Source organism: Tiliqua scincoides, chromosome 2, assembly GCF_035046505.1.
Source record: "Tiliqua scincoides isolate rTilSci1 chromosome 2, rTilSci1.hap2, whole genome shotgun sequence".
Lineage (NCBI taxonomy): Eukaryota > Metazoa > Chordata > Lepidosauria > Squamata > Scincidae > Tiliqua > Tiliqua scincoides.
The window spans coordinates 177,151,057-177,223,145 of NC_089822.1; the positions used below are offsets into that span (position 1 = coordinate 177,151,057).

The window sequence follows — 72,089 nt, forward strand, 5'->3', positions numbered from 1 at the left end:
AAGAAGGTACTATATTCAATGGCTTCCCACAAGTGGAGTCCCTGACGCACATGCTCACCTGAAATGATTCAGTATAACATTACTCATACCTACATTTCCACAGCAAGTTAGGATCACTTCAGAATAAGCACATCAGAATAATCTCTACAGTATTTCAAATGTTTGCACATGTATGCAAGGGTGTATGAAGCCTGAATGAGGGGGGAAATGTTTGACAGGAAGTTGGTTAGGTTTCCATGGAACGTTTAAGTTCATAATCAAGGGTTATGTATGAAACAACTACTTGGATGCTGAACCAGGTGACTATGATATCTGTGTGAACAAGGAGGTGGCTGGGAAGAAGAAGAAATTTTCCACATTGGCAAATCTGTAGACTCAAGACTTTTACCGTGTCCGTTTATTATTGCTTCAATTTCCTTCTACTTTTGTTTCTTCCAAGTTCAAGTTAATTCCCACAAAGTGAAAATACTTCACTAAAATATATACTTAAAAAAATAAAATAAAACTTTGGTTCCAAAAGTATTCAAGTGAGTTCTTTCCAGGCCTGGTGACACTTTTTCAGTGTGGTTGAGTTTGGTCCTACTGACCACAGTAATTGTGTCATTCTTAGCTGTGAATCCACAGAAATCAATGAATGAACAATACACAAATCCACGAGGTGGCAGCATTATACAACATTGTAAATCTAGACTGCCAGGAACACAACCAGCATGCCCATACATGTCCTTATATGGTCTACTGATGGGCCAAAAGGTGGAGAAACCTGTTTTTCCAGCTCCTTCAAGCAATCATGAGTCAAGTCCAAATCTCATAAAGATTACCTATAAATGAAAGATAGAAGTGTTTTATGTGTTAGTCATGAGCTGTTTGCACATCATGATCTGTTGAAGAACAAGAGCTAATGAGGCCAGGGGAAAAAAAATCTCCTTCTTTAGTAAAAAATGGTGGGAGATAGTCTGAAACATCATAAGCATTTCTGAAAAACCATTTGCTGGTAGTTTTGGGACAGTAGTATTTATTTAGCTGGATTGTTTTGCCAGCACTGTGTTGAGAGTTCAGGGAAGATTGTACTGTATATACAAAGCAGAAGAAATAAAAAATAAAAGTCAGTTCTGAAATGCCGGCAACATGGTCTTACAAAAGGGCAAAGCTGGGCTGGGAGCGGTGGAGGATGAGAAACAAAAGGTGAGACACCTTTTTAAAAAGGAAAGTAGAATACGGTGGGCTGGGGAGGGAATCATGATCAGCCTCACAGTGTGCTGCTAAATTAGAGCAGCTGCTCAGAGAACTGCCAACAGGAAAGCACCAAAAGCATATCCAGAAGTTAATGCTGCATTCATATTGCAAAGGGAATCCAGAGTGGTCTGTAGAAGATCAAGGACAAGCAAGGGAGAGAGAAAGAAATCCAATCTTACTGAACCTGTCCAAGAAGCACAGTGCTGTTGCAGTGCGCTAACACAACAAAGACTCCATGACTGCACCCTTACTTCACCCCATTATGTCTCTAAGGAAGGAAGAACTTCAGAGGCCTCAAAATAGCAAGCAATCGAAGGTGTCAGATATAACTCAGAAGACTGTATTTTTAAAGCTAAAGTTAGGCATTTAACATCCATTTATCTCCTTAGATTACCTGGAGACCTGACAAGGCACCAAGAGTAAAAAATGAAGAAAGCAAGGAAGGGCATAAAATATACAAATGCACACATGGATATTCTGCTTATGTAAGATATATTGCTTAGCTATTTGGAAATGTGAAGGATTCTTTGTTTTCACATAGACATGAAATTGAGTTAAAATATATAACCATCACATATCAGCTTTAGAAACAGTGGTAAGGGAAAGGGCAGGAACAAGCACATATGAAGTACTGGTAAAACACTGAATTTGAAAGGAGAAAATTCATTGAAAATGAATGAACTCACGTTACAGTACTGGCAAAACATTACAGCAGGTTGAAACACCGAAACCATTTTCAATGCTGGTTGCATTCCAAAGAAGATAACTTACACTTGGATGGGGTGGGTGGGTGGGGAGTGCATGTGCATTATTTTTCTATTATGATTTCCATGCATGATTGAAATAATTCCAGCTAAACTGGCTTCTGAGTTAGTGGTAGACTTAAAAATATTTCCATAAGCCAGCAGTTACTGCCTTACATAGAAGGAAAGAACTGTAGTCAGATATTTAAGAACAGCCACTGCCTTCAACTGCCCAGGTCTTCCAGGCACAATATGGTTATCAGCATGAAAGATTTTAGTGAGAGCACCTCACTGATCTTGCACGTCAGACAGAGTCAGTCCAAGGGCAGTGGTCCTAATCTAAACAACCGGAAAGCTTCTCCTCTGCAACATGCTCTTGCTTCTTCTGAGACACTTCCCTCACATACCTATTTTAGTGCGAAAGTCCTAAAAAAAAGAAAGTTAAGAGCATGGCAGCTACGTGTTCCAGTACTCTTGGATGTGCTGCCACTTCTATGTCCTGGAAGCATTTGATATTGGAAAATGTTTGAAGGAAAACTGAGGTGGGCCAGATTGACACCTAGATTAGAGACCCCCTGGGAGCTCCATGGCAACAGCTCTGCATTTTCCATGAACGGCATCTACTGTGTGCACATGCGAGCTTTTTAGCCACAGCTTTCTCCTGAAGCACTTGTACCCCAACCACCCCAAGCTACCCCCAATGTCAAGGAGTCCTCTGAAGGGGCATTCAGTTAGTTGGGGGGGGGGCTGCCACTAGAAAGGAAAACTGCCAACCCCCTTCTTGAGCATATGGCAGAATTCTGTCCATGTACACAGCTCCATGGCTGATGGCGGAAGCCCCCTACTGTAATACAGAGCATTAGAGAGGCCAAAGCTGAATTATGCTGTATGGATCAGAGAATAAAACCAGAACCAGAAATACTTGTAATACAAAATGTTGACAGTGGGTGCAATCCTAACCTTGGGTAAATCCCAACCTGCTATAAAGCATGTTTGTGCCTCTTTGGGAGTTGGCTGGGTCTATGCGTGCTAGCCTATGAAGGCTGTATCCAGCCTCCTCCCCGACTTGGGGAGGTAGGGTTGTGTCGGCTGACCTCGGCCAACGCAGGGGTCTGGGGAGGGCGAGGAGGAGGCAGGGAGGAGGCAGGAGAGAGGCGTTCTGGGATGGGGGGAGGGCGGTCCCTGGGCGGGCAGGGAACGGGAGGTGGGGTTGGGACCCAGCAGTTATGCCGTATCTCAACCCCATTCCAGCGCGCAGAGCGGCTTCAAGCCACTCTGTTCTCCTCTGACTTGTGCCATCTCCTGTGGTGGCGCAAGTTCAAGGAGACCCATTGGGGCTGTGGTGGTTTACCTGTGGGTAAGGGGAAGAGTTTCCCCTTGCCCCCAGTCGAGCCACTTCTGGCCCCAATCTTGCACTGGATACAGTGCAGGCCTCCTGGCCTGCCTGTTCCAGTGCAAAATAGGGTTGTGCTCAGCCCCCCCCCCCCCAAAAAAAAAAATAAGTAAAGCTCTGCTGGATCAGACCAAAGGCTTACCTAGTCCAGCATTCACAAGCAGAAGAGAAAAGCGTATCTTTCTCCTGCCATTGCTCTCCTGCAACTGGTATTCAGGGGGCATATTGGTAGCAAAGGGCTAGATGCTGCAGATTGCTAAGAAGACTTTCAAATACAAAATTATGCATAATATAAATAGCAGCATTAAAATATCTTTTGGATGGTAATAATTTTGTTCTGCATCAATTTATACAGGACTGGACCCCACTTATTGCTACAGAAATAGGGTAATTCCAAATGAAGATGTCCAGGCATTATTAGTAAGTTAAATTAGGCCTTTCCTTTGTTGTGTTATGTTTTATATGTTCCTTCTCTCTGGATATCTTTTTTTCTTAAGGTTGTTTTATCACTTTGGATGTATGTGTGATTGGCCCTGTAATCCTATGCATGCTTACTCAGAAATAAACCCCATTGAGTTTAAGTGAATTTACCACTAAATAAGCATGTGTATCGAATTGCAGACTTAGATTTAATTATTGGGATTCTTATAGATTACAAAATTTGTAATTTTTTTTCCTTATTGTATGTTTGGTTGTTCTTTTTTCTTTATATACTTAAATTATTTTTTTTAAAGAAACAGTATCCCACTTCTAATATTACTTCCAACATGTATCTATTATTAAAGAAATGAAGCACTATAAAGATGAACATACAGCTAAATTCCAGAAGCAGGTAGTTTTGCACTGAAGCAGAGATCAGTGAACATGTTAAGATTATGTACACACATATGAGAGCACTCACATGTCCTCTGTACCTATGCATCAAGGTACATTTGCTATATAGTATCAACAGCATTCCTCAGAGGAACTCATTACTGGTGGATTCCTCAGGGTTCAGGTTATTCCAAGACAACCCCTCACTCCCACCACATTCCATATACCTTCTGAGAACACCAAGGCTATCATTTAACAATAGTTTTAATCTTAGGAAATTGCCACTTTTTCAGAAAACCCCATGGACCACTTTCATACTCATCTTGCTCAAAAGCGTTACTGCTCTCTATATTGTATCTCCTCTTTCCAACATTTATTGGACATTTGATTTAAAATGTGATCCTAACCATGTTGACTCAGCATGAACTGCAATTTAGGATTTCCATTCAGCTGGTCTGGAAAGAAGGACACATATGATACAACTTTGAAAGCAATGGAATTAGCTAGACAAGACTGTACTGTTATGTGCACAATTTTATCCATTTGTTTGGCAGAAAGTACTAGCAGAATGTATTTCCAAGTCCTGAACACCCATAGGATTGAATTGTACGTTTACTTGGGAGTAAGCCCCACTCAGATCAGTGGGACTTGTAGTAAATATTCCTAAGAATTTTCCAGAAAATTCAGAATGGCTAAAAATAACATACCATGTTTAATGAAAACTGTACACGTAGTTACATTTTAGAGGTATAATGTGTAGACAAGAGGTATAATCTTCCGTTACATGTCCAATCCTGTAGTTCTATCCCTATGGTTTCATGATGCTCCTGTTAAAGCTCAAAGATTACTTAAATGATCAGCACTGTATACTGCGTGTTTAAAGGGACTTAAAGGCATTTTTTTTCCACATAGATCTTGCCTGGACTGGTTGTATAAATTGTTTGTGGTTAGAAGTTTTATAATGGGACTAAGAGCATTGTTTGCCGAAATCAACACTGCACAGTTCTTTTTATAAGAATTTTCAGAATACTGAGATACTGTTTTTCAACAAAAAATTATTCACAAAGCAGCTTAAAGGAATTCCTGGCTTTTTAGGTAACAAAGGATTTAATCTCTGTTTAATAAAATAACATCAGTTGTTTCTTTATCTCTGCCTGTGTGTGACAATGGCTAGGGCACTGGGTTTGGATGTGGAAGTCTCATATTTCAATACCCAATGATAGACTGCTGGCTGTCCTTGGGCAAATCAATATGTCTCAGCCTAGCTTACCTCACTGCTTTATTGTGAGGCTAAAAAGTCAGCCTGAGCTACTTAGAAATGATAAAACTTAAAAGAAAAAATACTGAATCTTTGAAGAGGTGATCACTTCATCCAGTGCTAAAGTTCGATTTCTTAATTGGCTAACATGACCAAACCCCAACATGTGATAAAGAATATGTGCTTAAATAAAATTATTGGTTCCAAACTAGGGGAAGCTAGATATGCTCTAGTTTTGTTAAAATCAATTGGACACATTAATCATGAATACAGTACTTATATTTTATTCAGCTCTTTTGTATCTTTCATCCACAGGTGGAGAAGCATCAGGAGTTATTTCAAGCAAAACATGACAAAACATGAGCAAGTAAAGCAGAGTCTTTCTCCTGCTGATCCTCTGATCAAATTCACAGCCTCCTATACCCAATTTTCATTTTATAAAGGGTCAGAAACTATTACATACAGTTTCCAAATACCTAGTTGTTAGGGCCAAACTGAATGTCTCATTTGGTTCTAAATTCCTGGCCTGGGGGCCCAATCCTATCCAACTTTCCAGCACTGGTGCAGCTTAGAGGTAAGGGAACATATGTTCCCATACCTTGACAAAGCCTCTGTGACTAGCCCCACACCACAGGATGCAGTGCATGCCCCATTGGCATGGCTGCACCGGAATTGGAAAATTGTATAGGATTGGGCCTATAAGTTTCTGGATTTGGGGCCACTACCTTTAAGATTTTGTTTCTTGCTTATTCAGTCAAAGTATTGTTTACACTTGTAATTTACTGTGTATTGTTCCAATCATGTATTGCTTCATTTGGCAGATGCTTCCTGTGTTCGTATGCTTATGTTATGAAAAAGGAAAAAGCGGAACTACAAGCAGACAGTATCTTGAAGGCCAGGTGCTTTGTGTATTTGACAACCACATTAGAATCTGAGAAAAACGGAAGTTACAATGAACTATACATAATGCAAATATTGTAATAGTTTAGGAAAGGAGGAAGCTATGCGACTGTGTGTAGATAATTAATAAGCTGATCAAGTGCGTACATATTTTCTGTCTTGATATTCACACTAAATGACAGATGTCTAACTGTAAAATATGTGAGATGAGAGAACATTGCTATCAGCTCAGTCCACAAACTCGAGTTTTTTTCCATTGATTTCAGTGTAATTTACAAGTAACTTTGGATAAGATTGCAGCTCAAATCAGTTTAGATTCAGACAGTTAAATGGAACTGGGTTGAGTGTTGGTACAAGTATCAGCACATAGATACAGCACATAGATACAGAGACAAACAAATCAATTTAAACAAGAATATATCAAAAAGTCTGAGATACCTTTTGTAGCTTGTACCAGAGAAGGAATACACATTACGCAGGATCTGAAACACATAGCACTTGCAAGCCCAGTCTTGTGCAAAGTTAGGTGTGTGCCAACAGCCATTCAAATCAATTGCAATAAGCATGCATGTCTTTATATAAAATAGAACTGTTCATTTATGATTTGTTCCTTTTCTATGGGGATGCCGTCCTTCCTCCATCTTTCCTATCTCCTTTCTCCCTAAAGACTGTGTGGAGTCTAGTCCTAAGAGTCAAACTTCAGTAATTCTAGACAGAAACTTTTAAACACAAGTAAGGGAATAAAATGCACCTAGGAGGAAGGATCTCCCTTCAGTGTTCCAGGTATCAATGACATATGTAATCTCTTCACTTCCACAGTCTAAATAATCTACAACAAAATATTTGGTTTAAATCAATTTACAGCCCAATCCCAATGCCAGGTATTGCTGGTGGCCTCAGCACTGCCCCAGTAATGCCTGTCACAAACATGTCATAAGGCATGTTGGGGCGGTCAGGAGGGGAATGGTGTCAGCCAGGAGGTCAGCACTAGTCAGAGGCCCATCAGTGGTATGTTCCCCCCAAGCAGCAGAGAGGCATTCCTGGGCAAGGTAAGGGTGGCAGGAAGGCAGTGGAACTGGGTGGGGGTAGGCAGGTCAGAGGGAGGTTTAGGCCTGGGAGGGGGACAGGGGCAGCAACCTTGGCTGCCGTCACATCCTATCCCCCCACTCCGAGCCATGGAGCCCAACATAGGTCTCCTTGGTTCTGTGCCAACTAAATAGATAGAGGCTACCATGACCAGGCACAGGGTAAGGGAACTGAAGTTCCCTTATCCCAAGAAGAACTCTGACTGCTTCCCTGGCCCTGCAGGATATAGCGGCAGCTAGCCGTTTCTGTGCTGCTGCACAGTGGGGCAGTGGCCCCAATAGGATTGGGCTGTCAGACTCACGTTCCTAAGAGACACTCCTCCCCCCCCCATTCTTTTTTTCAGGTTTTTCTTGTGCTATTTGGGCCATCTGTGAATGTTGTTAATATGGGATAATGTTGAAATGGGATACATTTCAAAAGAAAAATGAAGTTACATTATAGGATCATAGGGTTGGAAGACCAAGTAATACCGCCTTCCAATGTAGGCTGTCCACAACTATAGTATTCCTGGAGGCTATCCAGCCTCTGCTTAAAAACCTCCAAGGATGGGCAGTTTACCACTTTCCAAGCCAGACCTTTCCATTGCTGAACAGTTTTTTACCATCAGGAAAGTCTTCCTAATGTTTAATTGAGATTTCCCTTGCTATAATTTAAACCCAAGATCCAGGTCTACAGAGCATCCTGAGTACACTTCTGTACTGCAACAAGTCATGGACTCTTTGCTCACAACAGGAGAGGAAACTGAACGCATTCCACATGCACTGCCTCCGAGGCTCGGCATCACCTGGCAGGACAAAGATCCAAACAACACAGTCCTGGAACGAGCTGGAATCCCTAGCATATATGCACTGCTGAAACAGAGACGCCTGCGCTGGCTCGGTCATGTCCTGAGAATGGATGATGGCCGGATCCCAAAGGATCTCCTCTATGGAGAACTCGTGCAAGGAAAGCACCCTACAGGTAGACCACAGCTGCGATACAAGGACATCTGCAAGAGGGATCTGAAGGCCTTAGGAATGGACCTCAACAGGTGGGAAACCCTGGCCTCTGAGTGGCCCGCTTGGAGGCAGGCTGTGCAGCATGGCCTTTCCCAGTTTGAAGAGACACTTGGCCAACAGACTGAGGCAAAGAGGCAAAGGCAGGAGGGCAGGAGGTCTGGTCTAGAGGGTAGAGCCTCCATTTGCCTGAAGATAACATCCACAGGTCGCCAGTTCGAGGCCACCGGCACCATGCGACCTTGAAGCAGCTGACAAGCTGAGCCGAGTTATTCCATCTGCTCTGAATGTGGGAGGATGGAGGCCAGAATGTGAAACCAGATCAGAGTGAAACATCTGGACTGTTGTGGTTCTTGAAAGATAGAACCTTCTTTCAATTGTAAAAATCCCTACGGGGATTTAATCAGCCTGCCTATGTAAACCGCTTTGAATAAAGTCTGAGGAGAAATCTGACGACCGAGAAAGGCGGTATATAAATACCTGTATTATTATTATTAGTATTATTAAAGAAGGAAGGCCCATAGCCAGGGAGACAGACCAGGGACAGACTGCACTTGCTCCCAGTGTGGAAGGGATTGTCACTCCTGAATTGGCCTTTTCAGCCACACTAGATGCTGTTCCAGAACCACCATTCAGAGCGCAATACCATAGTCTTTCGAGACTGAAGGTTGCCAACTACTAATTTAAACCCATTTGTCCTGGTCCTGTCCTCTGTGCAGAAAACAAATTCATTCCACTTTCCACTAATCAGTCCTTCAGATATTTATAGATTAACATGTTCCTCTTAACCATCTCTTTTCTAAATAAAATTCTTTAGCCTTTCTGCACAAGACAAGGTCTCTAGCCACTGTGTCACACATACCCCCTTTTACCTCCTCTGTGCTTGCTCCAGTTTTCAATGCCTCTCTCAATCTGTGGTGCCCAAAAACAGACACAATATTCCAGGTGGGTCTGACTAAAGCCAAGACAGGTTTTACAGTCACGTTACAGCTCTATTTAAGAAAAATCAAATTAAAGCCATGTGTGAAAACCCTACTAAGTATTTAATCTTAGATGAACTGTAAATTGCATACTCAGCGATACCAACAATTAGGAGTAGGCATTATTCTGAATTAACTGCAAGTCAAATCCACTTCAGCCAAAAAGTATCCAAATTATTTAGGATGTTAACATGCTTTTATCTGTTTTTAAATTATGTTTTTAATCTGTTTTAACCTGTTGTAAACCTCCTTGAGTCCCTTTGGGGAGAAAGGCGGGGTAAAAATGATGATGATGATGATGATGATGATTAAGTAACACGTTACAGGTGCAATCCTATGAGATGTAGGAAGAAAATATTTGAAGGTGCCATGCAAATTGTGTTGTTTTGATACTGACCCAACACACTTTGAGCCACTGGTTCTTTATCAAAGACATATTTCCACTCCTTTTATAAGAGACAGGTTATGCTCTAAGTCTGTTTTCTGGTCAGATAAACCTGTCTCATGAAAGGACAAATCTTGGTCCCTGATTAAGAGCTGTGGCTTTAAACACATTGGATACATTCATTTTCAACAGCACCCAATGCTGTAGCTAGAGGGGTTGCAGTGGTAGCAATTACACCAGGCTGCCTGGGGGTAACAGCCTGGCCACCAACCTGCGCAACTGCCTCCCCCAATTGCTATTCCTGCCTCTTGCAAAAAGTGCCAGAAAAAAACAGCACTCTTTACAAGAGGGGCAGCAGGGATCTGAGGCTGCAATCCTATCCACACTTTCCTGGGAGTAAGCCCCATTGATTTTAATGAGATTAACTTCTGGGTAGACAATGTATAGGATTGGGTCAGTCTCTGGCTGCTTGCTCCCCTTGTTCCAGGGGCTATGGGGTCAAGCAGGAAGAGCCTGGGGGTGGAGGCAGTGGAGTAAGGGGAGCAAGCAGCCACAGACCCCAAACTCTGCTCACCCCCCTCTTGGGAGGTGAGCAGGAGGAATGCTGGGGGTGGGGAGGTGGCAATTTTTTTATTTTTCATTTTTTTAAAAAACAGAGGGTGTGACATCACAGCCAGAAGTTACTTCACTTCTGGGTATGACAAGGGGTGTATCATGTTTAACACAATTTGCCTGGGGCTCCAGGGTGACTAGTTATGCCACTGATAGCACCTTTGGACAGATTTTTTTTTCTGGACTGCAATCCTATATGCACACTTGCTTAGGAAGAAGTCCCACTGAAAACAGTAGGATTTGCTTCCAAAGAAAACACACACAAGCTTGGGCTGCATGGAGACGCCACACAGGGTCTTCTATCTCCCTGCCTGACTCTTGGAGCCCAAGCTTATGCGTGTCTACTCAGAAGTAAGTCCCATTAGAGTCAATGGCCCTTACTCCCAGGTAAGTGTGCGCAGGCTTGCGTGTCTACTCAGAAGTAAGTCCCACTAGAGTCAATGGCCCTTACTCCCAGGTAAGTGTGCGCAGGCTTGCATGTCTACTCAGAAGTAAGCCCCATTAGAGTCAATGACCCTTCCAGGCTTGCAGCCTTCAAGCGCCCTTCCCTTCCCTGCTGACGCCACGCGGGGCGCGTGCAGATGAAGAGGCACTGCGGAAACCCAGGAACTCTCCCCGGGAAGGGCGGAGCTTGCAGGAAGCACGAGCGCTGCCTCTCTCTGCGCACGCGCGGGCTTTGAAGCGGCCTCGCCCTGTCCAAGTCGCTGCGATCTCGCACACTTCCTGCTCGGCCCTTCTTCCTCCTCCCTGGGGGAAGCGCAGGCGCAGAAAGGCGCAGCCCTCCCCCTCCCCTCCCGTCTCCCATGGTGCCGCGCGCGGTGAAGAAGCGTCGGTCGCGGGCTGGAGGCATTTTGTGTCCTGGATATCGGCGGAGCGCGAGGGGAGCGAGCGAGGCAGAGGCAAACAAGATGGCGGCGGCCGAGTGAGGCGCCAGTTGGCGGCGGCTTCTCCGCCCCTCCGCGGCCCCCGGCAGGGCGCTGAGCGCGAGGGGAGCGCGTGCCTGTGGGGGACGCCGCCTTCCAGCCGGCGCGGCCTGGTGCGAGCGCGAGGAGCGAGCGGGGACCGGAGCCCTCCCCCTGCCCCTCGACGCGCGGGCGCAGCCCCCGCCCGCCAGCCATGGCGAGCAGCAGCGGCTCCAAGGCCGAGTTCATCGTCGGGGGCAAATACAAGCTGGTGCGCAAGATCGGCTCCGGCTCTTTCGGGGACATCTACCTGGCCATCAACATCACCAACGGGGAGGTAAGCGCCCCGGGCGCCCCTCCGCCCGCGCCGCAGCCTCCCTGCCGTCCGGCGCCTCCCGCACCAGGCTCCGACTGCCCTCCTGTCGCTGCTGCTGTCGGAGCGCTTCCCGTGTTCTGCCAACGCAGCGGGGATCCGGTGTGCACCTGCGGGCAGGGCAGCAGCGCTCAGCCTGCCTCCTCCTTGCACCAGGGAAAGAGCGCTCCCGTGGTCAACAGAGCACTGGCGTTTTAAGCGTGTGTGTAGCAGCAAAGGCAGTGCATTTCTTGTGGCTCTGCAGTGAGGAGACTGCAGTGGCTTCATAAATGCCCCCCCACCCCAGTATATTTGATACAGTTCTGCAGCTGTGGGAAAGCTGCGTGTGCGTATTTCTGTTTAATAAGACTTTTGCTTGTCTAGTCACTGGTGTGGACGGGGGGGATTCTTCTTTGCGGAGGGGGGTAGAGAACCCCCCCTTTCTACGTTCTTCTTCTTGCTTTACAGAGGGGGGAGTAGAGAATCCCAAAACTATGTTCAGTAGAAATATTTCACCCAAGCTCTTTCTGCACTCTGTGGCTCTTCGTTGAAGCATCCAAACATTCTTTGTGGGAATGGATGTTAGTAGCCTGATGGCTGCAAATAATCCACTCGCAAGTTGTCACTGTGTTTGCAGAGCCTGTCACTTTGTAGGGTGTTTTCTCTTGGAAGTGTTTCTCTTGTCCTCTGTGGCTGAATGAGGAGATCCTCTTGCTCAGTAGGATCTCTGACCCATGTCCCCTCTCCAATGCAGGAAGTGGCTGTGAAGTTGGAGTCACAGAAGGCCAGGCATCCCCAGCTGCTATATGAAAGTAAACTATACAAGATTCTGCAAGGGGGAGTTGGCATTCCTCACATACGGTAAGCATTATTCCTCATGGGAGACAGAATACTTAGCTGTTTTTCTCCCAAAGGATCCAGCCTATTTTGTTTTTTTTCTCTGTGATAGAGGAAGTATGTGCTATGTTACCAGAAATGAGTCTTGTGTGTCACAATAAACTGCATCCAGGAAAATACCTCGACGGATCCTTTTCTGCCTGCTCCTTGTTCCCTTTCCCGAGCTCCTAAACTCTCTAATTCTTGTTAAGGCAATTGTAGTTGTTGGTTGCTCAGGCTGAGAACTGGGATGTACCAGTGGAAATGGCTGCTCTCTTTTGTGTTTTTGTTCCAACATGTCTTCCTTCTCAGCTCAGAAAATGGCGGATGTCAGTACTTAAACCTTCCCCATCATCTACTGAGATGTGGGACATGTTTCTTTCACCTCTCTTTTCCTCTCCCATTTTGTTTAGCATCAGCATTGTACTAGGAACGATTGGGACTTCTGAGAACTGGAGAGAGGAGGGAAGATGGGTGTAAGCCCCTTTTTGCTGTTGACAACACATGTGTCACAGAGCTCTATAATTACACACTACTGTTTAAAGCAGTTTTTTTTACTTGTTAGAAAATAATAATTTTCTGGAACTTCACTGCGAGGCATAATTGAGAAGTGTCCGATCTGGTATTGGAGAAATTTGCTGCCTGGGCAGGAAAGTAAATAGAGGGTCAGTCTTTGTCTCTCTCATCATAGAAATAATAAATGCCATTTTTAAAAAAACTTTGTACAAAGACTTGATTTAGTACATTTGTTTCTATAAATGACTCTCTGCTAGTGCCTAAAAGTTTTTTTGTTATGAATAATGTTATCTTTACTGTACAGCTATTGTACAGCAATGATTTGGGTCTGAATTCCTCCATTTCTCTTGTACATGTGGGCCTATAAGGTGTATTTAGTACTTGTCAGATGTATTGTCTGAGTTTGAGTTTTCAAACAACTTTAAATGCAGTCCAAGTTCTAAGTTCCCCTTATGTGTAAGCAGAGAACAGACATTAGTGAAGTGCTTCTTTTGTATGTCCTGATTAAATTCTAAGTAAAAAACTTGACTGTCTTCTTCTAGTAGGCTAGTAAGAACCATGGATACCTTAGTCGTGAGAGATGTCAGCTGCTTAAAGGTTATAAATTACATAGACCATGTTGTTTCTGTAAACTACGTAGACAGTGTTCTGTTGTGACAAACTAAATCCCTTACAAAAGTGCTTAATGACACACTTGCATGAAGCAATTTCCACTGCAGTTCCCTTCCACTGCAGTTCAGTTACATTGCATAATTATGGGGATAAATTGCATCCATTAGACAAAACAGTTTTTATTTACTAATTTTGATAACAGAAATTCTGTTCAGGCCAGTGCTTAAAAAAGGAAATGTAATTGAAGTTTTAGAAATAAGTTTTATTCTTGTGCAGCTGTTGAAATATGCTGTTGGATTGTATGAAATTGCTTGTCTATCTTAGTTCAATTTTTTTTGAGCATAGACTTAAATGTTGCGTGCATTGTACTTTTCATTTTATGAAAATTGACAGAAATACACTTTTTAAAAAAAGAACAAAACTTTGATGGAATGAACTAAAAGAATGTTCTCAGAAAATGCTGAGTGAACATAAGCTACCCAATTACACCAACTTATGTAATGTAATCAGAACCAATCTTCATAAGTAAAGTAAATGAAATTGGTTTGATAGACTGTCAGAATATGTGATATGTTCTGCTTTAGAGAAACAAAAAACTTGAATGACATCTAAGCATAAAATAAGATGCTTGTGCTATGAATGAAAACTAATAAAAATTACTTGCGTGCCTATAAGGTATTCACTATTCTTGCTCTTATCGTATTGTCTAACTTTGATTTTTTAATCTAAATCTTAAATGCTCTTTGAATGGCTGTTGCTAATGGTGTTCTTTCAGAAGAACACCAGTGAACAGTTACTAAAAACAACATTGTGTTGGGGTGAAGAGGGATGGTTTCTCTTCCCCAGTTAAAGAGAAGCAGCACTTGAAAAAGTGCCTCATGTGCCACTTGAAAAAGTGAAATGCAAAAACATTGTTAAAGTTTATTGTATTGTGGCATGACCAATTGAAATGGGTTTTCATACTAATGGCTTGGTCTGTGATTTGATTAAATTATGGTTAGCATTAAGTCTGATCTGGCATGGTATTAGAACTAGAGTTTAGCTTGCATATTTTTCTTGCATGCCCAGTGCAGCATTGTCTTTAAACCAGTGGTTCCAAGACTTCTTAGCACCATTACATCTTAAAATGGCACTCTGTTTGGACCCACCTAACTTAAAAAAAGTTTCACCTTACCAGCTGCTGAAGCATCTGTTTTTATCCTTTTTGCTATGCTGGTGGTGGGGAAAACCTTTGGGAGTATTTGTTGACCTTCACATTCATTGGATCAGGACCATTCTGGTGGCCTTGGGTTCCCCTTTGCCTGGCCTTTGATAGGAGCTGAGGTATGTTTGCCCACTTGTGGGTAAACACACACGTGACTCAGTTTTGCTTTCCATAGTGCTTGATACGTTTTCCTTTTCAGCTTAGATGGGGGAATTCCTTGAGTGTGTTTTGGGGTATGCATTCATTGGAGTGGGACTGTTCTGGTGGTGTTGCATTTCTCTTGTCCTGCCCTTCAAAGTGGACTGAGGCATGTTTACATACTCATAAGTAAATGCGATGTACAGCTCAGTTTCCATAGGGCTCAATACATTTTTTGTCAGATTGTCAGTTTCATGACCCACCAACAATCAGGTTAGAACCCACAGTTTGGGAAACACAGCTTTACTATTTCTATAAAAACCTTATAAAGCCTCTACAATTCACCTTTAGAGTGCAAGTGATGACAGTACTGACGTAGTTCTCTGAGGTTAATGTTCGTAAATAAGTGATGCACTAAATTATGAAAATTAAATTCTTATCTTTGGCTGGATTGTGTTGAATTGTGGTGATGCAGTCTCCTGGAGAGGATATTTTTGAAGGTGGCAACAACAGGAACTTGCTGCTTTTTTATTTGTTGCTATTCTTCATTGTTCTTTCAGTCTTTAGTCACTGTTAGTCCAATGTGCCTGTGAATACTGTATTAGTTACAAGGGAGCAATGATGAGAAACAGATCACGTTTTCATCTCCTGTTTGTGGGCTTCCTGGAGGCAACTGGTGGGCCTTTGTAGGAAACAGTCTGCTAGTGTAGATGGGCCTTTGGCTCCTTTTTTGTAGTCTTGCATAGAGAAATATTCAAACTTGTTTTGTGCTACAGGATTGAATAACTCTGGGTGTCAAACTCATTTCATGTAGTGGGCTGAATAGCATTCATGGTGCCTACTGAGGACCAAGTGTGGCGTCATCAAGCAGGAAGTGAAGTCATTAAGCAGATGATGGCCAGATATAGGCACTTTGTTCTCACATAGAAACTCATGAGCTGCAAATGGCAAAAGAGAAAATATGCAAATCTTGTTCAAGATATCAAGATATGGGAGAGCCCAATTATCACACTGGGAGAGCCCAATTATAATGTGGGCCGGATAAATTGCTTCCGGGGGGCAACATCTGGTCTGTGGGCCTTATGCATGACACTCATGGGTTAGCTTTTCCAGAATCCTGTGTAAGTTACTGGGCAAATGAATTATTGATTTCTTGAACTGTGTAATCAAAGTATGAGGCCAGATCACTTCTGAAGAATTAATATTGTTAAACATCATTGATGGCTTTAAACAGTTTTTTGGCAGTAGACTTGTTAGAATGTTGTACTACAGTTTGATTCTGTATGGTTTTTATTGTAAAAAATAGCATGTTGGTTCATTGCAGTTAGTTTGAAAATTAGTAATCGAAGGCAGCATTAAAATTGTATTATATAGTAGTTGGGTTCTGGATACCAGTCTCTGTTAATTGTGGGTGGCTGTTTTGGTCTATTTAATTAGAAGAAAGAGACTAGAATTCACAATAGAATAATTCCTTTTTTAGGACCAACCAAAAAATAGCAAAACAGTAAGCCTTTGAGCCTCAAACATCTTTGGGCAGATGGCAAACAAAAGGAGGAGGACGTACTGTAGAAACTTCAACATTCTGCTGTTTCTAAAATCTAAAGAGGAAGTTTGGTAGTAGTTGTGCAGACTTGTGTCAATCTCTGAAAGGTATGAGACAATTTCAACACCCACCCAAGTTTAGACAAAGGAAGAACAACTTGTTGGGGACCTCCCCCTTTTTCTGATAATATGAAGACTGCAAGCTAGGACAGTCCAAACTTTAGTGCTTACTTGAAACTTGTTTTCCCTTTACAAGGCAGCTGAACATGCTGCTTCCAGTGTGTTCATTACAAGCCAGTATCCAAGGTGCTTCACAGTGATCTCTCTGCATGAAGTGTCCCTCTCTTTCTGAAAGCTTTCCTGTAAATTGCTTTTAATATTCAGAATAGTTCTGGGGACTCTCTCCAGCAGGGCATAAGGAGTTTTTTTTGGGGGGGGGGAGGTGGTTTTGTATGTGTGCTTAAGGGATTCTTTGTAGCTTAGTTTCTTTTTTAAGGTTATCATATGTATTAGTACTTGGATTCAATCATAAGAAATAGAACTACAGTTATTTACAACTGCTCAGAACAATCATTTTTCACTTGGAGCATATACTCGTTTAGTATACAGAACTACAAAGTTTAAAGAAACATCTGGTTTAGTAGCCTCATAGTTTTTGAACAATCACATACAAAGGTAATGTAGGAGGCATATTTCTTGATTGGAATGTAATAGTCTTAGTTAATAGAGCCTGAAATTCAACTGCCTCTGAAACGGATGCTTAAAAATAACTTGATTGACTATTTCAGAAATGGAATTCTCTGTCTGTGATTCATCCTCTTGCAACAAACCTTAGTTGTTAACATGTTGGGTAAGATACGAGATGGAACAATTATGCATGTAGGTGCCATAGGCTAATCTGATTGATATGGCATACTTTACACTGTCCTTTCCTAGCTCAGTTTAAGGTGGAGTTGAATTTTGTGTCTACATACAACCCCCCCCCCCCATCCCCTAGTTCCTCATTTAAGGTACTAAGATCTATGTGGTAGGTAGTATCTGCATCATTCATGTATGATTAGTAATTCTGGTGTTGATGAATTTAAGTGCCATCATTTATTGTCAGCATCTCAATGTGAAGGCAGTAAGAGTTGTTGAGAAGGGGTGGAGACTTGTCATTCAACTTTTTCTCTCTGTAGTTGGATAGAGCTTCATTCTCATCCTCAAAAAGCTCACTGTGTGTTCCTTTATTTACTGCCTGTGCTTCTGTTAATCTTTGGCAGATGAATGAAGGTTGTTCACGACTTGTCAATGTTGCTTTTTTAATGAAATATTAAAATTGTGAAGGAAAATATTAAAACTAGCTACACTAGAATGAAAAGAGTGCCTTGGAGTCCATTCTAGCAGCTGTTACTGGGTAGTATGGTTATGCAAGCAGTACATAAACAAATGATGCAACTTCATAATTTCCAATTAGATTTGTCAGATAGAATTCTGAACTTGGATTGTCATAAAGCAACTTAATTTGTAGCCATTGTCCCATGTAGCAAAGCATTTCACTGTAATTTAACACTGAATTGTGTTTAATACAGACGTTCCCCTACTTATGTACTGTCAACTTACAAATGTTCAAGGTATGAATGTAGCTGATTTTACCACAAGGAGCCCTAAAGGACTCTAATGCATTCACTACTGTCTGGGGAAATTATCTGGTGATTCCTTGATTAGCTCACCAACACAAAGCTTCCTGCCTTTAAGAGACCCCTTAAAAGGGCTGCTTGGAACTGTTTATTACTGAGAATTGTGATGGACTTAAGAACAATAAAAGCAGACAGGTGGAACCTAACCTGTTTGTAAGTATGGGAGCTTCTGTATCCAAGAAGGCCAGGAGATACTTAGAAGGTTGTTATAAGAACTTCTCAAGTTCTTAATTCAGTTATTGGGCATTGGTATCAAATGTTGATTTGATGACCAGGGTCTTTGATTATTTTTTTCCATTTCTGGTCATTACAGATGTGAAGTGTATAGAAATTCATGGTTTGGTAAAAAGTGCAACATGCTATTGCCACAGTCCAGGAGCTGCCTTCAGGAAGGGATGCATTATTCCTCTCTCCCCTTACCTGAGTGCTCAGGGCAATGCATTTCTAATGAGCTGTACACTTGATTTAATGGAAGTTATGTAGGCAATTTGACCTTAATTTTCACAGCTCCTGATGTGGTTTTTTTTTGGAGGGGGGAGTGAGGAGTAGTATTACATGTCTGCCTTACCTGTTTTCTGTGATGAAACTTGAGGCAATGTACACATGATCACAGGTAACTCCTCATTCACCTTAATTCATTTTAAATAAAAATGTAAACAGTCAAACTTGACATAAACAGCTCCTTGTTTATGAACCAGTTTCCTCCTTGTTATTGTGTGTTATGTTTAACTATGAAGATATTTAACTACGAGGAAAATCATTGTAAGCGAGCTGACAGGTACATCTGGGATTGTGGCTGCATATTTTATCAGCACACAGTGGTGCAGGGCATGCAGTGGCTGATGTGCAGCATGCGTCTAATCCAGTTTGCACTACCCCCCATGCCTGTATTGCAGTTACCAGGAAGCATTTGGCAATGTGAACCTAGGGCTATGCTAGTGAACATTACTGAAGCATAACAGTGGTTTAATTGTGCAACTACTTGTGTTAGAGAGCTCTTTTTCTTTGGAGGAAGGATTGTGTTTGAGCTTGTGGGAACATGATAAAACTGGAGTGGCATCTAAGCTTACCTGTTAAGACTTCAAGAATTACTTGAAACCTAAGTAAACTTATGCTATTTTAATTCAGCCTGTCTGGTTCATCACAGTGGTCTTTAAACATTCATTGGGGTCCCTTGAATACATTTTAGGGTGACTAGCCTTTTCAGTGCCCCATGTAGAATTGTGAACTATGTGTTGTTTATATTGGAATTTTTTTTAGTCAGCATTTGGACTTTTCTGCTTTATACTTGTTAGATATGTGCCGAAGATGTGAATGTTGTTTAGTTCACTTTCTCTATAAAATGCTTTTTTTTTTTGCTTTTTGTACTCTCAAATTGTGATGCATACAGTAGCAATATATCTACCTGACTTATACTTTACTGCATTTTATGTTTAAGGCATTATTTAACCATTGATAATGAATTAAATTAGGTAAAAAGCTGCTTGCATATCATTCCCCTCTTCAGATACACTAAGGCTTGTGTGAACATTTCCAGAACTTGAAAAGTATCATGGTCCCCTGGGTTACTGCTGTTTGTGAAGGCTGGCTTTAGAATATCAATTGACTCTGTCTTGTGGCTTTAATCTTTAGCACTAATTGTCTACTGTGACTTGTGCCTGTTTGTAAACGTCTGTGGAATTGCAGGAAATAATAACGGCATCTCATCAGCTTGTAAGAGTCAAGGTTACAAAATCAAAAAAGGTTATAATTTATCACTTTTTTTGTCATTGTATATATAACTTTTCCCCTGGGGGCTGGGGATAAGAATAGGCCCTCAGTTTGGCTGTACTTTTCATAAGAGGTGACTAAACAGCCACCGGGTAGATGGGACTCAGCCTGGGAAGGCAGCTCATCTGAGAGAAGGAAAACTCTGATCCCAAACCTCCACTGCCTATATATATGAATTTGCAAATGTAATTTTACTTTACCTTTCTGGGATTTAAAATTATTCACGTAGTTTAAGATTATTGATAACAGTTCAAAATGGGGTGTGTGGGTGCCAGGTTAACCACATGGACTTCAGAAACTTATTTTAGGACTGTGAATTGCATGGTGATTCTTCCAATTTAATGACAGACTAATGCTGAAAGCAGTACAATATATGTCTGTAGAATACATGTCATACAAATGGCACTGAACGGCATAGCAGTAGTGAAAATTCTCCAATTTTGAGTTTGTTTGCAGTAGGCATGTCACAAACTCAAAGATGAATGTCCCCAGTACTGCTATGCAGTCATAAACTTACCAGTTCTGTTTATGATTCACAGACTAAAGGTGTAGGGCATTCTTGATCCTTGTTTTATTTATCATGTTTGTCTAGTTCAGGGGTGTCCAAAGTTTTTGGCAGGAGGCCACATCATCTCTTTGACACTGTTTTGGGGGCCGGGGGAAAAAAAGTATTAAATTACATTTAAAATTTGAACACATTTACATAAGTATACATAAATGAATATATTAAAGATGAACTTATATGAATGAATGAAGGTCTTGCAATAGCTCAAGGCCTATAAAAGGCCTTGCACAAAACAAGACTGGCCTTTCCTTTGCTGCCGCTACTGCATCACAGACGTGAAACAGCAAACAGTGGAGGAAGTCCTCATCCCACAGCTCACACAAGAGGTCAAACAATCGCTGTCACGCTGAGAGCAGTTGTGTCGGACCAGTGCGGGCTGCAACAAATCTCTGGAGGGCCAGAGGCTCATTGGAGACTGGGGGCTTCCTGAGGGCCACATTGAGACGCCTCGAGGGCCGCATGTGGCCCCAGGGCCGGGGTGTGGACACTCCTGGTCTAGCTCATGAATATTCTCCTTAATTGGACATAATCAAACTACTTGGCATCCTCTGTCTAGAAATGTAACATTTTCTGTAAATTTGAAGCAATGGAAAAAGCATTTTCCCCCTGTTATTAGAGGGAACTTAGGAAAAAATGAAATAAGTGTAATACTTCCTTTCCTCTTGGGTACAAACTTGCTTTAAGAAGACAAAAAGTATTTTTATTAACACAACTGTACTATTAAATTTAAAAGTAAAACTACTTCAGTTTTATTCAGTTATTACTAATATACCCAGTATTAGTGATGGAGCAGCAAGCTCTTGCTTCCTGTTAACATTCATTTAGTCTTTTCTAGCATTCAGGCTACATGCCTGCTTGTCTCACTATAAGCTTGCTAGCTTATAGTGTTTGATAAAAGGAAGACACGTATAGTACTTTGTGTACTATCCATGGACAAAGTTGACTGTTGGGTTTAGATGCATGATTCTGAGCATAGATCTGTTTTTCATATGCTCTAAGAAGAGGAGGCCTTAAGGCAGGAGATTTGAGAACTGTGCCAGAATTGAAATTATGAAATACTTGTAGCCTGTCCTTGTAGCTATTGGAAAACATCTCGCGTTAAAGTGGTTTGTTCATTCAAAAAGTTTTTATTAATGTTTCCCAGTTCTTCTCTTGGAAAACTGGAATAAGGAATGGAGTGATGGGGGAGAGATTGGGCAACCTTAACATCTCAGCTTCCAACTAGGTGTAATCAGTGTGGTCTGCACTCTTTTGTCCTATGATTTTTGGTGGTAAAAGTGAGGGTACATCAGTCTTGCAAAACTGCCCTCTATACTCAAAGTCCTATTCATAATGGAAAATGCTACATAGGTGGAATTTGTTACTTGCAAGATAGTTATTTATCTGGAAGTACTTCATGTTTAATTCTAAGAACCGGGGCTAGAAAACTCCAGGTATCTGCTTGCCTAGACTTGCCAGAATTGTTGGCATTGGCTAGTTTGGAATGTATTTTCAGTGTCTTGAAATCTTCTACCTGTGGTACCAGCCTCCTGGTATATTTTGGACACCTCATTACTTCCTCAAGCCCATTTGCCAGGTTCAGATGTTGTCGTCCCCCCTCTCCTGACTATGCATGTTAGCTTGTTGAATCTTTTTCTCATGGTTATGTATATAATCCAGGTGTTGTACAGTACTAGGCTCCTAATTACACTGTTTGTTCCCTTTTTGATTGTGGTGTTATGGCATAAGTGTATAATGTTGCTTGATTTTGTAACCACTTTATTACCCCCCCATGGCTCGATGGTGTGTGTTTTTGTGCTTTGCTTTGTTTTTAATGTGTTGTAATACATTGTACTTTTTATTATAGAGCTTTGCGAGCTGCCTTGGGCATTTGCTTCAGCATGGGGAAGACGGGGTATAAATTTTTTCAAATAAAAACAAATTTTGTAGGTATTTTAGCCCCCTATACACTGAGACTGGTCCTTCGGCATCAAAAGAAGCTGTAAAATGGATGACAGTGCCATAATCTGACCTAAAGACCCAAAATTTGATCTTCCATAACTGTTTGACTTGATGTTTTTACTCATTTTAAATACTTTGTCAGTATTGCTTTTAGGTATAATGTACTGAGTGCATCTTATTAATCACTTAATGCAGTCTCATGTTGCAAATGGAAAGCATCTTGACTGTTAAAGTAGGAGAAAAAAACTAGTGTGTTTTTGACTTTCTGACATAGTCAGTGTGGGATGGTAGTGATAAGAATATATTTATAAGTATTACTATTCAAAGCGGTTTGCATTGCAAAAGAAATTTAGAAAAATGTTCCCCAGGCTTGAAGGGTCATGCAGTCTTGCCTTAAAAAAAAAAAGAAAAGGGGAGAACAATCACTAGCAGGACTGTAAACTCAGTCGTATACAGGGGTGTCTCCGTGTCCGCAGCTGGAAGTGACATTTCAAATGCCTTATAAGGCATGGGAAAGCGGTGGGAGGGCTTCCCTGGGCCTCCCCATGCCTTGGAAGACATTAAAAAGTCAGTTCCAGTTTCCATGGAGAAACAGGAAGTAGCATTTTTTTTGCTGTTTTAACTTGCTCTGAGCCTGGCAGAGGCCATGGGCGGACACATTCAACCTCTACTAAGCTTGTATGATTCTCTGAAGGTGAGGGAACATAGCTGCCCTTGCCTCTGGGTGGGGGCGTAATGAGCCCTCCCTCACCCATGGTTAAATGAATCCATGGATATGGTGGCCCCCTGTATATACAGTCGCGGTGCCTTCTGCTAAATGTAAAAGAACCACCTCTTAAAAGAGCCTCTTAAAAGTTGCTTCTTTGTCCAGTTAGCATGCATTAAGTGGATTAATTAGAGTGGTGGATTTAGGTTTAGGAAGAATTGGATTCCTTCTAATTTCTGCTTGGCTGCGTAGTTTCCCAGTTGTCCTTAGGCCGGTCTTACAGATTAGGCCAATCTGCCTAATCTACCTAGCAAAGTTTTTGTGAGGATAAAGCAGAATAATCCAACACTGCACTGAACACTGCACTGCATTTATCTCTTTGAAGGAGTGAGATAAATGCCATTGGTATGTCATCAGTAAAAACATAAATATTGGCTGATTCAATTAAGCTTTTTTGAGTTGTCTAGTTAGCATGACCTACACTTACATTTGCCCTAGATAACCTTATGTTCTCTTTCTAATGACCTTGATCATATTATAGTCCTTGAGTTCTTACACTGGCCATGTGTAGAGGGCAGATTAAGGTAGTGCTGTTGATTTGTTTCTGAGAAGTGTTTGGTCCTAATTGTACTTGAGACTAACCCCCAAAGAACCTAATCCTGTGCTCAGTGGCGCGGCATATTTGCAGACCTCTCCACTGGGCTCCTGCCCATGCTAGTCCAGCACCGGCCAGTCACGCAGCCTCTGTGGCTCGGTGGTCTCATGGACCGCTGAACTGTGGCGCGGGGCCGGGGAGGCTGGCGGGGGGGCGGAGTGAGGGTGGGGAGGAGGGAGAGCGGGAGGTGTGCCGGGGAAGGCGGGTCCACGGAGCTCTGCTCCGCAGGATCCAAGTCACTTGTGGAGGACTCCGCGCCCATTGTGGGGCTGCTTACCTTACCTAGGGAAGGGGATAAAAGTCCCCTTCTCCTGAAGTGCCTCCCATGGTAGCTCGAATAGGGCTGAAAATCTCATGTGGTACACAACTTGCTTTTTGCACATCTTGCCATTGCCTTTTAAATTAGTAGAGATGGTAAGATCTTTGCTATGGTGAGTCCTTTAGAGCTTAATTTATTCTTCCAGGAAGTTGCTTGCCTTTTCTATTAAAAAATGAAAATGCTCTGATGTTCTTGATCAGGGGTCTCCAAACTTTTTGACCAGAGGGCCGCATCAAATATCTGGCACGGTGTTGGGGGCTGGAAAAAAAATTTAAATATAAATTAAAAAAAATTAGAGATGGAACTTAAATGAGTGAATGAATGAATGGGCTCATTCAATTTCTCTGGCCCTTAGAACACTCTCCAGACTCAACCAGAGCATATGATTTTTGGAAAAAAGCACTTTTCCCCTTGGTTGAAAGCAGCCCTATAGTATGTCTTCCCTGATGTCATTACTGTGTTGCATAATACTGCCATCATAATAGTCACAATTTTTTTTAATTCTCAAACATGTTGGAAGGTGATAGAAATGTCTGAAAACTATTGCATACCCACCTAGGGCAATTCTAGGAAGAGGTTTAATTGTGCATATGTTGCTTTTCAGGACTGTCCTATATGGGCAATAAAAGAGTATAGGACAGTATTACTTAATCTTATTGTTTTCTTATTGTTAGAGCAGGATTTGTTGAGGCTGCTGGCCATCTATGTTATGTCACTGGATTGTTAAAATAGTTGCCAACTGTTAGCCTTTAGGACAGAGACTGGGTTCAGATGCCTTACTAAAGCATGGTTTAATAATAGTTGTTTTACTTTTGCGGATGTCAAGCTCACACACTTCTTTCTGTGCATGAGGGTAGAACGTTTGCAACCTAGACCTAATGTAAACCAAGCCAGAATATGCCACTATGTACAATCCCAGCAAATTTCTAGTTTATTCTAACTATGTTTTGTGAATGCCAGGATATCAATTAGTTTGATATCCTGGCTTGTTAACTGTGGTTAGAATAAGCTAGGATATACTGGGATCGTACATAGTGGCAAAATCTGGCTCATTTTAAATTGGTTGTGGGTTGCAAATGTGTTTTCCTAAAAGGAGAGTGAGTGAAGCTCCACATTCATAATAGTAATGCTAAACCATATAATTTTTGTTCCTTTATCTGAACCCAGCTATTGTATTGTAAAGCAAAACTCAAAAATTGGATTTAATCAATTTAGGACATGAATTTTCCATATTTATAAAAATACATCTGCTAGATATGTTACAAATGAACTGAATTAAGAAGTGGTGGAAATATATTTTAGTTAAGGGTGCTAACAGTTTCTGGTTCTTTACAGGTGGTATGGTCAAGAGAAAGATTATAATGTTCTAGTCATGGATCTTCTTGGACCCAGCCTTGAGGATCTCTTCAACTTCTGTTCTCGCAGATTCACAATGAAAACAGTACTTATGTTAGCAGACCAGGTATGTGAATTTGCAAATGTGACACTAGGGGAAATTACAGTTCCTTAAAGTGCTGTTTGCATCATTCTTTCAAGTAGGTCAGACTGTACGAGTTGATATTACATGTACTCTAGTGAATATTTGACCCAGATAGAAGCAAAAAAAAGAGCAGTGATAATGGCAGATTACTTGGTATACAGTGTAAGATTAGCATTCAAGAAAATGGATGGTGGGGTTGTGCAAGCAGGTCTATTAAGATGCTCACCTCATATTTAGTCTTATTTGTGGTCTTAGGTTAAATTTTACAATAACAAGGGGGACAATAACAATAACAAGAAGGAAGCTACATCTAAATCTTTGGACAGGAGGGCAATCACAATAGTGTGGTTGTGAACATAAGAAGAGCCCCACTGGATCAGGCCAGAGGTCCATCTAGTCCAGCTTCCTGTATCTCACAGTGGCCCACAAGATGCCTCAGGGAGCATGCAGGACAACAAGATACTTTCATCCTTGCATCTGGCATTCTGAAATAGCTTACTTCTCAAACCAGGAGGTTGCATGTACCCATCATGGCTTGTAACCTATGATGGACCACTCCTTAAATATGTCCAGTCCCCTTTTAAAGGCATCTAGGCCAGGTACCATGACTATATCTTGAGGCAAGGAAGTTCCTCAGGTCAATTACATGCTGGGTAAAGAAATATTTTCTTTTGTCTGTTCTAATTCTCCCGACACTCAATTTTAGTGCATGTACCTTCCTTCTGGTGCTGTGTGAGAGAGAAAAGAACATCACCTTTTGACTCTATCTATCCCCTGCATAATCTTGTACGTCTCAATCATATCCCCCCTCATGCACCTTTTTCTAGACTGAAGAGCCTCAAACACTGTAGCCTTTCCTCATAAGGGAGGTGCCCCAGCCTACTCATCATTTTGGTCAGTCTTCTGTACCTTTTCCAGTTCCACCGTAACCTTTTTGAGATGTGGTGACCAAAACTGTATGCAGTATTCCAGATATGGCCATGCCATTGATTTATACAGTGGCATTATTGGTCGTTTTATTTTCAGTCCCTTTTTAATGATTCCGAGCATGAAATTGGTCTTCTTCACTGTTGAAACTTTCATTGAGCTGACTATCAGCGTCCAGAAATCTGTCTCATCACCTGTCACAGACAACTTGGAACCTATTAGCCAATATGTGGTTTTGATTTTTTCTTTTTGCTCCACTATGCATTACTTTATACTTAAATTACATTGAAATGCATCTGCCATTTTGCTGCCCATCCTCCCAGTTTGGAGAGATCCTTCTGGAGTTCTTCACAATCCTTTCTGGTTTTCATCACCTGGAAAAATTTAGTGTCATCTGCAAACTTGGCCATCTCACTGCTTGTCCATGTCTCCAGGTCACTCCACCGGGAAGAGGTAGTACCAAGATACTATCATTGTATCTCATAACTGATGAGTGATAATCTGAAGTCAAGAGAATTTGGGAATAGTAAAGGCAACATTCACAAGGACTTGCTATAGGGTTACATTTGTATGAAGATTCAAATGTAGCATGGGTGCATAATCCAAAGGCTTGCAAATGGTTGGATTTTTGTCTTTGGGCTAGTTTTTGTTGGGTTGTGCTGGAAATAATTTGTGCTGGCAGCTTTGAAGTGTCAAATTTTAGTTCTCCAATTCATCTTTCTCCAAATTTGTACCAGAAGGTATGGCTTGAGTGAACCATCTAAACCAGTATCGCATACCAAGATAAATCCTGGTTTAGAGGACTCACTCAAATCATAACTTGACATTATGAAATGGCAAAGCTAAGAAGACATTAAGTTGCACTCAAGAAGGGATAAGGGAACGTTATGAGCCCATTACTGGTTCCTGATCCTCCAAACCATTAATTGGAAAATTAAAAATGTAACATCTGAATTTTGCCACTGTTGTCTGTTCCAGAAATAAATTGGCACGCAACATTCTATTCTATCCCAATGGAACAACCCATACACTTGCAAACTTCTGTATCACTTGTTTACTCAGTACTCTGTTGTAGAGTTTTAGCAAAGTCATTTGGTATCATGTAACTATTTCAATGAAGATCTATGGTTCCTGGCATCTTGTAGGGAAATGGTCTTCAAGGAGCAAAAAAGAAAGTCTTAAGAGTGTTTAATTCTAGACCAGGGTGGGCAAACTTTCAACTTTAGGGATCTTGGACCTTTAACAATTATGTAAGAGAATATTAGCAGGTGCAGCTTGTCATCTTTGAGATGACTGGCTGCACCTGCTGAAATTCCCTCTTCTGTACAATTATTAAAGGTCCAAGATTCCTAAAGTTGAAAGTTTACCTGCCCTGGTCTAGACAAACAGTCGAGTAAAATCCTTATCTCTGCCCTGACTGCACAATGAATTGAAACGATAGCTTATCCTTACTTGAAGTGGCAGTGTGAATAGATGAACTTTTATTGTTCTAGTCAATGTGGGTATCGATTATTGCTCTTCAGAAACATAGTTTTGAGTGTACAGGGTTTAGATTTAGCATGCAGATATTTAGCCTTGTGGAGACTTATAGTGCAAGTATGACTAGCATTAAAAATCTATTTCTTTGGTAGATATTAAGCTCATGATGTCTAACTTTTCCCTTGGCTTTTCTCCTTTCCTGTCAAGTCAATAATATGAATGCTACTCATTGTGCATAATGAAGCCCTTTAAGCATTTTTAACCTGTTTATAGAGAAGCTCAGTACATTTGAGCTCTAGAATAAGATGGGCAACAAGTTTGTGGTGCATCCTCTTTTAAGAATATCAACTTCCAAAAAGCAGTTTGTTGATCTTATTGCCTATTTTGATATTACTTGCCAATAACTAGCTGTAGAATTGCTGCTTTGCTTAGTATTTGTTTTTTATGTTGTAGATACCTACCATACATGACTTTCTTAAATTCATACCTAAAATTGTTGTTGAAGCTTCTAAACTTTGACCATTTTTCTTCTGTTTACAGATGATCAGTAGAATTGAATATGTGCATACAAAGAATTTTATACACAGAGACATTAAACCAGATAACTTCCTAATGGGTATCGGGCGTCACTGTAATAAGGTTAGTTTAATACTTTTTGCATGACAGATGTCTCTGAAAATGGCAGTTCATGGAAATGCCGTGCAGCTTGAGTTAATTGCTTGTCATTGCTAAACATGTCAATTATTTGCTGGCATCTGTCAGTTATTTGCCAAGAGTTGGTAATTGTGGTCATACTGCTTAAATACTGAGGTGAGCTGTGGCCCCGACCTTTGGCTATGGAATTTAACTATGGAATTTAAGGATACAAATCAATAACAACAGACTCCTAATTGAGTACCCAAGCTCACTCTGTTCAATGATACTGTTAATTATTCAGAATCGATGAACGAAGTAGCACTACTTACCATCAACTGTAATTTCCTGATAATTAAATTTGTGCCATTATTATGGTTCCTCAACTACCAGATTACAGAGGTCTGAAAATTGGCTATAACAAATCCCTAGTGCGAGTATCTGCTTCTAGTAGTACAATAAGCCTGTGCTTTCTGTGCTTTCACAAGCTAGTGGAAGTTCAGAGTGCAGTTGAAGACACAGAGTAACAATCACAGATTTAACAGTAGTTTAACATTTTTTCTGTATTCTACATGTGGGCAGAAGGGGCTGATGCATTAATTTAGCTGGAGATGCATGTTTCCTTTGAAACTTTGTTGGAAAACATTTTTCTTTACTAGCTTGTGGGAGTAAAATTTGTTGAACTCTGCATTGAGCTCGGGCAGACAGGCAGCATTGGCAATGCATTAAGCATGCTGTTAAGAATTTCTATTTAAACTGCAGGACAAATGTATGATACTTTTATTGGAAGCAAGATTCCCACTTGGATGGTTCTTGGACCATCAATATTTACTCTTTAGATAATGCTAGCTATAAAATGTTTACCTTTGTTTGCCTGTATGAATGCCAACCTGGGGCCATTACTTCAGAACAAAAAAAACCTGATGAATTCTGTTTCTAAAGGAGTTCAGTGCACTACTTTAGAAAACACTTGGGGGGAGGGGAGAGGAGGAACTTGCAGCTGTCAAATTAAAAGGTAAAATATCCTCTTGTAATCTTGTTTCTGCTAATCTTCATTTATCTCTAAATTTCATACATTTCTAGCATTCTGTTTTCTTAATGCAGCCAAATTCTTAACTTCCTGGTAAGAACTGGGAGTGTAACTGGAACAGTTAAATCTGTTTAAGTGAGAGTTCTTTTCTCTTGGGAGTACCCTTTCTCTACATTCTTGACAGTCTTAATGGACTGGCATTGCAGGACCTTGTCTGTCTTTGACGTGGTAAAGTAACCTGGATAATTCTGTTGTGCTTTATTAGGTGACCGTGTTAATATCACGGTGGAAGATCTGAACTATAAATCCTGTTTGATTTCCAGAGAACCTTTAGTGTCAGTGCCAAATATTTAAACTGAAAACAGATACCCACTAATTAGCATCTCAATTGCTGGACATAGGAGGATAAAACATTTGGTTTAATCTGAGCAAAATTTAAAACAAATTTTGCTTCTTGTATAAACAGTAGCTCCTCTAAGAGTTTGATTTTAGATACAGTATACCGTTTTCTTCCTGTAGCTAATGTGCAGGTATATTTTTATCTTCTGTGCAATGTTATTTCACATACCAGTCGAAGAAGGGTAGGATGTCATGGTAATCTTGTTCTGGTAACTTTTTAAAAATTAAAAACTAACTTAAAATGTAGTAATTAAAATCGGAATGCTGAATTTTCAAATTTGTTCTTAATTTCATGTTTAGGAGTGATGTCACTCCTAGCATAAGATCATCTTTGAGCTCTGCTAGAATAAGCCCTGCATGCTTGTGAAACTGAACTTAAGGTGACTAAATGCCTTCTACCTCTTCCTTACTGAAGATTTACTTCCTACATGTCTCTTGGGGGAAGGGCAGTTGTTTGGGCCAAAGATACTTTTCTACATCAAAAGTCCAAATTTCCTTTAAAGCCAACTCTTACTATTGTTTTCCCTGTTCAAGGCAGTGCCATTTTGAAGTGGCTCATGTTCAAAATTTTACCTTGCCACATCTTCCAAATTTTTCCTTATATTATCTTTTCTGGAAAACTGTAGTGCTTGGTGGAAGAAGGATGGCATTTGGCTACCCTATTCTTTCTCTAACGCCTCGGTGTTGCCTGTCTGCGCCAGCCATTGTTGCAATGTAAGCAATACTGTTTGATGCACTGCCACCCTCTATTGTTTGTTCAGTGTTTAGAATCTCCAGTGGGGAAGAGGAAAAGAAGCATGACTGTTAGTACTTCTCAGGACCCATCTTTCTCAGGATTAAACCAGGTCTGAAACTGTCTCCTATTCCAACCTCAATCCCAAACTCATATGCTTTTTTGTTTTGTTTCGGAAAATATGTAGACTTGCAAAAGCACCTTATGTTGGCATTATTCAGACATACTTGGCAAACATGTAACATTGCTAAGACATTTTCCTTGCGGCGTTTGCTTAAACAATAAGATTCTTTTTCTTTCCATTTTCAGTACAAATAAGGTTAGCTATGTGCTGTGTTCATTCTTGAGAAGTAGACCTATTTTCTAAAATGCAGTATTAAAGTAAAATATTCTGTGAAGGCGCAAGTATGCCAGTTAAATGTGCATGGTCTGTTTGGATGTAGGGGTTCTTGTTAAGATTTGTCACCCTGTTCTATCGCAATGCAGTTTATATTTGGAAAAGTTCATTCCAGGTGCGGTCATAACCCTACTATAGTTCTTCCTGATATGTTCATAGCTTTGATGTTTTATCTTAAATGTAAAATGAGGACTATATTTTGTAACTGTTTCTGGTGGTGCACTTAAAACTTGAGCACAGGTCAGGAAAAGCTTTTCAAAATGTTGTTCCATCCCAGCTAATAGACAAAAGTTAAAGACATACTTTTTTCACTTGCCTACTAAGACTGAACCTTATTCTCTAGAGCAAAAAGAACAGCTTTGGAATTGCAATATTTCAATGTAAAATGCCTGTTCTGGGCTTAATATTATCATGTGGTTTAAATGGTCCATAACTAAGAAATATCGATCTAGTTTGCCGCTTCCCATTGTAAACACTGAGTACTGTGCCATCTACAAAGTCATAACTTCCCTTTCTTAAAGGAGCTTTGGACTTCTTCTGCCAAAATTTTTGGAGCTAGAGAGAGGAATTTCATTTCAGAGGCAAAGTTCCTGTGTTAGGTGCCTTGACTCCCAACATGCAAATATCACTTCTAATATGCATAGACCTGCACTAAGCGGAAAATGTCTCCTGCAGCTTAATCAACTTGGCTTACTCCCTTGCTTTGATTACTTTCTTTTTCATTAGAGGGATAGGCTTTGCAAGGTTGAGAGTAGAGAAGTATTTATTACTGTAGAAGAGGGAATTCAGTAAGAACAACTCTCTCTCCCTCTATCCTTTTCTTACAGGTGCCTTTCTTTGCTATTGGATGAGATTTTTCATGAATGGTTAAGACTAGGTATTTTCATTCTCAGTTTGCATACTGAATGATCTACAAAGCACAGTTCCTAATCCTTGCGGCTACTACATATACCTAATTAAGGAATTTGCATGGGAGCAGTGCCAAGTAGATTATTACTAAAGAAACATGCAATAAATGAGGTGCTGTGTGAACAGGAGGTGTTCTATTGGAACAACTCCTTACGTTTTTAACTGGAGTGACATTTTGATTTGGTCTAGGTCTTACTTCCTATTGCGTTTATCAGTAGCATAGTGGAAATTATTGGTAATAGATTTGATTTTCGTAATTATAGATCTCTGAAGACTTCATTTTGCTATCTTTCAAATGGCAGCATCTGAATAAGTTTTAATGAGGTAGGTGAAGTTGTAGTGTATTTAAACCTAGGGCTAGTAAGAGATCATAAGATCAAAGCCTTCCTAGATTTCTATGGAGATTACATGGCGTAGCAGAGTCATTCTTCCAGAGGCATAGTCATATTAGTTTGCAGCAATTGTGGACCTGGCCTTAGTGCATCCTGGGAGCACAGGACCACAAAATGCCACCCCCTGCCCAAAAAACAGAGCTTCTGGTTTTCTGTGAAAACTGGAAGTGCTGTTTTTTGGTATTTTGAAGGCCTCAGGCCTTCTGGGGAGGCCATGGGCAACCTCCTTGGTCCTTAAAAAGCCTTCTAAGTCCTCAAACAGGCCTGAAAAAGAAAAAAATGTCAGCGGGGAAAGGGTTGAAGTGCTGCTCCCCACCCCCAGGGTGCTGCCCAGGACATTTGCCCCTCCAGGTACACCAATGTTCTTAGCAGCAAAAAACAAGCTTTTGTGGATTATAGTCCATTTCATTAAATGCTCTGTGATCAATGTTCATTCTGTGCTCTTTAGCTTCTATCATCTGTTTGATGGATGGTTAGAGAACTTCCACTTGCATCCACCGAAGCAATTCCACTTGACTTTAAATGCCATGCTCCTTATTCTTGAGTGTAACTTCACTGTGGTAACCATTGAATTTGCCAGGCTTCTTATCACTGTATATCTGTAAAATATGACTGAGTTGAATATTTTTTAAAAACCACACTCTTAATAGCAATATAATTACTTAGCTGGTGTTGTGTTTTTTTAGAAGAACAGTTTTTACTTTGTTCTGTGGTTCACTTTGTGCTTAATGTCTGTCACAGTTAGGGTAGCTGGTGTGACACTGCTGGTGTACACCAGGGTAGCTGGTGTAATTACTGCTAAATGCAGTGATGTGAATTAGAACATTTCCCATTTCTAAAAATATTTATTTTATGAAATGATCTAACAGCCATCTATATAGTATTGGGCAAACTAGGCAATTACAAAATTGTAGCTAACTTCTCAGGTGCTTATCCCAAGGTAGTCTGTGTGCACGTGGGTTAGACATGAGCATAACTAATAAAAAGGGTGAAGTGTAATAAGCCTATAAGGATAGCTTATTACACTTCACCATCTTTGGCTGCAATCCTAACCCAACTTTCCAGCACTCACATAAGGACAACGCAGCTCCTAGGTAAGGGAACAAGCATTGCCTTACCTTGAGGAGGCCTCCATGACTGCCCCCCAACTGCAGGATGAAGCACATGCCCCACTATCACAGCTATGCCAGTGCTAGAAAGTTGGTTAGGATTGCGCCCTTTATTAGTTTTGCTCATGTCTGGGGTTTGTAAGAAGAACTAAGCTTTAGCAAAACAGAACATACTTCAAGCAGTTCTGAATCAATTTGGCTCAGTCTGAACTGGAACTAATATGAATGAAAGTGTTCTCTGTATAGTTTTCTTAGTAAGGGAGTTAAATTTTGAAATTGATGAATGGATAACAGCGGTGTAACATGCGCAGATCTTGGAGCTAAAATTTCATTGTATCAGTGGTATCTTTTTTTTGCTTTAAATTTTAAAAAGTAAGTTGTATATTAAACTTTTACAAATTCTACAAGTGTTCCATTAAAAATAATTGCCTCAAAGGTTTACATTTGTTTGCATATAACATTTAAGCCGCATGGAATGTAATAGGGTGTACTTTTCCAGTTTTGTTCATTAAATACATGTCTAGTGTGCCTATTTAGATTTAGATCTGGTCTAGATCTGGTCTATTTAGATCTATTTAGATCTGGTCAGCCTATTTAGGGCATCAAAACATTTTCTGGAAGACTTTTCTATTCATAATTTTCCAGAAGACTCACGTCACTGATTAGACATAGCTAAGCTGATCCATTTTGTAAGCCTTTTCTGTAGAAGTGGAATTAAATGTTTGTAGAAGTTTATGGAACTGTAGTAATCTGGAACATAAGACATTACAGCCTTATCTTGATGTAGTCCAGTGTTGAATTCTAATGTGCAGATGTCCTTCATCACAGTCACAATAAAACACCACTATTGTAACATACTGAAAAGATGACTAGAATTGCTTCTAGCTAATTTTAAATAAATGGCAGGAAAGGATATAGGAAGATGTTTTTATTTGTTACTTCACTATAATACCTGCATAGGTTGAAAATTAAATCTCACTGAGTAGCATTACTGAAGTCTTTCCTTAACCAAGTAGGAAAGATTTAGGAACATTTGAGTATTGTCTGAACTAGCTTAACAGTAATGATGACAATGCTTCCTTGGTCCCCATATTTGCGGATCAGGTATCCAGTTTTAGTGCTACTTGGAGGGGGGTGTCCATTAATGTTAGTTTTATGCTTACAGAACTGAATTTTCTTGCTTTACAGGTTGCTTTAAGAGCATACAAGTTTATAGTGACATGCAGGCTGCCTCCTGGCAGCCTGAATGCTTGAAAAAACTAGATCGAGGTTAACTGCTTCCTGTTAACCTCTTTCAAGTTTTTTTGAGCAGTCAGGCTGCCAAAGTCCAGTAAGCGTTTTAAAAATGTTAATGGGCATGTAGGGGTAGTGGAGGTGGAGTTCCCCATATCTTTGGGGGTCCCTGGAACAGATCCCCTGCAGATACGAAGGCATGCCTGTACATTATCAGACTTCATTTTGTTAGTTCTGGAGTATGCATTCTTTAGAGATTTCAGTCATGGGTTTGGTTTTTAAGCATTTGAGTTCCTAGAAAGACTAATCTATTTCATTTTTTTTTTAGTTATTCCTTATTGACTTTGGGTTGGCAAAAAAATACCGGGACAACAGGACAAGGCAACACATACCATACAGAGAAGACAAAAATCTCACTGGTACAGCCAGATATGCCAGCATCAATGCACATCTTGGCATTGAACAGAGGTGAGTGGAAATTTCTGAAGTGATTTTTGGAAGCTGTCAACACTATGAGTCTTTATGAATCTCACATTAGCTGAAGAAATTCAATATTTACCAGAAATAAAAAAATTAACATTTCTGCAGTAAACTATCTTTAGGTGAAGATAATTTTTTCCCTGAATCATTTAAAAGCTAGGGGCTATCAAGTACATTTTGCAAAAACAGTTATGTATATCCTTTCATTCTGGTGGCATTTCATCAAATTTGGACAACTCATATTCAGAGCCATCTTAGTATAGTATTTGTGCTGCTAGTATTGGAAGAGGAATTGAGAAGCGTTTTCTGGTAAATGTGTATCAACAGCTGTTTTAGATAGGGAGAAGCTACTCCTAAAAAATACTACTACTAAATTATTAATCAGTTGGCCATATTGTGACTTCTGAAAACATGATTTAAATAGATCTGACTTGAAAGAAATACTGAACTCTGCTTTTTGTATGTTGATAAGTTGCCACTGTTAGATTGAAGTGAAATTTTTCCTGAAATAATTCAAGTGTAGTGTAGAACTTAGTAGAAACTAAATTTGTATGCTAAATCTTTGTATTTTCATACTGTTAAGTCACAATTGGAATAGGTAGTCATGCTGTTGCTTAACTCTATTTTTTTTACTTCAGTGTGCTAACCAATGGTCATGGTCCTTAAACCTTGAGTGCTAAAATGCCAGATGATGATGATGATTATTAACAGTATTTATATACCGCTTTCAGCTAAAAGTTCACAAAGCGGTTTACAGAGAAAAATCAAATAACTAAATGGCTGTATAGATGTATAGGTAAATCCGCTCTGTTTTGAAAAACTAAATTTATAATTGGTGGCAGATATACAATCTAAAACTCTTGCAATTTAAATCTGTTTTTTGCTCTTGCTGGGCATTGGCATATTAGAACCTGAAACAATTTCTGTATTCATATCTTGAGACCTCAGTAAATGATATAATACGGTGTATTAAATTAATAAACGCCTCTTGTATCTACAGTCGTCGTGATGATATGGAGTCGCTAGGATATGTATTGATGTACTTTAACAGAACCAGTCTGCCATGGCAAGGATTAAAGGTATGTCATCATATTTTTCTGTAGAGTCATAAACTTGTTGGAGCTGTTGATGACTGTACGGAAAAACAGACTAAACACTATATGGTATGCACTGTCATTCTAATTGTTTGAATTCATTTCAGGATTCCAATAGCTCTTTGAAAAGCTCTTGAAGTGAGGGTATTTGCGCTGTAATTCGTTTGATTTAGACAAATAAAATTGCAATCCTGATTAAGCTTAACAGGAAAAGTCCCTTTTTGGGAGAAGGGTGGGATAAAAATAAAGTTTTTATTATTATTATTATTATTATTATTATTATTATTATTATTATTATTATTATTTATTATTATTAAAGTCCTAGAATGTGATCTTTATTTAAATTGTAATGGAAGATATATCTTCATATATAATTAATTAACGTTAGGCTTGGCTAGTCCATATGACAAGTTGCATTATCAACTGAAACGTACTTTGAAATTTCATAGAAGTGGAAATTGTGTCTGAAGCATTGGAGCTGAGTAAAAAGAGAGGTAGCAAATATAGCTACACAAAATAACCTTGTGATAAAGCTATGATAATTAGCATTAATCTGGGTTCAAAACATAACACCAGAGTGACCTTCATTCCCTTTGTGATGAGTTGTGGGGCTTGAAGTTTTTTTGGAAAGATTTTGGTTGTATCCCAAGTTCTAATTGGTCACGATTAACTACTTCAGAAATTCCTTGCATTTAATCCTTTGTCTTTAAGGCTCTGTCCATCTCATATTTGCTGTTGTCCTTGTATCACTTCGATCCACATGTTCTTTAGGCTGCAACAAAGAAGCAGAAATATGAAAAGATTAGTGAAAAGAAGATGTCCACTCCTGTTGAAGTTTTGTGTAAGGTAAGCTTAAGAGAAACTGTTTTGTTTTAGAATGAAAACTTGTCTTTGGTAAAGCATCCATCTTAATCCTGTGTAACTTATTGATGTTGGGTGGTTGTTCTCTGTTAGTGGCTACTGTAGTGGTGATGGTTAGATTGCTTTGAGTTAATTTACTTAGCACACAATCCAAAGTGCTCCCAAGGCTGATGCAAGTCCCCTGCACTGGCCTGGCATTATTGTAAAAGCGCCGTAAGGTGCTTCTGCACCACCATGCAAGTTGGGATACTGGCGAAGGGGACTTGCGCCAGCCTCTGGAGGCCAAATGCTGCCCCAGCAGTGCCAGAGGAGGATGAGTTTGTGCTGGTGGTGGGCTGCTGGGGGTCTGGAGAGGGTGGGCATCAGGTGGGCCCATGGAGGGGGTGGAGCCAGGATCCGGCACTTGTGCGTCACCTCTTTAGGCCCCATTCAGTCTGCTGCTATGTTACCTGGGGTAAGGGGAATCAGTTCCCTTTGCTCCAGGTTGCACCACTGCCAGCCCCAATCTTGCACTGGATACAGTGCAGACAAGCCAACCTGCTAATGCAGAGTAGAATTGCATTGTTAGTCACTAACTTTCTAAATTTAAGGCCTAGAAGGGACTCATAGTTTGATGAATTCCTTTTACAGGGATTTCCTGCAGAATTTGCAATGTATCTGAACTACTGCCGTGGTTTACGCTTTGAAGAGGCCCCTGATTACATGTATCTGAGGCAGTTATTCCGTATTCTTTTCAGGTCAGTCTTGAGGGAAAGCCACATAGGTCTTCTTTAACATAATTGGTCAGTAAATATTTCAGACTAGAAAGAATCTGTTAGAAATGGATTTGGCTTAAGCATTTGACATGAACATTGGTATCAAGACAACTGCCATTATGAGTACCTGCATAGCTCAGATCAGTTTAGTCTTAATCCATTTATTTGAGCACCACCTTGTTCACCAGCTAGAAACAATATTGAAGATTTTCCAAAGTTGGATATTGTACTTAACACGCATGAATTTTCTAGAGGACACCAAAATTGGCTTTTGAGCAAAATACAGATTGGGTATAGAGGTTGCTTTCAGTTGCTTGATTTCCAAGAAGGAGAAGCCAAACATAATATTGAAATATTTTTGAAAAGGTTTATTTCATACTGTATAATCACCTTGGATTTTGAGATTTGAGAGCAGGCAAGGTTGAGTAGGAGTAGTATGGGCATTTTGACAGAGTGAGTCTCCATTTGGGAATCCTGATCATACACTAAAAATATTTGAATCTGAAGGTTTTTATGTTGGTACATAAGGCTCTCTAAAGTGATCGCAGCTTCATTAACAGTAGTCAAATTGGTGGACATTCTGTAAAGTTGCCAGCCCTCAAAAAAACTGAAGGTTGCCTTTTTCCATGAGAGAACAGTGTGCAGAGGAAGGGAGAGACCAGTGATTCCACATGCACATGTGAGGCTTTTTGGATTCCTACCACTGCTCCTGTAAATAATTGACAAGTGACTTTCCAGCTTGCTTCAAGCAGGCTTCAATTATTAATCCATAGACTGCTTTATCTTCAAAGAATTTTGGAAAACATCTTTAACTTTAGTGTTAGTCTTCAGTAGAATGTGATAGGTATACAGTAGCAAAGCAATATAATGTTGCAGTGAATGTTTCACTTCCTTTCCCTTCTCCAGGACCCTGAATCACCAATACGACTACACATTTGACTGGACAATGTTAAAGCAGAAAGCAGCACAGCAGGCAGCCTCTTCCAGTGGGCAGGGGCAGCAAGCCCAAACCCCCACAGGCAAGCAAACTGACAAATCCAAGAGTAACATGAAAGGTTAGTAGCCAAGAACCAAGTGACGTTGCAGTCCAAAAACATTAAACACTAATTTGGATAGTGTATGTCAACTTAAGTGTTAGATCAAGGAGGTCATTAAAAACCTACATTTGGCTGTTTAGTATTACAAAGAAACCGGACGTCCTTGGAAAATTTGACTACTAACTTTAAACCAAGTGTCCTTGTTTTTCATATCATTTCTTTGGGGGATATTGGGTCATTTTAACCACTGCATCTTTTGCTCCCGCATTAACCCCTCTTCAGAATAAACTGGCTTGGTGTTGGGAACATTATAAGCGTGATCCAAAATCCTAGACCTAACACTTTAAAGGGAAAATCTTCTGTTGAGTTTTTAATAAGGATGGTATGTGGGGGCTTTGGTATGGGTTTCTTTGCTATTGCTATGCAAAATGAAGATGGAAAGCTAGGCATGATCTTGTTTGGAGTTCTGCCTAAAACACTTGTGTGATGGATTTTTATTCCTTGGCATAGACAGTGTCAATTTTCCATCTTCAATTACAAATCTAGGGATGGATTTTTCTGTATGATGAATAAGTAATGGGATTGTTTTATTTAAAGTGAGGCAATATAACAAGCTAGTGGTTTTTAAAAGTATCTTGTCTTTTAAAAAATGTGAATTTAATATAACTTGTTGACACCTACCATAGTAGATAAAGATTTTTTTAGAAAGATCTTAAAATTTGAATGGAATTTTTAATTTTATTGTCAAAATGCATTTTTTAAAATAAAAAAAACACCACTTGATGTTTTGATCTTAAAATGTTATGGCTCGAAGATTATAGAATTCCATTATAAATTATAGTTCTATATTATGAGACAATGTATTTCTATAATCTTTTAAAAATTTATAGATTGGGGCCTCAATTTTCTGTTCATAGATAGGATCCGATGTACTTTACTTAGGTTACTCTTTCTAGCAACTCAACTACTTGCTCTAAAAGGTGCCTTCAGAAAATTGTGCAGTCCTAACCAGAATTTGTATTTCTAGAGATAACATTAACAATTTACTGAGATGAGAAATAACAGACCCGATCAGTCCTGTTTTCCATCTCTGAAGTTATTCCTGGATTCTCCCCATGATAGAATGCTAGAAATTCTTGGCTACTTTTTTCAAATCTCCAGTATTGCTTTCAGCAGTCTACTTGAGTGAAGTGGGTTCATTTAGAGTGGCAACCCTGTCTATTGTCCCTCTGTAATATTTGTTTAGACAAAGTCAAGGTCTTGCCTCTCTCTGCAAGTGCGGACTTCCAAGAAAGTCAGTGAACAGTGTATTGAAGTTGGAGACATTGTAGACAGAGAAGAAGCCTGCAGATAAATGCCAAAATGGAGGCACTGGCAATAGAAATTGAGGGAAAGGGGTTAAAAATGAAAGGATATGAGCAGAATATCTTAATCTAGGTGTCTTTTGAGTGTAGTTTCCATTGCTTGAGATCTACTCTACCATTTTTCCCTCATTAGAAGGGAAAACCTCAATTGCCAGCAACCCTTAAAAGAGTCTGTCTGAGGATATTTTAATGAAGTTCCTGTACCTGTGGTTAAGGCAGGTGGGTGTGCAAAATGCAAACAGTGCAACAAAGAAATGCAAGACTTCATTGCCCAAATGAAACACCATCATGAGTAGTTTCCTTCTCAGAAAGGAGTTGCTTTGAAGACCACAAAAGAAACGTATTTGAATACACAAGATTTTCAGGTTAGTAAATGTTCTTATTTCATAATTTCTTAGACTGCCTATCTTTCCTGGCCTTAACTTTTGAGTGAACAGATTATTTGAATTATCAGACTTGAATAAAAATGTAGTCACTTTATGGTGTAATATTGATGTAGTTGTGATTAAAAATGACTGAAGTAGGCAGATCTTCCTTTTACAGTGTAACCTTTAATATTGTTGGTGTATGTTGTAAGCTGTATGGTAATTACTAATTTTCATTGACTTATTTTGTTTAGGAGGATCCATTCTCAACATGCAGGACTCTGATAACTATTCACCTTCAATACCACAGTTATCATCTTCTGCAGTTTCAAACTTCCTACTAATGACAAGGACAGTGTTTCATTAATATCATGTATGTCACATAAACTTAGTCCATCAGTTGTAGTTAAAAAAATCTCCATCCAGAAGGCACCATGGATAAGTTCATGATAAGAACCTGCAAAAAATTTCAGCACAGAGTGATTGATGGAAAAAAAAATGCTCAAATTTATATATGCAACAAACTGTACTTTTTGATTGGTTGAGAACTTGCACCACTTTAACATGATTCAGTCTTTACCACCAGGATACTGTTAACCTAGCAGAGCAGATGTCACTGGAAAATCTCTGGATTGTGGATGAGATGAAATCTAGAAGAAAGTGAAGATAATCTCAAGTTGCTAATACGTGGCTACATTGCTCGTTGGACCACTTCTTAGCCAAAGACTTCATTGCTTTAGAAATAAAGGCTGTTGAAATTGCAAAATACTTCTGTAATGACCACTTTGTAGCAGCTGCTCTGAAGAAGGTAGTAGGAGTCAAGCTAACTCACCTGCAGGTTGTATAGTGAACTTGGTAGTGGACTGTTTTGCGCATTATATCAAGAATTGGTCTAAGGATTATTTGTGAACAGAACAAGAAAAACAGGTGGCACTGTCAAAGTTGAACTTCTCAGTATTGGACTTAAGAGAAATGTGGAGTCCTTTCTGACTATTGTGAAACTTATTTCCTTAGCCTTGAACAAAGTGCAGGGAAATGCCACTTGCGAATGCACCTGACAACCTTGAATGGCTGCCAGGTAGTACCCCAGAATGCCTTGCAGGGCCAGGAAGGCAGGCAGCTACCTGGCAAAAACACACTTAGTATGGGTTAGCTGATTGAGCCATCAAGGAAGTGGGGAGGGGGGAAATTAGTCTGAGTTTGACAGGGCTACTGTCACATGCAGTCAGTCATTGGCCGGAATGTCGCTGTGTGGCACAGATCTGTAGTTACAGAATTGCTGTAGCTTGTTATATTTCTCTGTAGAACAGATCTGTAATATTTCTAGTAGTCCAATTAATTTTTATAATATAGTATAATTTGTCAGCAATTATAACTGACTCTACAATCCAATAGACTCTCAGTATGGTTGACGCATACTAAAACAGCAGTAACAGAGCCAAAATAAGAAGAGTTTAGGAGTACTTTCCTTTAAGGCAGGGTTTGGCAGATTTCAGGCTTGCAGAATCTACTTTGCTTTTCTTAATAGAAATCAAAGATCCATCAATTGGAGAATTGAAAAATGACTGAGGATGGATCCAAATCTGAATATACAGGAAATGCAAAGCAGGGGTGTAGGGAGTGGAGCAGTCATCACCCCTTACCTGTGAATTTTTCCCCCACTGAATAAGCCAAGTACTTTTCAATTTAATCCATGAGTTTGGAATGAAACTGAAATGGAGTGAAAGCAGCATTTACTTGGATATTTTGTTCTGTGAATTCCTTGAATGACTTATGATGGAGGAAACTGATGTTCCAGCCGCCCCACTTGGCAACAAGGCGATTCCTTGCAGTCTGAGGAAACCTTTGTGGAGTGAAGAAAAGTTGAGAGCCTTCATTGATATTGGCAGGAATAGTCTCTCACCAAAAATTGTGGAGTAGTTTTACTACATTTGGAGAAGCTCAAGGACATGTGCTACCTGAGGGACCTTGAGGCCTGCAGGACCAAAGCCAATGAACTTCTGAAAAACTTCAAGAAGGTGAAGGAGGGCAGTAGCCATTTTGGACACCTCAAGGGTAAAATATGCTTTTATCAATGTAGGTAATGGTGATGGTATCCTGGATGAGTGACATGAGTGGTGCAGCAGAAGAGATGCATTGCTGTTCTGAGGGACACGGAGGAAGAAGCAAATGACAAGGAAGAAGTGATTTTGAACCTGTTTCATGTAAACCCTAAGTTGTCCTCTCTGCAGCCAGGTCATTCAGCTTTGGACGAGTTATCCCAAGCTGCAGATATTGGAAGAAACCCTGCTGCATAAACTGTTGCAACAGACATTTGCAGAACCAGGAAGCACTTCCCTATCCCTTGGGAAATATCTTGGGAAGTTGCAGGAGGAAGCTAGTTAGCAGGAGCAGAAAGAGCTGGAAGGAAGGAAGGGATTCATTTCCCACCTTTTGTACGGACCGCAGCATTTGACAGGTACTGTTTTACGTAAAATCAGACTTTGCAGAAATTGAGCAACAAAGGTCTCAGTTGAGCAGTACAGAGAGAATGTGACATCTGAGGAACAGGCAAAAGTGGCAGCATCTTGAGTTCTCACAGGAGCTGTTGCAGGCAAACTGAGAAATGAGAAGCAAGCTCACAGAGACCCTCAACTTCCTCCAGGACCAAGACTTTGATGTGGGAAGTGTGCTTGTAGAGGGCAGCAGCTAGCAATGAGGAAGCCTTGAATAATATGGCCACCGGGCTTGGCACCTTGAAGGAGTGGAGGTCACAGGACATCAGGATACTGGTTGGAACTATTGAGAACACTTGGCAGCTAGCGGCCAGCTTCATGGAGAGACAGACTGCTGTAATGAAGGCTTACCTTTCCAGAGCCACTGCAGGCTGGGGGGTACTAGGCAGTTGCATCAGTAAGGGGCTACTTGACCCCCCATTATGAACATTACTACATATCTACCAACCCATTTGCTTGAATTTGTTTTGTGTGCATTTACATTGAACTATTCAGGATTTGAGTACATTTACCACAAACTGAAGTTAGTTCTAATTAATGTGACAGTAAATACATGGAACAATAAATGATTATTTCACAAAACCCATCTCTATTTGAAATACAAACTGCTGCAACCTGTCACTGCTGAATTGATTGCAGAGAAGATTTCTGATCTTTTTTGCATCTTTCTCAAGCACTCTGTCTCCAACAGTCTCACGGAGCGTGGGGGAGGAGTGTGTGTCTTCATCCTCAAAGGGGATTTCTCCGCCCTTGGGAATAGCTCCAAAGGGGATTGTTTTTCTGAATCAGGGTTGCTTAAATTCCAGAAAAATCACTCCCTGAGAGAGTCAGATTTTGTGTACAGTGCAGCTGATTGTCACTACTACTGGCACCAGCTGTTTGTCACAGTACACTCTTAAACAAATCTTCTGCAGTCCCTTTAAACAGTCCAACACTCTCTAAGCAACTGATACCTGCTGAGGATCTTGTTCCTGCTTTGGATTGGGAAACGATGGGTAGGACTTCATAAGCCATAGTTGAAGCAGGTAGAAAACATTGCTAATGGTCATGGGTTGGATACCATCTCCATTTATTTTCTCCATCGTGGTTACCCTGGTGCTATTCTCCATCTTCTTGGAAAGGGGACATTTGCAGAATCTGCGAAGTTGTCCTTGCAAAACTGACTGTGAATGTGCCCTAGAGTCTGCAACTGCCTGAAGCATGCTAGAGTAGTACCTCCTATGGCTCAGAAAAGTGTTGAAACAGTAACTTAGTCATTGGTTGGGAATATGGCTTCTGTCTAGGCCAGTGATTTTCAGCCTTTTTCATCTCACAGCACACTGTCAAGGCACACCATCAGTTTTTTAACAACTGACAAGGCACACCATGCTGTCCATGAGGGCTCACATCCCCCATTGGCCTTGCTAATAAATGACCCTCTCCCAAATTCTCGTGGCACACCTGGGGACCATTCATGGCACACCAGTGTGCCACAGCACAGTGGTTGAAAATGGCTGATCTAGGCCCTTGAAGCAATTTACAAATCCTTTGGCATAGAACCCATTGATTATTTATTTCACATTGCCGGATCTTATGACTAACCCCATTTTGGACTCCATGATCACCTCGCAAACCTCCACAAAGATGGCAAGAGCTGTTGAAATGCTGATTGTATACAGTGCTGCCATTGCCCTGCAGTTTTGACTCTGATGCCAATCTGAAAATGGTTATAGTGACTTGTTTTTCAGGTGTGATCGTCTCCCACATTGGAGTTGAGTAAGTTGTGGCCTTACCTCATCCATAATTCCCATGAGGGTGGATCTTGACATGTGGTAGTAGCGTCTCCACTGGTCATAGTCGCACCCTGAAGTGCATCATTTTCCCACCAAAGGGTGCTGTGGGGCACTACCCAGACAGTTCATCTATTGGTCTGCACATCAGGCGTCCATGAACTACCATGCTGTGAGATTTTGGGAATTAAGGCTGGAGAGGGGAACCTTATGTAGTTGTAGTCTCTTGTTATGTGTCTTAGCATACACAGTCTAATATCTGAGTAGTTTTATTGCTTAGGACAGGGTGGTCGAAGTTCTGTGGGCTGGGGAGGGGGGCGCTGAACAAGCCCTGGTGTCACCCCCTGACTGTGCAGACATGGAAGTAATTGGCAATGATGTGATGTCACTGCCAATTATTTCTGAGTTCTGAACTGCCAAAGTCACTCAGCAGTAACTGGAGTTGGTGGTGGGTGCAGCAGGGCTTTTCTGTCTCCAAAGGAGAAGCTGGAATGACATGGCAGAGAGATAGAAAAGCCTCTGAAGTGGGAGGAGGTGGTGGATGGTGGCTTCAGTGAGGTTTTTGGGGGCCACCAAAAAGGACCTTGTGGGCCTGCATGTTGGACCTCCCTGACTTAGGATAAAATGGCTAAAATGTTTAAGCTTGCTTGGTCAAAATGGTACTCCTACACTTGGGGGTGTCATTTTGCTTGTAAGAAGAATGCAGGACATACTTGAAAATATTCAGCTGAAAGGTAAGACTGAGATTCACTATTCCATGAGGAATGTTAAGGGCCAGAGGAACTGAAGTATTTAAGAGTTATCACTAAATAGTCATTTTGTCTGCACTGTTGATGGCAAAAGGCAAAAATGTAAGGAAATTGAATATGCAGAGTTTAGGGTGGAGGAGATGGGAAGGGTGAGAATATGCAGGTGTTTGTTCCTTGATAACGTGTGCATGTGAAGGGGGTATCAAGGAACTTTCATATAATTTCTCCACACCAGTCCATACCCATTAATTGAAAGACAGTTCACAGGCTTCGCTGTGAATTGGATCCTGTATACATACTATATAGAGAAACTGCGCTAAGTTGGGCTATAACCTTCCTGCCTTTACTGATTTTCCCCTTTGCTTTTTTTATTGGCAGTAATGGGATAGAGAATGGTAACACTGAGGAGGGTGTGGTAGGTGAAACACTGTAGATAATGTTGTGATGTTATCCATGTTGAAAGTGTGAGGTTTCAAAACAAGTAGAAAAATCTGCTTTGGGAAACAAGAAAATCTTAAACGTAAAGGATTCTGTCCATTTTTAAATATTACCAAACTCTGAGGCCTGTTTCGGATTACGTTCTTGAGATCATACCTGGTGTAGTGGTTTGGGAGGTGGACTTGGACCTGGATGATCCAGGTTCAAATCCTCCCTCAGCCACAAAGCTTCCTGGGTGACCTTGGGCCAGTCACTTTCTCTCAGCCTGACTTATCTCACAGGGTTGTTGTGAGGACAAGAAGGAGGGGAAGAGCAGCTATGTAAACCGCCCTAAGCTCTTTGGAGGAAGGGCGGTATAAAAATGTGGGGAAAAAAATGCCATGGTTTGCAGAATGTGCATTTGGCATTCTGTAACTGCTGCTATTTATAAGTTCATCACCAGCCAGTTAAAATTGCTTCTCAGAGTTGGCAATGATAAATGGGTCTTTATGTATTTTTAGTTTCAATATTCTGTTTTTATTTTCAAGAAGCTTAGTTATGACAAAGAATACTCTTTTAAAAAACTTTAAAACATACACCAAATGGATCAACCAATAATTATTGCCATTGTTGTGCTATCAATTTAAAGTTGTGATTCAAAACTGGAAATCTGTCACCTGAACCTGATAAAAGTTGCTGCCTTTTAAACTGGGCTTGTGGATCTGCTAGAGTTCTTCATTGAATGAAGATGACAAACCTCAGTGCGTATATTAAATACCATTGTGCCTGGAGCAAGTAGTTGTGTACCTAACTGCACAGTGCTAAGTCAGCATGGGTTTCTGCAGAACTGAGTCCTATAAATGACACTGACTTTCATCTTGCACTTTTGATATCCATGGAATTTCTGCTAACAGATTTCAACAGGCATCAAAAGAATAACTCTTTCAAAGCTTTTACTGTGGAGTAAATGCTTTTTCAATGTGGGTGCATACAGTTGCTCTTGTGCAGAATAGTTTTTGCCATAATTATTATTTTTGGTTGCAGATTAGCGCAGAGTTCAAGTTTTGTCTTACGTATAATCAACACATTTAAGGTAATTTTGTTAAAGCAATTTTGAAATGTGTTTGTGCACTTAAGTAGACTTTATCTTTCATACAGCTCAACAATGAGTAATGCTAGTTGTAAATGATGGAAAGGGTTTTTTGTTTTTTTTAATCATAGTTATATAAGTCTATTGGTGTTTCCTGCAGCAGATTCTGTCAAATCAGATTCTAAATGGTGAGGGTATATCAGAAGAGTAAAGTTTAATCTGAAACCATCCAACCAGTTTCCAAGGGAAATGTTCTGCCAGTGTTCCTAAGGAACTCCACTTAACCAGTCTTTAATGGCAAGACCAATGTACTGGGAATATATAAAAGCACGTAGAGACCAAATTTGTTAGGTGTCCAGCAATAAAAGAAACCACTTAACTTTGTTTAAAGATTCCAGAATCAGATCTGCTATTCAGATGATTGATCCAAACCTAGAGTTTATAAACCTTAGCAATGCTACTGTTACAGTAATGCTATTGTGACTATGCACTCTTGTTGCATAGTAGAAGTGTGTGCAGTTTAATAGATAAGTGTACTCTGAGACCTGTGCAGTTTAGTATCTAACATTGAGAGCGAGAAGCCAGGTATGATTTAGTTTAGCACAACTGATGTGATTTAGTTTAGCAAAGAATGAGCTTGCCTCTGTTCTTGTAGACTTTCTGATCAGTAGTAATTCATGTAAATAGCATTCAAAAATGTAGAACAGTGGCAAAGGTAAGTGATAAAATAGGCTTAATTTTCTGATTCTCAAGAATTTTTTTGGCAGTAGATACAAAGGGCTTAACAGCTGACCCAAATGTCCGAAATAGCTTTGATTTACAGTAGCTGTACTTCATGAGGACATGGTAGTGGTGGAAAGCATTCCATTTTGTTGACTTGACATGCTTCCAGTATATTTTTAATACTAAGAATATTTATATACTGATTTTCAACAAGAGTAGTTCACAAAGCAGTTTACATATTTGCTGCATGACCAATGTGTCCCTCAAAGAAACAGATACAACGGATTGCAGTCAAAAATCCCCATGCGTGATCAGAGCACTCTTCTACCATGCATAGGGTGTTGCTGATTTTTCCATGAGGCTGTAGCTTTCTGAAGAAAAGATATTGCTCAACAGTTCCTGTATGTGCTGCTGTCTGAAGAGAAAGCAGTCTTCTCCAAGTGGGACTGCTTTCCACTTGCAGAAGAGGATCCTATGACAGGAGATTTTGTGCCTGCTAATTTGCAAGCAGTTGGAGTTTTATAGAAAGGGTAACAACACTGAAGTTCAACTGCTGGAAAGAGTGAACAATGGTTTGTTAACATTTAATATCATCTAAGTAAATATTTACAACAAATCTGAGACTACAAGAAGAAAAGCTTAAAGTTGAACACTTTGACATTAAATTACTGAATCCATGACTATCTAGGAAATATCAATCAAGTTCTCTGAAGAATGTCTTATAACTAACTTTTTAGTCTGTGTAATACATTGAAGGAACTGTTACGGGAGATTAAATAGTTGTTGGGTGCAGAAAACCACATTAAAAACAGATTTGTGACTTATGAAAAACCCCACCGAATCCACCTGTATGATGATATTTTAAATATTCTGTGCTGCTTAGTGATTCAAAGTCTGCATATATTTTAGATTTATGAAGGGAATAAGCTCTCTAACTGAGAGAGAGCAAAGCTTACCAGCAATTTCCAGCCAGTTGTGCTTTTCTGGATGGGTCTGTTCTTGTCCAGATCATATCCTGACCTGGTTACCCAGACTGATGGAAATTCTGTGACAATTTGAAGCTGCTTCTCTACCTGCAAAACAAGATGCTACAGTGGAAAAACTGTGTGCCACCAAAGCTTATGCTTTGGCAGGTGATTCTTTTATAAGGCTGGTGTTGTCTCTTCTTGCTACAGATTCCAACAGTGTAATAAAAAAACAACACAGAAATTCAGGGTCATAAAGAACTCTGCATGGTGCTAGTGTGTGTTTGGCAGTTGAGGATTGGAGAAATTGCAGAGGTTACTTGAACGTTAAAAGACCAAACTTGGGGATAGTTTAACTACATTATTTTCCTTTTAAAACAAAACTCATTCTGAATGGGAATGGTGTATGCACACACACACACATCCCTTGAGTCTTGTGAGTTGGCAAATATAGACTTCTATGTAAAGTGATCTGGTTGTTTCACATTAACGTGAAATATCCACAGCAGCATGAAGTCTTTGCAGTGCCTAGACCAGGGGTGCTCACACTTTTTTGGCTCGAGAGCTACTTTGAAACCCAGCAAGGCCCGGAGATCTACCAGAGTTTTTTTTACAATGTTCGCGCCATCGTAACATAACATTTATGTGTACAATGTATGTTGGTGTACCTTGAGCCCCACTGAGTATAACAGGACTTACTCCTGAGTAGACATGCCTAGGATTAGGCTGTGAGGCTGCAATCCTAGCCACACTTACCTGGGAGTAAGCCCCATTGAGTACAATGGGCCTTACTCCCGGTGTTTCCTCCCAGAGGCACCTGAAGGGGGGGTCAGCACTCCGCGATCTACTCATTTTGCCTTGCGATCTACCAGTAGATCGCGATCCACCTATTGAGCACCCCTGGCCTAGACTATGAATTTTTCCTTAAATGTTCTGTCTTGTTTCCCTCAGCCATCTGCTTTATCACGAATTTAGTGTACTGTCTCAGCCTACGGTTGCTTTTATTCATAATTCAACTTGCCCTCTGTCCATTTGTTCCCCATTCTTCAGAGCCTTCTTTATAGCTTTCAGCTTCCATGCCCCTACCCTGTCCCTACTAATGACCCACAGCTATTCCCATTTGTAGTCTTGTAGAAACAAGGTTTCCTCTGGCAAATTGAAACTTTTGCTTCCTTCAGAGAATCTGCACTGTCAGTGTTTTATTTCTGAGCCGCCTCCTGAAGTAGCTAGAATGTAGATGAATATGCTGTGACAGGAACAAGCAGTGACTTGGATGGGGGGGGGGGGTGTGGCGGCTTGTAGATGAAGTGTGACAATACTTATTTGATTTATATTCAGTATTATTGCCACCTGATTGTCAATAGAGATGTCCAAAATTTTGGTCTACTTACTACACTGCACTTAATTACTTCCTCAATATATTTAGATTGGGTCATTTTTGTTAAGGAAGCTTCAGAAGACATTGAAATAGTTTTAGGTAATTTGCATTTAGAATAAATATGAATATCTTCATATTGGATTTTTATTCTGGATTAAGTTGCATATCATCCTGTCTTAACTAGTTGCAGTAGAACCAAATTTCATGTCCTTGTGTATTAGTTTTAAAGCAGTAGCGTTCAGCAACATTACAACTTCATTTCACAAACTAGATCAAATACAGTGTTTCTGAATGTTTACTAGTGGTCTACACCTCCATTTCTCTTCTGAAAATAGTTCTGCAAGTAGGGTCATATGTGCACCTAACCCTCATACACTGAGGAATAGTTTAAGTGTAAATATAAGACTCAATAGATTAGGGGATTATCAAGTTCATTGGTGCAAGAAGTCTTGCCTTTTCTTCAGAAAAAGCATCTTCCTGAAACAGTTCAGTTGTATTAGCAGACTATATATACATTCCTCCTGGCAGAATGGATACTGCTGGAAATTGCTGTATAGTAGCATATAAGATTGACCAGTGAACAAAGCATTGTTGTACTTTTGTTCTGCTGTAGGCATACCATAATTTGATTTCATAATAGTATTATTGGCTATATGATCAATGTAGCTGGTTAAGCAAATCTCTTAATCCTTCTGGGGAGGAGCTGGGGGAGTTGGTAATATTTGGGTTTTTTATAAGTTTTTCAGTACATAGCCAGCAACACTTAAATAGTGCAATCATATGCTTATCTACTTGGAAGTAAGCCTCATTTAGGTTTACTCCCAGTTACATATGTGTAAAATTGCAGCCTAGTCATGTAGCTGGCTCCACTGTGTGAATTCTATTCTGTATTATCTTGCATAAGCATGAATTTAGGAGCTGCAAGTCTTAATCGACGAAAGCTTTAGTTGATTAATAGGTGAGGCATCTTTAATCGGCAAGGCAGAATTAAGAGTACTATATGCGGTTTAGTTTGGGGCTGTTAGTATGTTGCTGTAATACTGATAAGAAAAGGAAAAAGCCACTTTTAATATGTCTTGCAATGAGTGGCCTAAGTTCTTGCACTTTGAAAGTTGGCAACATTCGAATTATCTGTGTAAATTAAGAGAATTGACTAAAAAGGAAGTTGTTAAATCAGTGAAAATTTGAGTCTGTTTCGCAGCCCTAGCATGACTGTTAGGCTCTTGATGCGCACAAATTTGAAATGTTGCTAGATTATTAGCACTAGTGATCCTAAGATGACTATTGGCTAGTGGCCAATAGTGGTTTTTCCTTATGAAAAATAAGGAAAAATAAGGGTTGTTGCATGTCTTTCTCTTAGTGCACAAATCGGACCATTTTTACCTTGGGTGTGACTACCGTCAAATGACTGAGCGCCACCAAACTTGAAAATAAGTTTTTATGATTTTGAGCAAAGTAGCATTTTCTTAAAGAAAGCCATAACTGTTGTTTAAAGCCTCCCGTTCAAATGACTTTTTCATTTCCAAATATCAAACTGCTTTCTTTTCTTTCCAGGTTTTTGAGCATGAAGAAGAGAACAGATGAAGCAGAGCAGAATGGAGCTGGATGTATCACTCCCCAAATTCTAGGAATTTTAGTTCATAAACACACTTGCCAGTGGTTGTGGGCAACCATCTACTTGATGTAAAGAACTTAATTTCAGTATAAACTGGCTCTGGGCAGCGCATTTGATGCTGCACTTTGAGTTGTAGCAGCTGTAATTGTGAATATTACTGAGATAGTGAAACATGGTGTCCAGTTTTCTATTGCATTTTTTCAAGTGGAAAAGTTAACTGAATGGTTGACACAAAGTGGTGGAGAGAATTGTGCATATGCCAATTTTTGTAACCTTTTTACTTTCAACTACACTGCTTATGAGATCTCATTGTTTTGGAGGAATGGCATGAACAAGTCTTCAGCAACAGTTGTGATAATTGTAAATGCTCACAATTGTGCACTCTTTCTGGGTATTCTCCCTGGTTTTGAAAGTTGTACACTTAAAACATTCTTAAAATTGCTGGTATCTCTGTGATGTATGAGCCAGCGGACATGGTAGTAACCAAAGATTCCAGTTTTTAAGCAAATGAAAGACTCTGCCTGCTTACCTGTGCTAGAAATAACAGCATCTAAAGTGAAGACTTAAGAGAAACTTAGCGACTACTAGATTATCTTTAGGACTCTGCATTAACTCTATAATGTTCTTGGTATAAAAGGAGAAACAGCATATTTGTCACAAATTTAGTTAACACCTTACAACTGAAACTGTATGTAAATTGCTTAGATAAATGTAATCACTGTAAACATCTATATGATCTGAGATTTTGTTTTTATTTTGAAACGGAAGCTTTTTGTTTACAAGTTCATAAAAAACTAAACTGTTTCTGTAAGGAAATGAGATTTTTTTTAATTTGCTTTGGTAATTTGCAATCTAAATTAGACACCACCCTTTTAAAAATAGGCAACTACAAGGCCATTTGTTAAAGCAAAAGTCCTATTTCTTAATCATTTTAGATCTAGTGTTGTAACTCTTCCTCACTTTTTGTTTTTAAATAAATTTTGTATTTTTTTCCTTGATGGGGAAGGGCACTCTTGCATTTTTATAATCTGTTGCATCAATACCCAGCCCTCTGTACCGAGAGACTGAATAAAAATAAAGGCATCTTTTCAGACCCATCACAGCAGCTCATAAGCCTTGCCACTGTCTTGCATTGGCTGGATTGATTTACAAAATTTAGCTATGCAGATTTAAAATGGAAGTGTGTGGGGGTGAGGAATTTTCTTTAAAGTTCTTGTGAAGTGGTTATGACCAGGTTTACTCTTGTTCTCAGGCAGCCTCTCAGAGTGCAGTGTTCACATTGGTTACTGCCTTAGGCTGTCCTCACTCTAATCCAGCCAAAAGATATTCTTAACTGCTGGTGATTCGTCTAACAGTGTAATTTATTCCTTTATAGCATGTCAGAATAAATTTAAAAAGTTGTCTGAAAATGCAGCCAGATGCCTATTGTGTACATGGTTTTTATGACTTTTGGACCTCTTCTATGCATATAATGCAGGTTTCAGTTGCAATGCATATTTCACTGTGGAACATTGAAGCTTTCTTAAACAACTGTTTTCCACAAAGTGAGTAGTCAAACCTATTATAGTCATGCAAATGCGGATACCTGGAAGACATTCAAGATGTGGATGCTATTAATAAAGAAGCATTTGGGGAGTTGTGTGTTCAAATTAGTTCTGATGGATGCATTTCAGTTTTTAAAATGAACCAAGTTTTGAATAGTTTCTCAGCATGGTTCAGTTTTTCTATCTTCTCTGAGTATGTTACTGTAACTGAACAGAAACTCCATGGTTCTTGAAAAGTGGATGTATGGGGTAATTTACTTCAGAAATAACTAGTACCTTGTACCTCGGCCACTTGTTCAGTCATCCTCATGGTGAGAGGTGAGCATCAAGGTAGAATAGTTGATAAGATTGGGGGGCAGGAAAGTATGCTGTCCCTAACCCTGACAATTTTTCTGCCATAAGTAGAAGCAGATCTTTCTGTTTTTACGGTAGCAAAGATCTTGATGGAAACCTCTTGCATCTTACCATGTTACACACGTAAGAACCCTACATGATACCAGGGATTGGCACAGCCAGATGGGAAGTGCCAATTTGTCTCTCACTGACAAATCCTTTATTTTGTAAGTTCTGAAAATGAACAGGGCAGCCAACTTTCAAATAGAACAATTAAGTAAGGCTTTTGCCCATTTAAAAAATGTATAATTTCAATTATTTGCAGCTCTGAACAGTACTTTGGAAGAAAAAGCCTTTTTATGCCTCTTCTAAGGTGGTACCTGTATTGTAGCAGGCACGGTCTTAGAGGACATTCCCTTCAGTGGGATAGAGCGGGGGAGCATGGATCTTCTAAGATAATGTCTGTCCGAGTAAGTGGCAAATTTGGAGGCTTTTCTAATTGTCAGAAATTTTGTGGCCCATTTAATGTAATTGGCTAAATGTTGCCCTGCTCTGCCATTTTTCTTCTAAGTATGCTAAACAAAGACGTGTGCTTATAAAATGGTCTCTATTCAGAGACTTTGTCATTGAATTGCTATCAAGTGGGTAGTCTGTAACAAAGGCCAACAAGTGCTGGACATTGAATTAAACTTTCAAAATCTGGACTTTGAATTTCAGTTGTAGTTGTATTATTGCATTGCATTAGGAATCCACTGATAACTTCCCGAAAGAGAAGGCAGGCTGCTTTGTAAGACACCAGTCTTTTCAAGCTGTATTTTCAACATGATTGGAACACCAAAGCTAGAATTCTGTAATCGCATCTTAAAAAAAATAAAAATACCTGAAGTATTTGTTGTTACTAAGGGACTGTAACTCAGTAATAAAGCATGTGCTTTGCATGCAGTAGGGTGCAGGTTCAATCCCTGGCATTTTCAAGTAATACCCAAGGACCCTTATATGAAATTGTGTAGTAGACAGTACTGAGCTAGATGGTCCAGTGGTATGACTGTAAAAACAGCTTATTTTCATGCAGAAAATATCATGGTCCTGGAAGTGAAGATTGCTGAAGAGCCAATATGCTTAAAGTAAGGATTGACCTTGTTACTCAAATGCAGCAACCTTGTAAATATGCAAGGCATCATCTTCTGTTCTTCCTGTTGTGTCCTCTTCCATAATTTTAACATGGAATTATGTGCACTTCCACTACCCTGCCATGTGAAATTTCATACACTATTCATCTTAATCCATGCTTGCAACCTGGTCTGTAACTAGCCTGCTTGATCAGTCACTTGATTTTCATACTACAAAACTACATACTACAAACCATACAAACATCCTCAAGGTATGGAAACATTTGTTCCCTTACCTCAAGGTTGCATTGTGGCTGCACCAGTGCTGGAAAGTTGAATAGGATTGGGCCCTCAACATATAGAGTGGAAAAACTTGGCTGAATTCATAAAAGAGTCTCTAAGGGCCGAATCCAATCCAACTTTCCAGCTCTGCTGCTGCTGTACCAACAGGATATGCATGGCGTTCTGTGGCAAGAGGGCCGTCACAGAGGCCTCCTCAAGGTAAGGGAGTGTTTGTTCCCTTCAAGGCTACATTCCAGCTGCATTGGCACTGGAAAGTTGGATAGGATTGGGTCCTTACTCATTAATAGGGCACAACATGCTACAGTAGTGGTAGATCAGTTTGGATTCTTTTGCTCAGAGATGCATTTATCTTCCAGGAAAAGGACCAGGGCAGGACCGTGGGATCTATAGACCTGGTTAATCAGACCTGGACTTCAGAAGTACTTCTGGATTAAATCTTTTTTCTTTTAAAAGAGAAGCTCTGGAGTTCTATTTCAACTGCATGACTTGTTAATGCGGGTCATGATTATTGTAAATGGAAAGCCTCCTGAATCCCTAGCAGATTGTGCTGAAGCTACATTCCAGTATTGTTAAGGAGTGCCCTTTTTTAACTGCTTAGAAAGCCACACCTGGTAACAGAAGTTGATTGTTTTGGAGAGGTAAGCAACAATAAGGTAAGTAGCAAAATGACACTTGAAATATACTTTGTTTTACAGTGCAATCGTATTCATGTCTACTCAGAAGTAAGCCATCTTGAGTTCAGTGGGACTGTATCCCAGGTAAGTGTATAGGATAGCAGTCTAAATCCCTCCTCCAGTAACATGAAGAATGAAACTCACTGAGTCGTCTGAAAATATTTCAGATGGAAAGGTAGACAGATACTTTCTAAAAACTGGAATGTTCTGCTACAATGTAAAATCCTCATTAGCAGCTAAGCTTCGGTTTAGCTACATGCAAAACTAAAGATGGTTCTTGTCAATAACCAAAATTTAAAAAATACTTTTCAAAATTAAATTCAGGTATTCGAGAGTTCCTATATTCTGTTTTTTCATATTTTTATACTGCCTTTCCTCCAAGGAGCTCAGGGTGGTATATATAGTTCTTTCCCTCCTCTTTATTCTCACAACAACGCTGTGAGGTAAGCGAGGTTGAGAGATCTTGTCTAGTCCAAGGTCATCCAGGAAGCTTTGTGCTGGACGGGATTTAAACCTGAATTTTCCAGGACAAAGTCCAATGCCAGAACCACTATGCTGTCCTGGTTCTCTCAGTTTCTGGTTTCATATAAGTTTATATCTGTTTCTGGTTGCGTGTGATGGTTCTGCAAGCTTCCCTGGTGTAAAGAAGTATGCTTACTGTTGCATTATTAAGAGCACTTAAGAGTATTTTCCTACCTCTAAGCTGTAATAATAATAGAAGGCTGGAGCACTTAAATTCACGTTGGCAAAATTTAATGAAATTGTTTTTTAAATAAGTTAATTTTCTCTGAATAGTAATTATCTTGGGCTGGGGAAAAGCCCCCTCTACTTCTTGAAATTACCTGGATTGTTTCTTTGTTCACTTAAATAAGGATATTCAGTTAGACAGGGTTATGGATTTCAGGGTTATGGTTATGGGTGCAATATTTGTCCCAAGACTTTAAAACAAAAAACCAGTCAAATGCTTTTCAACTTCAGGCCCAGTCCTATCCAATTTTCCAGTACCAGTGCAGCTGTGCTAATGGGGCATGCACTGCATCCTGTGGTGGGGAGGCAGTCACGGAGGCCACCTCAAGGTATGGGAACATATGTTCCCATACCTTGAGGTTGCATTGTGGCTGCACCGGTGCTGGAAAGTTGGATAGGATTGGGTCCTCAGTCGTTTACCAGGTAGTATTAATTCAAGGGGCTGGAGTTTCATTTACCCCTCTGATGCCTTCATAAAATAGAAGGTGCATCTTAGACAAAGGATGAGCTCTTGACCAAAGTGAAAGAATTGGTTGAAATGTGTACTGAAAAACTTTTTCTATGTTGGAACTGTTTGGCTTTCAGAATTATTGTCTTGTTAGCTGTGTGCTGCTGAAATGACAGCATCAATGGCATTCTGAGATTTTGGGGCTCGGTGCTAGAAATCGGTGCTTTCTGTTGGAGGCTTTTAGAAAGCTTCAGGAAGCTGGTAACATTAAAAAAAATGCAATGAGCATGTTGCGAGTGTATTTGCCCTGCCACTTAATGCAAATTCAAGTATGGCTTGTACATGAGGGCTGGAAGCACATTATTGACCCATTTGTCTTCAGGATGTTAAATCTCAACTTCTAATAGCCTGATGATCCCTTTGTAAATGTGTGCTCTTGTTACATAGTATGGAGATAGCTGGGGTAGTAGCATCATGGTTAAGTGCTGAATTAAAACTTCACTAGTTTAACGTTTACCCTATTATGAACTCACTAGGTTCATAAGAGTCTTGAATAAGTTGTTTCTTTTCTGCCTTAGCACTCCAGTTGCAATATGGGGTTAATACTTGCCATACAGAGTCGTTTGTATGGACTATAAGGTAAGAATAGTACCTGCGAGTGCTTGCACACTCAAAGTACCATACAAATGCTAAGTATTACTATTGATAGTGAAACAAGATGGTACTGTAGTTGGCATCCTTCAGTCTCGGAAGACTATGGTGTCACGCTCTGAATGGTGGTTCTGGAACAGTGTCCTCTCCATTGCGCGAAGCCTGGGTAAAGTAGGTATGGAAGATAGGCTGTTACCCATGCAGCAAATCCCCCCTCTCCACGTCGCTGAAATGGTCCAATGGAAAGGCAGAGGCCAATACGGTTGGTTCCAGCGGTGTCGCAGGAGTTGCCAGAACGTGACTGTGTTCAGCCATGAACTGCCTCAGGGACTCCGGCTCCAGATTTTGCCTTGAGGTTGACTCAGTGGAGGTTTGGGGTCAGAGTTTTCCTTCTCTCAGATGAGCTGCCTTCCCAGGCTGACAAGTCCCATCTACCCGGTGGCTGTTTAGTCGCCTCTGTAGTACTGTACAGTAGTAGTAAGATTATAAATGTGGACCAATGACTCCAGTGGCAGTGGAGTGCCACATTATTACTAGTGTGTTAAGATTTTCTGCTATACCAAGATCTTTAAGAAGAGTGAACTAGATGATACACATCTCACTTTTACAACTGTTTTACTCAAAAGTTAGTTCCCCTTTAAGTGGAAGTATTTGAGTGGATTGCAGCCAGTAATTCCCAAAATGTGGCTGCTGATATCCAATTTACACAGAAATAGCACAGTGTCCTTCAGAAAGTACCACTTTGCAAAATAGAGTGTGAGTAAAGTAGGTTGCATGATAGAATACTATATTGTGTTATCTCATTCAAAACGCCTTTCCTAGGAGAGCTAGGACTTTTCCTCAGAGAGGTAGATGAAATCTTTGGCACGAAGGAGTGCTCAACAATAGAGTCGCCCATCTCCTTTATGAATTAACAGTCCTTAGAAGGGCAGTACTATGTGATTTTTAAAAAATGATCTCAAAATCTGGCTGCCTTGTAAACTTGTCCGAGTGGTGCAATCAGTCCTTGGCCATGGAAGTTAGACTGCTAGGTCTTAAAGCTAATCCATTAACTGATTAAGCCATATGCAAATGCCGCAAGCATATTTCTTTGTTTTTATAAATAGGAATCAGAACTTAATTTGGGGGGGGGGATGCAACTCTATTCAGAAGAAGTGAACCACTCTCTCTTGACCAGGAGAGCCTTTGTCTTGTCCAGATTAATTTTCCACTTGTGGGGTTAACTTACACCTCCTGAAGCATGCTAAATGCTGCCCCCTTCTACCTGATGATGTGCTGCTCTACCCCTTGTAGCTCAACATTCTCCTCCTCTCCACATTTCCTCTTTGTCCCCCTTTCCTTTTCCAGTGGGTGGGGGGAGGAGGAGGAGCGGTGGAGGCAAGTAGGTTGATAGAGATGGGTGTCCCCTCACCAATCTGTCGCTTGAGGCGACTGCTTCAGTTGGCCACACGGATGGGTTGCCCCAGCCCAGTCTTCCACTGACTCAATATGCTGGTTCAAGGAATCCTCATCTTATCCAGGTGGGAACACCAGAGAGATGTAAAGCTGGATGTACTTGCAACTTAGCCCCCAGATTACCTTCCCAGTGGTTTCATATAGACATTAAACACCATGGGAGATGGAATGGGGCTCTGGAACACCAGAGACTGGCATACAGCAGGAGCCCAGCACCACCTTGGAATCTACCCTCCAAGAAGGATTAGGGCAGGGGTGTCAAGCTCATTTCATACAGAGGGCTGAATAGCATTCATCATGCCTGCTAAGAGCCAGAAGTGATGTCATTACTCATTAGGCAGGAAGTGGTGCAATGATGATAAAAATACCTTGATCAATAGTATCCAGTGGCACTGCGAGGTCCAGCAGGATCAACATGTATGCACACAGTCTCATTCATAAGAGGTTGCGAGAATACTCCTGAACTGTTAAGTTGCCTGTGTGTTTAAATGTTTTATCTGGCAGCTCTAATGTTAACAGAATCATGTTATGTTTTGTCAAATTAGTTTGTCCGTCCCCCCCAACTACACCAGCAGGACCAGCCTCTGTGTGTGGGGTGTGTGTGTGTGTTTCACATAAGCAGCTACCTGGCTTATTTCAAAGGGCTCTGATTCTGTGTAACACAAAAGATATCTGCTCTTGCTATTCTGTGCTGGGGGGGGGGGAGCAGTTGCCTTCTAGACCAGGGGTCTCCAAACTTTTTGGCCAGAGGGCTGCATCAAATACCTGGCACGGTGTAGAGGGCCAGAAAAAAAATTTAAATATAAAATTTATGATGATGATAAACTTAGATGAATGAATGAATGGGCTCATTCATTCAACCTCTCTGGCCCTTAGAACAGCCTTCAGATGCAACCAGAGCACAGCTCCACTCATGTTTGGCCAAATGGGCCAGAGGCTTTCGGGGGACAAGAGGCTCACTGTGGGCCACATCTGGCCCCCGGGCTGGGGTTTGGAGACCCCTGTTCTAGACCATAATGAACAGAATTGCATTAGCTGGCTGTTAGATTTCCTTGCTGCTGTACCCTTAAAAGGAGGGGAGGGTTCAGCAATGGGACAACTTGTACAAAGAAAAATAAATGGTGCAAGGTATCCTTCTCATGGTTGCTGGGAAACTGGTCAACACAGCAAGGAATAACTTGGGGGTGGGGAGATGGCACGGCACGTTTTCTGCAGTTGGTGCACAGCTGTTTCACCTTCCTGAATTGATCCTAATTGCTTTGCTTGGGGAAGGGTGGGGGAAAGGAAGGAGGTCGCTGAACCAAGGTCTTCTCCTTCCAAATGTAAAATGGGGGGTTGTGGGTGGGAGGGATTGTTGCACCCACCTCTAATTCCTGTCGGCATTCAGCAAGGGCACAAGGGGGAGGGAAAGAATTCTCCTGGTTAGCTCTTCTGTTAAGTAACGTGAAAGCAGGCAGCCTTCAAGCAAAGCAGAGGGTTTTGTTGCAAGCTAACCGATGGTGTTGTATAGGCTCTGCTGAATCCTTTCTGGGAAGTGTAGCATTAAAGCACGCAAGAGCCAGTAACGCAGGGCAGTGGCCAACTGCACAGGCACTTCAGAAATGTCTGCTGCCTCTTTCTAGGTGGTTTTTGGGGTGGTGGTAGCTGTGGGCAACTCTTGGCCAACCAAAGCAAGTGGGGGGGGTCATGAAGGGTGGTTTGCTGTGGGTCCCCTGGAAATGACCCCAGAGCATGTGCACGTCAACACACGTGCCACCCAATGGGGTTTCACACACTTTAATGCTCACGGAGGTCACTGCATTGCTACCTTGAGTCTTCAGATAGAGAGTGTGGAAGGGCACTTTCCTTCTACGTAAAGAAGGTGGCAACAGTCTTCTAAATGTATTCAAAGAGGGATGCTAAGAGGGGCAAGCAGAAAATGGTAACTGAACAAGAAACGTGTCACCTTCCCTGTTCCCTTTAGAATTTCTTTGGCTCACTCCGCTCCCCCACCTCCGTGTTGGAGCAGCCTTAGTCTTTTGGCACCAGTTTATTGGATCAGAGTGAAGAAATTAACGCTTCCTCTTTCAGTGGCACTTGGAGTAATTAGCACCGCTCCTTCTTGAAATGACACCTGCCGGGTGCATGCGCATGGTAAGGACTCTGTTTCCCACCAAAGAATGCAGAGCACTTAATGAATCAGCTTGGAAAGGGCAAAGGAGGGTTATCGGGGGAAGAAACTGTTACACCAGCAGCAGCTCCTTCCAAGAAAGTTGAGGATGTACCATGTCAAAATGTTCCTAGAACAAGATTGACTGTGCCAACTGTTGCCAGCTAGGGATGCAGGCAACCTCATAGCAGGACTGCAACAGACATTTTGGCTGACTTTGTTTCTGGCATTGAGGAAGAGTCTTCTAGTACTCCTGGGCAACAGAATACTTGGGGGATAGTGCATTTTCCCCATCTCCATATTTTCCCTCTCCAAGACACTATAGTTTGGAGTCTGAAATGTTTTCACTCCAGAGTTGTGTCTGGGCTAGTACACTTAGGGCACAATCCTAACCCCTTATGTCGATGCTTTCCAGCATTGACATAAGGGCAGTGCAGCTCTGAGGTAAGGGAGCAAATATTCCCTTATTTTGAGGAGGCCTCCATGAGTGACACCCAACTGCAGGATGCAGCACACGTCCCATTGGCACCACTGTGGCAGTGCCAGAAAGCACTGACATAAGGGGTTAGGACTGAGCTCCGAGCTGCAGATTTTCACTTGTTTTCATGCGGCCATTTCTCCTCTCAGGGTGTGAAGCTCACTTCATTAAAAAGCTGTATATCTGCTGCCACCCATGTCCAGTTCAAAGAGATGTGATATGCAAAGGACCACACCCATGCATTGTGAATTTTGGATTATGCACATTTAGAAACATCAACATAGAAGAAACTTAGGGAGGTTTGCTGAATGCATAGAGATGAATAAATTCAACTGAAACATTTTTCTTCTAAAAAGCAATGGCTCAAGTGGATGAAATACCAGGAGAAGAGCTAGAATGAGGGGGTCTAGTATGGCTTGGTAGGACACTCTCCAGTGTAATAAGGTGTTATCAGGTGGCTGATGCCTCATTGGCATTGCAGCGATGTAGTGAAAGAAATACTTTGGGGCTGTGGGAGGTGGGATTTCAGCAGGAAACGAGCCTGGAGACTCAAGGTACCCCCCTCCACACCACAGTCCCAATCTCGGCTGTGCACAGCTGCTATTTTAAAGTTAAAAGTAAGGCTCAAGCTAGACAAGGATGTCTGGCTCTTTCAAAGAAAGAACCAGGATGTACAATACTCTTTTTGGAACAGGACCAAGGGGACACCTGTATCAGATCCCCAGCTAACTTGCTATGATAGGTCATCCAAAAGCCATATGGAGCAGTTATAGCTGAAGGCATCTTCAAAGGTGTGACAAAGGAAGGCCAATAGTTTGCCCATCTACCTCATCCACAACAGGACTCTTTCAACTCCCTCACTAAATTACTGTCAAGGTTGAAACTATTATTAATCTATGTGCAACATCCTGTCTGCATTCCAGATTCCAGTAAGTTTCCACCTGTGTCTAGTCAGTCAGGAGCACTTCTAACTAGAACGGCTGAACAGCCAAAGTGGTTTGTAGCAGGATCAGGGTGATACACTGTTGTACAAAGCAATCTGGTTTAAATGCTTCGGGAATGAAAATGTATGGTGGCCCAATACTCTTTTATTTGTGTTTGAACTCTTAGTGGAAAGTCTCACTGACTTCAATGGAACCCTCTCCCAAGGAAGTGGAGTATAGGGTTGGAGACTTGTATGGATAGACTTGCTTTCATGCCCTTGGCTGCAGAATTAAGGGACGATTAACCTGGAGCCCCTCATATAGTAAATCAGGATTATTGATTCACAAATCTGGTTGGAGAACAAAGAGCGACTCTGTTCTAATATTTCAACTGCATAGTCAGATCTGTTGTTTTCAGGAGAAACTTGGAGCACAGGATAAATGATCATTACTACAAGAGCTGTGATGTAGCAGTGAAGGCATCTGTGATCTGGGAGATGATTGTTTAAAACCTCACTTCTGTCACAAGCCCAAGGTGGACTTGGGCACTATTTATGTGTGAATTCCCATATCTAAGATATAGAGGATAATACTGGCCTACTTTATAGGGCTGTTGTAATGACAACATAATGCATGTGAAACAGTTTCTACACAACGAGCATTTATACAGTTCTTTCAGTAGTATGTTCATGGTGGGTCTGTTCTGCTTCCTACCTGGATATGTCCATGGAAGAAGATATCACCTGAACTCCAAGTCATCCTGCAGAAACACAGGGAGGCTTTATCATTGCTTTCTATTTTATTCAGCAGTGGGCTAGTGCTTTTGAAGGAGAACAAAACTGAAGAGAATTTAACTATATTGCTATATTGAAGAGAATTTAGCTATAAGTATGTGGGAAAGAATTTTTCATAGATGCTTGTTACGCATGGCCATCCTTAGACACAGGGCCCGTCTTAAGTCAATTGGGCACCGCATCTAAACAGGCCCTTTGCTATTTTATATGCAAATGTGCTTAGATTCATTTGGCCCATTGACTCGCATGGACTTTTTAAAGCACACATTTTGATTGCTTTCCATTCTATCATAAAGAGATAGCTTATAATAAATTTTATTTATATCTCTAAGATTCTTCAGACCTTGGCTGTGAACCTGAGGGCCTGCAAAAACTATTTCCAATTGAGCCCCACAGCTCCTAAGGCTGGCCCTCCGAAGACTACTTACATGCCTGTTTTCTGCCTCAATAGACCCATCCCATGTAAAGGGATTCTGCCTTGCTGCATTTGTCCCCTAAGTGTGTCAGAAAAATATCAGATAAGCTCACATTTATGGAAAAAATGTTTTTTATTAATAAGTATGCTTTACCCTTGGTGATGCTCTTGCGGCATAAATTTACCATTTGAAATAAAGATGTGAACTGTTATACGTTAAATGGAAAGGATTGTGAGGAGGATGTAAGGAAAAGGGTGTTTCATGCAAATGCCCTGAGAGTATGCTGTGAACAAGTCTGTGTATGTCAGACTTGTACCTAGAAGACATTTGGGGGACCTGGTGTTGTCTCATGAGTGTCGAAGAAATCTATTGTGATGTCTGGATGGTGGCATGTTTTGAATTGCTGCCTTCATAGAAATATATAATTTCTTTCAAAAGGAGGCACCAGTTCATATGTTGATGCCCCACATGTGCTGTGGAGGCACTCATCTGGAAGTTGTCATGAGGAGACGTGATTGACCAGCTGAAAATCTGGATCTTTTAAGCCTTTATATTTCCACAGAAATAAATCTGAAGGAAATCTTAAGAATTTTTAAGACTATTTTTAGGAGCTGTTTATGGAAGATGCTATCTGCCTTGCTAATTGCATGTGAAGTGTGTCATCCCATCATGTACTAAGAGAGTTACGTTGGTTGACAAGGCTAATTCATTTTATATAGATAATTCTTTTGGGGTCCTCACACTGTTGCTTTCCTAGACTATATTTCACAGTTCTTTTTGCCAGCTTTTGGCCACAGTCCATTGAGGGTATGTTGCAAGAATTTAGGACATCTGGGTGTGCTTCAGACATGGCACATTCTTGGCTTGGGCATCTACCTCTTGTTTAGAATTCTGCTGTCTCCCAGCAACTTGCCTTTCAACTCAATCTTCTCTCCAACATCTTGCCTTGCAATGTTCTCTTGCGGGAACAACCAGTTATGGTTGGCCAAGCAACCAGCTGATAGTTCTTCTCAGAAGTTCTGTATTATCTAAGGCAACGCTTGGATTTATTTACGTAAGTGATTTACATCCTGCTTTTCCCTCTGAATAAGTTGATTAGAAGCATGGCAAAGAATGCTGCTCGTCCTACTCTGAGCAGGGCTAACCAGATGAACACTGAGGACCCTCATGGAACTACAAGAACAGGACCAGCTGATTCCCCTACTACTGTACAAGGAGGAATAGTCAAAAGAATAGTGGCCAGAAATAGTGTGAATTTTGGAGAAACATTCTGGTATTATTTCTGCCAGCATACTTTGTGTGGTCATGAAATAATGGCCCCACAGCCACAAGAACAATACATAAGAACAGCCCCACAGGATCAGGCCATAGGCCCATCTAGTCCAGCTTCCTGTATCTCACAGCGGCCCCACCAAATGCCCCAGGGAGCACACCTGATAACAAGAGACCTGCATCCTGGTGCCCTCCCTTGCATCTGACATAGCCCATTTCTAAAATCAGGAGGTTGCACATACACATCGTGGCTTGTAACCAATAATGGATTTTTCCTCCAGAAACCTGTCCAATCCCCTTTTAAAGGCATCCAGGCCAGATGCCGTCACCACATCCTGTGGCAAGGAGTTCCACAGACCAACCACACGCCGAGTAAAGAAATATTTTCTTTTGTCTGTCCTAACTCTCCCAACACTCAATTTGAGTGGATGTCCCCTGGTTCTGGTGAGAGTGTAAAGAACATCTCTCTATCCACTTTATCCTTCCCATGCATAATTTTGTATGTCTCAATTATGTCCCCCCTCAGGCGTCTCTTTTCTAGGCTGAAGAGGCCCAAACGCCGTGGCCTTTCCTCATAAGGAAGGTGCCCCAGCCCAGCAATCATCTTAGTTGCTCTCTTTTGCACCTTTTCCATTACCACTATATCCTTTTTGAGATGCGGCAACCAGAACTGGACACAATACTCCAGGTGTGGCCTTACCACAGATTTGTACAATGGCATTATAATATTAGCTGTTTTGTTCTCAATACCTTTTCAAATGATCCCAAGCATGGAATTGGCCTTCTTTACTGCCGCCACACATTGGGCAGACACTTTCATCGACTTGTCCACCACCACCACGAGATCAGTCACAGACAGCTCATAGGAACAGTGTGGCAGTGGAGAAGCCCAGCCCTTCAAAAGAGGTTGCTGATGAACAAGGAGGAAACAGTGTTCCTTGCTGTGGCACTTGGAACCAGCCTTGCTAGCTGGTTGGAAGCGGCGGTAGCACTGATCTCAATAGTTACGCCAGTGTTTGATTAAACCAACCTAAGTGGTTGGTCACAATGCTATGCCCCCCCCCCCTTTGCATTTGAGATGAAAGATCTCAGTCCAAATTTGCTTAGTCCTGTTAATTTCGTAAGACAGGGCTTTTCAAACTGGGGTGTTGCGACACCCCAGCCTGTGAGCCCTGGCTACTTTCACCTTAGGGACAGGGGCAGCCTGGAGGCAGGGAGGAGACAAGACCTTCTGCAGGGCTCCCTGCAGCTGTGAAAGTGGAGCGATAGCGCTCCGCTAAAGCGGAAGTGGAGCGCGATCACTCCACTTTCACTTCTGAAGCTGCAGGGAAATCTGCAGAAGGTTGCAGAGGGCTCCCTGCACCCCCGGGAGTCTGTAGGAGGCTCAGGTATATACAGCCAAGCCCCTGCAGCCCCCTGAGCGGATGCGATCCTGGAAATTGCACCACTGCCTTCCCCCCGCCCCCGCTGCCCCCGCTGCCCCTGCAAGAACTTAGAGCAGCTCAAACTGTCCCCAAGAGTTTGAAAATTGCTGTCCTAAGTTGACATGGGGTGTGTGTGTGTGTGTGTGTGTGTGTGTGTGTGTGTGTGTGAGTCTACAAGTTTTTAAAATCACTAAAATCAGAGTTTGGAGGAATAATACCATCATGTTATATATCAATCAATGCGTAATGTAATGCAGAATGCAATGAAACAAGCCACATCGAAATATCCGTGTTCTAACAAAAGATACAGCCAAAAAAAACAGTGGGGGCGGGGCAATGGCACATCACCATGCCCACCACCTGGGGCATTGCCCTGCCCACTGCTTGGGTGATGCTCAGGCTTCCTGCACTGGGTGACATGAATCCTAGTGACGCCACTGGATATGAGGCTTCATTGGTAGTCCATTTTTATGTTCAGAACTGTAACTCTTAAACTCTGAGGGTCAAATAGCTGTTAGGGGGTTAAATGTGGGTAGCTTCAACTTGTGTCTTTTTCTTTCCCTTCCCCCATGTTGCCTCAGTTACATCTGGTAAAAGTAATGCCTACTGTGATGTCAGCTAGCCTGTTGAATGTAAGCCCATTCCTGTAAGAAGTACCAACCAGCAGACTACAGCAAGATAGAGAAACTCTGAGTGTGTGCTCGTATCTCACAATTCCTTTTACAAGATGTTATGAGGGAGGCCCTGCTAGGCTCTGAACCTGCAGGGTGAGATATGCAATTCCTAACAAGTAATTATAGTTTCCTGTTACCCAACTGTAACCGGAAGGGAAGGGTGTTTCACTGGTGAATCTTGCCTCTTGCGTTCAGGTGCTCTCCTCAGTTCGCACAGGGCTTGGTTGGTTTCTTGATACCTGTGCTCCTCCTCCACCCAGTTTCCATAATGCCTTCCATGCAGTAGCCAGCTACAACGACTGGTTTCAGGGTTACGCAGTGTTGTCCATGGCTGTTCTGTGACAACAATGCACCAGAGCAGAGGTTGTCCAGTGTGATTTTATATACAGGAATTCTATATTGGATGTCATGGCTTTGGTATATCTTGTTGAGGAAACAAAATGTGTTTGGGTGGCAGCGGGAGCTCAGTAGAAAAGCCTGCGTGCAGAAGGTCCTGGATTCAACCCCTGGCATCTCCAGGTAAAGCGGGCAAAGACCCCTGCTTGAAATCCTGCAGAGAGCTGCTGTAAGGAGGTGTGGACAGTACCGAGTTAGATGGCCGAAGTTTGCAAGACAGCTTCCTCTGTTAAGACTGGGAGCATTGACATGGTACTTTCAAGTGTTCCGGTTAGGGACGCATTATCTCCATATTGCTGAAATTAAGAGGCTTGCCTAAGGCCGCCCAGCAAGTTCATGACAGAGGTGAGTTTCAGAGCTGAACTGCTACAGTGTTACATCGGCTTGCCCCAGTAGCTGTTAGGATCCTAAGAAACCATCTGTAGATGAAATGAATGTAGGACAATTTGAAAGTAGGACAACAAGTTGGTCCAGGAGTTTTGAATGGAGGTGTTGAAAGAACTGCAGGCCTTGGTCATGCCTCTGTAGCTAAGGAAGGGAGAGTAGCATACATTCCTGGAGCCATTTAAAGTGGCAGCCACAATGTGTGCATGCCATATTGTGGCACCAATTGATGGAGACTTCTGCCCTTAGCATGGGCACAAAGGGTCTGCTAATTTCTCAAAAGGAAAGTGAGAGTGGTTGAAAGTTGGATTAAGAGTGAGTGTGTGAGAGAGGGGGGGGGGTTGGCTCCACCCTTCCCTAAGGCAGGTGACAGCTGCAGGGAAGGCGACTTGACTCTCAGGCACACCTGCCTGCCTTCAGAAGCTTTTATATTTTGAAACCATTTAAAGTTTTAATTTTAAAATGTTAAAATTAAAAGCTTAAAATTTTAAAGGAGGTGCACAGATGAACTTGGGACAAAATTCTTAGATGCTGTTGGAGTTGGTTATATGTGGCCCATCTGCTTTTCTGTGGCCCACTTCCTTTTCTACTCAAATAGAGGCCACTTTCACACCACCAAAAAGCTGTTGTCCCTCACCTGTTCAAGAAGCAGCCTGTTGAAAAAGAGGGGTGTGTGTGTGTCAAGTGAATGTATTATCGTTCATAGAACTTCCTCCTGTGGTTATGTCTGACAAGAAAACAAGGACATGTATAGTGTAGCATGTGTTAAAAAGAGATGAATGTATAAAGTGACCTCCTACTGAGTCAGACCATTGGTCTACCTAGCCCCGTATTGTCCATTCTCATCAGCCACAGCTCTCTAGCATCTCAGACAGAGGGTTTTAACCTTACTTGTTCTCTTTGCAACAGCAGCTGCTGGACCTTGAACCTTCTGCATGCAGGTAAGTGTTGTACCACTGACCTGTGCTATAGCTGTCTTTGTGAACTCTACAGTAGCAAAAATGTTGGCAGGTCAGAGGACAACCTCACTGACTCCCAAACAATAACTTGCACATAACACTGAGCAATGTTTAATCTACCCTTGTGTCCTGCCTGGGAAGGCCAATCTGAGTACTGTCACCAGATCCAACTAAGATTGTATTAAAAGGTGTGTGAGAGAACATGCCTTTCCAGGGAGGTTCTCCTCATGATGCAAGAGCCATTAACTGATGGACTGAATGTATGGGAATTTGCACATAATGATGCTGCCTTCCGTGGGGCCAAATCATTGCCTCATCTAACTCCACTGTCCGGAGGTATCCCAAAGATGCAATACTGAGAAGCTTGGTGTTCTGGAAGTTTGGGGATGACATAATTGCATCGCCCCCATCTTCTGCCCTAATGCATTGCTTTTAATGTGATAGGCCTACCTCCATTTGGTAATCTTCTGCCCTTCCTGGGTGCAGTCATTTGGTGTGCTCACCTGCAAATGGCAAAAACACCATTGTCAAGAAGATTGCGAGGCAGCTGGGCCCAGAGAGGGCAGAAGATTGCTGTTGGTGTGGTATCGCCTCCCACAGAGGCATGCACACTTTGCAGCCTGTACCAGCCACACCCTTGAAGTGACACCACTACCGTTGCCTAGCTGACTGGTTTGGCAATAGTATGAGTTGGGCCCTTTCCCACCCAGGGCCCTTTCCCAGCTCTACTTGCAAAAACGGAACCTAGGACCTTCAGCACACAAAACAGATGCTGTGCTATGGAAGCGCAGCCCTATCCCAACTTGAGGTAACCATAGATTTGCAAGACTGTGCTGGCTGCCTGCAATTTCTTCTTGAGTTAATTCATGTTGAATGGTACTGCAGTACAAAACACCAAGGTTAAATCTCCAACCAGGTTCTACTGTACACAAGCAGAAAATCACCTAGTGGTTGACAGCAGGGATCAGTGCAACCAAACCCAGTTTTCTGCTGTTTCAGTGTCTTGTCAGAGAGCCTTATCTGCCTGCAGGGAAGGACTATGTCTGCTCTGCAAATAGAACAAATCCACTAAGTGTCTTGATGAGGGTCCAAGGATCAGATCGCATGATGGATGACGTACAGCTGCTGACAGGCTGTCTTTTTTTTTTTCTGACCCACCCAGCTTTTAGTCTGGGCTGGATGAAACACTTAACAGAGAAGATGGTGTCATTCTCTGCCCCCCCCTTCACTGTACATGTGTACTAGGACACAAGAACACTTCAGTGATGTGAGGTTTGTACTTCATTATTAAGTTACTGCACATATCTGAATTCTTGTATACATGCAGTGTGTTGCCAAAGTGCCATAGGGCATTGTGAGGTGATCAGGGCCACTTTAGAACAAATGAAGAGTTGTTGGATGGGCATGAACATGAAACACGGAATAGCCAGGCAGGCCGGCTAACTTAAGCTGCTAATTAAAAGCTGAGCCCTCATTATGAATCTGCATGTGCCTGCCTGTTTGCCCAGAATTGTAAGCAGAAGGGGTGGCTGCAGATCTGGCCATCCCTGAATCAGGATCGTTTGACATGGTATTGCGCAATGACTAACCCCAGGCTCCCTGGTGAATGTACACTTGACCAGAGCCACAACCAGTTCTGACTTGCAAGGGAGCGCCTCTATAAGTTAGCATCTGCACTGACATTTCCTGTGCTAATGCTTTACATTTCAGGTGTACCCCCCAAAAAAGCACAATGTGTGAGGAAGGAGGGCAGGTTTTCCTGAAGAATGTGTTATTCAGGCTAAGAATCTACTCTTTCCAACTAGCAGTTGAGGAAAGCATTCACCCATTTCCCTGACATGGATTGTCAATATGAAAACAATTTAAGCTTTTTATTTTTAATAGCCTCTACCTGTTTAGTAAAAGTTTGGACCAGCATATTTCTTTTCTCTTAAAAGTTGCCTTTTCATTCATGTTCCTGATCATGGCCATGTCTGTTATTAAAAAACATAAGTAAACATTATTCTTTAAATGTGGGGCGGTGGCGGAATGTCCATATTCTAGTTTTTTTATTTTGCTTTGGCATGATCTTCTTGCCTGCACCCAGAGCTATCTACTGCATGACTTTGCTTGAATGAATTTATTTGCTCCTGTAATCCACCTGGGAGAGAGCTGGAGCTCTGAACTGTAGAGCAACCAGGGAGCTTCTAAGCAGGGCCTAGGACTACTGGTAGCGACTACTGTCATAAGCCATGCGCACCAGGTTCAGGAATGCATACATTCCTTAACAGTGTCACATCTGGGAGGAACCTGACCTGCTAACCTCGTTGGCTTGTGGATCTGCTTACCATGAAGGAGTGTATAGGAGTTCAGCGACACAGCTACGGGACTGCAGCTTCTGCAGAAGTCAGTTTTGGTGTATACAGGACACGCTCCATTCTACTGTGAACTAAATACAATGATACTTGAAAGATTTTAGAGAGACTTAGGAGTGTGTTTGGTTTTCCATATTCGTGTATCTAGCTGCCACCGCCAGGCAGTCAGGTAGACCTTGAGCTCTACCTTGGGAAGACTGGTAGACCTGGGCTCCAATGACTATTCTGGCTGTTGCTACTTTCTCCCTGCCTGTTTTGCCCCCATTCTGCCCACTCCCATTGCCACCCCCTACTCTGTTTCACCCCTTCCCTCTTTATGAAGGGTCCCAAAAGAAACTTTGTACCCTCTGATAAAATTCCTCTCAGTGACCCTGCTTCTAAAGGGTACTGTTGTTTGACCTAACTATGGATCCACCTTTGACTCGGCCTTCAGGGGCAGCTCTCCCCTCCCACCGCCTCCTGGCTGGAGCTGAGTGCCAGAATGTTTTGAAATAAAGCAAGCTGGCAACCTTTTCTTAGGCCAGGAAAGTGTGTAGGCTACAGATT

General features: G+C 41.2%; 1 protein-coding gene across 4 annotated transcripts; it reads left to right on the top strand.

The window, feature by feature from the left end:
• Nucleotides 1-11,093: 11,093 nt before the first annotated feature.
• Nucleotides 11,094-53,691, top strand: CSNK1A1 (casein kinase 1 alpha 1). 4 transcript variants are annotated; one of them, XM_066613925.1, is made up of 11 exons: nucleotides 11,095-11,640; nucleotides 12,410-12,516; nucleotides 25,514-25,640; nucleotides 28,605-28,703; nucleotides 30,888-30,971; nucleotides 35,228-35,367; nucleotides 36,380-36,458; nucleotides 37,245-37,319; nucleotides 37,965-38,071; nucleotides 38,996-39,144; nucleotides 51,996-53,691. In XM_066613925.1, exons 1-11 carry the CDS (start codon nucleotides 11,518-11,520, stop codon nucleotides 52,001-52,003), a joined length of 1,098 nt encoding a protein of 365 aa, XP_066470022.1. In that variant the 5' UTR covers nucleotides 11,095-11,517; the 3' UTR covers nucleotides 52,004-53,691. The 4 variants fall into 4 exon arrangements, with proteins under 4 accessions (XP_066470023.1, XP_066470022.1, XP_066470024.1 ...); XM_066613927.1 differs by having other exon boundaries at nucleotides 38,996-39,108; XM_066613926.1 differs by lacking the exon at nucleotides 51,996-53,691 and having other exon boundaries at nucleotides 11,094-11,640; nucleotides 38,996-39,149.
• The last annotated feature ends 18,398 nt before the right edge of the window (nucleotides 53,692-72,089 follow it).

Excerpts from the sequence above, each read along its gene's own strand:
- CSNK1A1 (XM_066613925.1), top strand. The coding sequence starts at position 11,518 with ATGGCGAGCAGCAGCGGCTCCAAGGCCGAGTTCATCGTCGGGGGCAAA. Across the intron at positions 35,368-36,379 it reads CATCTTGGCATTGAACAGAG|TCGTCGTGATGATATGGAGT; the intron begins GTGAGTGGAAAT and ends TTGTATCTACAG. Across the intron at positions 37,320-37,964 it reads CTGTTGAAGTTTTGTGTAAG|GGATTTCCTGCAGAATTTGC; the intron begins GTAAGCTTAAGA and ends TTCCTTTTACAG.